The 72,089-nt window shown below is 39.8% G+C and overlaps 1 protein-coding gene across 2 annotated transcripts; it reads left to right on the top strand.

The window, feature by feature from the left end:
• The first annotated feature begins 35,585 nt into the window (after positions 1-35,585).
• LOC134484303 (Y-linked testis-specific protein 1-like) lies at positions 35,586-37,846 on the top strand. 2 transcript variants are annotated; one of them, XM_063280621.1, is made up of 3 exons: positions 35,586-35,754; positions 36,814-37,686; positions 37,766-37,846. In XM_063280621.1, the coding sequence occupies exon 2, from the start codon at positions 36,891-36,893 to the stop codon at positions 37,683-37,685; it is 795 nt and encodes a 264-aa protein (XP_063136691.1). In that variant the 5' UTR covers positions 35,586-35,754; positions 36,814-36,890; the 3' UTR covers position 37,686; positions 37,766-37,846. The 2 variants fall into 2 exon arrangements, with proteins under 2 accessions (XP_063136691.1, XP_063136690.1); XM_063280620.1 differs by having other exon boundaries at positions 35,604-35,754; positions 36,814-37,846.
• Positions 37,847-72,089: the final 34,243 nt, after the last annotated feature.

The following is a 72,089-nucleotide window of genomic DNA, read 5'->3' as shown; positions in this document are numbered from 1 at the left end:
CTGAGAGACACAGCCAGAATACAGCAAATACAGAGGCGAATGCCAGCAGCAAACCAAGGAACTGAGTATTGTACGTCTGTTGAAGGAATCAGAGAAAGAACTGGAAGAGCTTGAAGTGGCTCGAGACCCCAAATGTACATCAATGCCAAGCAACCAAAGCTTCCAGAGACTAAACCACTATGTAAAGACTATACATGGACTGACCTTGGACTCCGACCTCAAGGGTAGCAATGAATATCCTGGTAAGAGCACCAGTGGAAGGGGAAGCCCTGGGTCCTGCTAAGACTGAACCCCCAGTGACCTAGACTGTTGGGGGGAGGGCGGCAATGGGGGTAGGGTAGGGAGGGGAACACCCATAATGAAGGGGAGGGGGGAGGGGATGTTTGCCCGGAACCCAGGAAAGGGAATAACACTTGAAATGTATATAAGAAGTACTCAAGTTAAAAAAAAAAAAACTAAAAACAGAAAACAAAAAAAGATAAATGATATAGTAAAATAAGTTATAAAACAGAGAAATAAATCAAAAATTGAAACTCAGATTACCCCCACCAAAACCAAGCTCACTGAAAATAAAGACCATGGCCCCCTTATATAAGTAAGTACCTGTGAGCACATGCTTGACAACACTCTAAGTTCTTTCTCTCCATTTACATTAAGGGAGCAGAGGTAATGAGTTCCCCTATGTTCTCTGAATTATTCATGGATCTGCTCAGGATGCAACAAAAAATCTAAAATGCCTGTTTATCGAAGATTCAGGTTTTTTTTTTTTCTTATTTGCATCCGTAATGTTTCATAATCGTTGAAATTCTAGATGCCTAGTGAAGATGTGTTATATAAATAAGTGATGAAGAAGATTCAATTTTAAATTATATTATGTTTATTAGAAGAATTTTTCCACTCAATTTCATAATCCATTTTATATAATACAGACTCTGTCATTGTTCTCTACAGATTCCAGTCAGGATGTATCTTAATACACCTTGCTTATTCAAGTGTATTTTGTATCTATGTGTATCCACCTCCCCATGACAATGCCCTCAATACATATTTCATATACTGGCAATGCCTACCCTGATACTTCCATTTATTAGGATGATACTATCAAGAAGATACAAGCTTCCTGTTTCTGGCTGAGTCCAGAGATGACATACTACAATAGCTCACTGTACCCAAAATCTGAGGGGGAGATAGATGGACTCGCAGAATCATGGAAAATTCTGAGAACTTAGGAGAAACCATTACCACTTTTCACATTCCTGTGCTGAGAGGAAGCCGCTTAGAGCCCTATGGATACAGGAACCTTGGGAGAGTAAGGGAGGTGATCCTTCCAGTATCTACCTGTGTTCAGAGATGAAAGCCAGTGGCCAGGAAAAGTAACACAACTGAGAACACAGGCAAGACCAACACTTCTGCTACAAGTAACCAGGCTGGAGGCCTCAGGACACAGAATACAAGAGTAGTTTCCGACAGGACACTTCCTGTTTCTGCTTGCACCCATTGCTGATCTGGTCCTACATATCTCTCTACCCACATCTTGGTGGGAGAAAAGAAAACTATAGGAACAGTGACAAAGACTTTTACAGGATGGTCATGCCACTGTCAGAGACAGCAAGACCACGAAACACCAGAGGAAACCTGATGACAAGAGTCAAGCACAGAAACCTAAGCAATAGAAACCAAAACTACTTGGCATCATCAGAGCTCCCTTATCCCAAGAAAGCAAAAATTGGATACCCCAACAAACTGAAAAAGCAAGATGTGGATTCAAAATCATTTTTCATGATGATGATAGAGGACTTTGAGTAGGGAACAAATAAAACTCTTCAAGATATACAGTACAACACAGGTATAAAGTAGAAGCCCTTAAAGGGGAAACACAAAATTCCTACAAGAATCACAGGAAAACACAGTCAAACAGATGAAGGAATTTAAAAAAATCTAGGATCAATAAGTGGAAATAGAAGCAATAAAGAAAGCACAAAGAGAGACAACCCTGGAATTGGAAAACCTAGGGAAGGAAATCAGAAATCATAGACAGAAGCATCAGAAAGAGAATACAAGAGATAAAATGTAAAAATCTCATGGGCAGAAAGTACTGTAGAAATCATTTACACAACCATCAAAGAAAATGTAAAGCTCAAAGAGCTCCGAATGGACAACAACCAGGAAATCCAGGACAGAGTGAGAAGATCAAACAAAGGATAATGGGTATAAAAGAGAGCGAAGATTCCCATAAAAAAGGGCCAGTAAATATCATCAAAAATTTTAGGAGAAAACTTCCCTAACCTAAAGATTGAAATGCCTATAATAATAATAGTATCATACGTTTTTCCATATATATTGGACCAAGAAGAAATTTCTCCCTTCACATAATAGTCTCAACACCAAATGCATAAAACAAACAAACAAAAAAAAAGAATATTAAAGTCAGTAACGAAAAAGTCAGGTATCATATATAGGCATACCTATAAGTATTACACAAGACTTCTCACCAGAGACTATGAAAGTCAGATCCAGAGTGGATTTTATAAAACTCTAAGATAAAAAATGCCAGCCCAGGTTACTCTCTCCTGCAAAACTTTCAATCAGTGCAGCTGGAGAAACCAATATATTTTATGATAAGCTAAATTTGCGCAGTATATTTCACAAATCATGCCCTATGAAAGATAATAGATGGGAAAATCCAACAAAAGGAGGGAAATTACACCCTATAAAAAGAAAAAAGTAATCCTCTTTCAACAAACCCAAAAGAAGAGAGTCACACAAACATAATTCCACCTCTTCCAAAATAACAGAATACCACAATAACTATTCCTTAATATCTCTTAGCATCAATGCAAATTCTCCAATAAAAAGACATAGACTAACAGACCGCATACACAAAGAAGAACTAGAATTTTGTTGCATTAAGGAAACACAGCTCAATGACAAAAACAGATAGTATCTCAGAATAAAAGACTGGAAAATAATTTTCCAAGAAAATGGTCTGTAGAAACATTGTGGGGCATACATTCCAGTATCTAATTCAACCAAAAGTTATAAAAAAAAAAAAAAAAAAGATAAGGAGGGACACTCCATTTTCATCAGGGAAAAAATTTCCACCAGGGTCATTTCTCTATCCTGAATATCTATAAACTACATCCAACGGCACCTAAATTTATAAAGGAAACCGTACTGAAGCTCAGGCTAACGAAATAGTCGTGGGAGACTTGAACAACCACACTCAGCAATGAACAGATCATGGAATGGGAAACCGGAGACACAGAGAAATTAACAGATTTTGAACCCAATGTATTTAAGAAATATCTATAGAATATTTCATCCTTGAACAAAAGAACATACCTTATTCTCAGGAACTCCTGGTACATTCTCCAAAACTGATCATACAGTTGGTCATAAAAGAGGCATCAACAGATACAAAAGAATGAAATAACCCCATGCATTTTCTCACACTAACATGACCTAAGGCTGGACTTTAATAACAAAAAAAATGTGAGAAAGCCCAAATACACATGGACGTTGAACAATATTTAATCAGTGATAACTTAGTAGAGGAAGAACTAAAGAAAAAAAATTAAAAATGTTTTAGAATTTAAGGAAAAGTAAGGCACAACAAACTCAAACTTATGGGACACAATGATAATATAGCTAAGAGGAAAACTCAAAACTCTGAGTGTATCCAAAGTGAAACTAGAGAGAGCATACATTAGCAGCTTGACAACAAATAAAAAGCTCAAAAACAAAAAGAAGCAGATACACCAAAGAGGACCAGAAGGCAGGAAATAATCAAACTCAAGGCTGAAATCAACAAAGGAGAAACAAAAAGAACTCTACAAAGAATCAATACAACCAGGAGCTGGACCCAAGGGTAAATCAACATGATAGATAAATCTGAGCTAGAATAAAAAAACGGCACAGAGAAAAAATGCAAATAATAAAATCAGAAAAGAGAGGGAAACAAAACAACAGAATCTGCAGAAATTCAAAACATTATCATACCCTATTACTGAAATTTATATTCAAGAAAAGTAGAAAATCTGGATCAAATGATCAATTTTCTATGCAGGCCGCAGATACCAAAGTTATGTCAGGGTCAGATAAAATATCTAAACTGTACCTTGAACCCTAAAAAAAATAGAAATAATTATTAAAAGGCTCCCAATTGGGAAAAGATCCCATGACCAGATGATTTTAGTTGAAACTTCTATCAATCCTTCCTAGAACCAAATACCACTATTGGTCAAAATATTCCACAAAATACAAACAGAGGAAAACAACCCAATTCCAACGATGAAGCCAAAGTTATGCTTATACCTAAAGCATACAAGGACCCAATAAAGAAAGTGAACTTCAGACCAATTACCCTTATGAATATTGACGAAAAATAGTCAATCAAATCATTGGAAACCAAATCCATGAACACATCAAAATGATCATCCATCACTCTAAAGGAGACTTCTTAACAGGAATGCAAGGATAGTTCAATATGGAATTCCATCAATATATTCCACTACATAATCGAACACAAAGAAAAAAAAAAAAAACATTTTCATCTCACTAGATGCTGCGAAAGCATTTGACAAAATAAAACACCCCTTCATAGCCAAAATCTTACAATGATAGGAATTCAAGGCCCATACTCAACAACAGTAACGTAATGTACAGCAAACCAGCAGCCAAAAATCAAACTAAATGAAGAGAAAATTTAAGCTCTCCCTCTAAAATCAGGGACTACATAAGGCTATTCATTCTCTCCTTACTTATTCAATATAGTACTCAATGTGCTAGCCTGACCAATTAGATAACAAAAGGAGAACAAAGGGATACAAATATTAAAAGAAGAGATCAATATATCACTATTTGCAGGTGATATGATAGTATACTTAAGTGACTCCATAATTTCCACCAGAGAACTACTGCACGTGATAAACAGCTTCAGAAAAGTCCTGGATGTAGAATTAACTCAAACATATCAGTAACCTTCCATGAATAAACAGACCAAGAAAGAAACTAGGCAAATTACACTCTTCACAATAATCACAAATAACAAAATATACCTCTGCATAACTCAAACTAGGCAAGGGAAAGCGCCGTATGAAAAGAACTTAATTTCTCTAAAACAAGAAAATTTCAGAAGATGTAAAGACTTTTCATATTCAAGGACTGGCACTAATGAAATAGCAAAAATGGCCCTTTGCCAAAAGCATTGTACATATTCAATGGAATCCCCAAGAAAATTTCAACAAAATTCTTTATACAGTTAGAAAGAGAAATATGCAAGTTCATTTAGAAAAAGAAAAAAAAAAACAAGGAAGTGGAAACTATTCTCAAAATAATATAAATTCTGTGGAAATCAACATCCCTAAACTCAAGTTGAATACCCAGCAATAGAGATAAAAATTATATGGTACAGGTACAGAGACAGGCAAGTAGAACACCTGTGTTGGTTCATCTAGATATCAGAAAATAAATCAATGTAAATCCATCCATTCTTATCACGCTGTACAAAGCTGAAGTCCAATTTGATTAAGGGCATCCAGAAAAAAGAGATATACACAAACCAATAGAAGAAAAAGTGGGGAAATGCTTGAACACATGATAACAATGGAAAAGTTCTTGAACAGAACATCAAACCAGTGGCTTATTCTTTTCGTTGAAGAGTTGACTGATTGGACCTTGTAAAATGCAAAGTGTCTGTAAGGCAAGGAACACTGTCATTATAACAAAATGGCAACTAATATCTTGTAAAAAGATCTTTGCCATCCTATATCTGAAAGAGAATTAATAATCAGTATGTACAAAGAACTCAAGAAGTTATACTCCAGAAAGTCAAATAATCCTATTTTAAAAGGGGTAGAGATCTAAACAAATAATTTTCAGGAGAAGAATTTTGAATGGCTGAGAAATACATAAAGAAAAGTTCAAAGTCATTGTTCATCAAGGTAATGCAAATCAAAAGATACACAAGGCAGAATGGCTAAGATAAAAAATTCAGTTAACAGCAGATGCTGGTCACAATGTGGAGAAAGAGGAAGACTCCTCCATTATTGTTGGGATTAAAATGAGGAACAATATTCCGGAAATTACTCCGGACTTTCCTCTGAACATAGTATATGCTGAGGACTTAAATATCCCACTCCTGGGCGTATTCCCAAATGATGCCCCAACATATAACTAGGACACGTTTTGTACTATGTTATAGCAGCTGTATTCATGGTAGCCAGAATCTAGGAAGAACCCATGTGATTCGACTACATGAATGGATATAGAAAATGTGGTTCATCTACATAATTGAGTGCAATTCAGTAATCAATACAATGACATCATGAAATTCATAAGCAAATGAAGGAAACTATAAAATACCATCCTGAATGAGTCAACCAAATCTCACACACACACACACACACACACACACACACACACACACACACTACCCCAAAACCTTGAATTATGCAACATACAATTCACATACCGCTTTAAGTTCAAGAAGAAAGATGAACCAAGTGAGGATGGTCTTTATTAAAAGGGGAAACAAAAATATTCATAGGACATGATATAGAGATTAAGTTTAGAACCGAGATTGAAGGAATAGCCATTCTGAGCCTTTACCACCTGGGGATCCAGCCCACATACATATAGCCTCCAAACCTAAACAATATTGCTGACGCCAACAAGTGCATGCTTACAGGAGCCTGATATAGCTGTCTCCTGAGAGGCTCTTCCAGATTATGGCAAATACCGAGGATGATGCTTCCAGTCAACCATTGAACTGAGAACAGGTTCACCTTTGGAGAAGATAGAGAAAGTATTAAAGGAGTTGAAGTGCCTTTCAACCCAGTAAGGACAACAGTGGTCACAAACCAGAGCTCCATGGGAATAAAGCACTTCCTTAAGACTGCACATGGACCGAATGGTGGCTCTAGCTGCATATGTAGCAAAGCATGACCATGTTCTATACCAATGGGAGAAGCCCTTGGTCATCCAAGGCTGGACCTTCTAGTAAATAGAATGTCATCCTGAGGAGGGAACTAGGGGATGTTTTTTGTGGAGGGGAAAATGGATGGAGACCACACACATAGAGCCTTTATTTTTTTCTATGGCTTTAACAGCTCAATGGCAAGGCCACTTCTAACCTCCATGTGGCTAAACTATCCCACCCTGATATTCACACGTTATTATTTGCTAAAATCTATATCCCATCTTTCTTGCCCTTGACACCATTGGGCAGCTCTCCTGGGTTTGCTTATTCTCATGCTCTTCTATGTCAGCTGCTTCTCTGTCCTGAAAGTCTGTCCTGGAGAATCTCCATGCATCTTCCTCTCTTGACCTTCGTTTAAGCATTCTGAAACTCCTGCTCTGTCTGCCCTGCCGAGACACTGGCTATCAATATCTCTATTTTCCAATCAGAACCAACTGAGGCAGGGTCCCTTATTCATAAGTTCAGGACACTATGAGAAGTATGAGAATAAAATCAGCTACAATAACTATTTGTATGTGATTTTCTGGGAACAATATTCCCCAAACCAGAGAGAGATACCTGTTAAAGTACTAGAATCATAGAAAGTATAAAGTAGACAAATAATAATAATAATAATAATAATAATAATAATAATAATAATAATAAATATTAATAATATAATATATTATAATAAAAGTGAAAAAATAATAATTATAATAGTAAAAAATAATAAAATAAAATAAACATCATCATCATTATCAAAATCATCATAATCATCAAACTCAAACTGAACAGAGATATAAAAATACAAAAACTGTGAAGGAAAAAGACTAAGTCACACGTAAACTGATCACATGAGACTAACACCTGATTTTTCAATGGATATTCTAAACTATAAATGTGCTTGGATCACATTTCAACACGTTTTCAAAGAATACAGATACTAGCCTAAAATTTATTACTGAGCAAATTTATCATTCACTTCAACAAAAGAGGAGAAACTTTACATAGCATAATCACCAGGAAGCCATGTCTCTTCAGCAATCTTATCTAAAAATAGGAAACCGCATTCTGAAAATAATGGATATTCTCAAGAGGACAGAAATGGTAAATAAACCTGTAGTAATTCATCGGAAGAGGGAAAAAGTATGTGGAAACAACAAAATAAAAAAGACCCATAAATACTCCTCATTAATAAAGCTAAGCATAGTGTTTGGGGACTTGCCTTAGTGGTAGAGCGCTTGTCTAGCAAGTGCAAAGACCTGGGTTCGGTCCCCAGATCCAAAAAAAAAAAAAAAAAAAGAATGAAAGAAATAACGCTAACCATTAACTGTCCCACATCAATAATATACAGTCTATCAGTTTGTATAAGAAAACAGGTTTATTTATCCTGCATCCAAAAAGTACATTTGTTTTAGACACAATTGCATACTCGTGTTTAGAATGCAATTGCCCATATTTCTTTTTTTTCTTTTTCTTTTTTCTTTTTTTTTTCGTAAGTATATTTATTGTTCATTAGTTTTTTAAAAAAATCTAGAAGAGTTTCTGTTTAATTGTAAGTATAGAATTTTCATTTAAACGTATTTCTTTTTTTTTTGTAAGTATATTTATTGTTCATTAGTTTTTTATAAAAATCTAGAAGATTTTCTGTTTAATTGTCAGTATAGAATTTTCATTTAAATGTATTTCTTATTTTTTCTTCTTTTTTAGGGGGGGTGTTCCCCTCTCCATCCTCCCCCCATTACCGCCCTTTCCATAGCAATCAAGTTCACTGGGGGTTCAGTCTTAGCAGGACCATGGGCTTCCTCTTCCACTGGTCCTGTTACTAGGTTATTCATTGCTACCTATGAGGTTGGATCTCAGGGTCAGTCCATGCATAGTCTTTGGGTAGTGGCTTAGTCCCTGGAAGCTCTAGGTGGTTGGCATTGTTGTTCATAAGGGGTCTCGAGACCCTTCAAGCTCTTCCAGTCCTTTCTCTGATTCATTCAACGGGCGTCCTGTTCTCAGTTCAGTGGTTTACTGCTGGCATTCGCCTATGTATTTGCTGTATTCTGGCTGTGTCTCTCAGGAGCGATCTACATCCGGTTCCTGTCAGCCTGCAATTCTTTGCGTCATCCATATTGTCTAATTGGGTCGCTGTATATGTATGACCCACATGTGGGGCAGGCTATGAATGGATGTTCCTTCTTTCTCTGCTTTAATCTTTGGCTCCCAATTCCCTGCCAAGGGTATTCTTGTGCCCCTTTTAAAGAATGTATGAAGCATTCACATTTTGATCATCGGTCTTGAGTTCCATGTGTTCTATGCATCTAGGGTAATTCAATCATTTGGTCTAATAGACACTTATCAATGAGAGCATACCATGTGTGTTTTACTGTGGTTGTGTTTATCTCACTCAGGATGATTCCAGTTCCCTACATTTGACTATGAACTACATAAAGTCATTGTTTTTGATAGCTGAGTATTATTCCTTTGGGTAGATTTACCCCATATCATAAGGCAATATTTTATATGCTAGAAAGTATACTCTTAGGAGAATATTTTTTTTTGTAAATTTAATTTATCCGTTTTCATTAGATTTATCTGAATGAATATGATATGATAATATGTTTAAATTTTTAGGTAACTTTGTGTTTGAGTGTGTATATGTGTGTTTGTGTTTGATAATTCAACTCTAATATGACCAGGATATTGCTTGAGTGATAATGATAATTTATGGACACTGAGAATTTCTGTATATACTTTATATATAAACTTTATATATCTATATGTGTGTGTGTAATGTATATATACTTATATACATGAAAATATGTTCTGTATATTTTTTCAAAGCACTGTTTAGATATGTATACTAGATTAAGCTTTCTAATTGCAGTTTCAGCTTTTTCCAATGCTAATTTTATCTTATTAGGTGTCTAGAAAGAAATATATGGAAGCATGTATCATCTCAACTTCAAATGTAGGTACATTCAATGTTATATCTTCCTTTTAACATGATTGTTCATCTTTGGTCCATATATATATATATATATATATATATATATATATATATATATATATATATATATATGTATATATATATATATATATATATATATATATATTTAATTTGCTCTATTTATATTAGAAAAGTGTGCTACATTGTATATATGTATTTGTTAATAACTTTCTCCTGTGAACAAATTTTATGCATAAATGACTTATGTACATTATTATAAAATCTAAGATCATTGATTTTTTTCCCGAAATCAAATACCATAATGCCTAAATATAAGAAGCATGTCCTGACTGTGGCTATTAACAAAAAATATTTCATATACAATTTCTATAAACTTATTATGATATTGTCCATTAAAGTTTCTACAAGGAGTTGTTCAACTTTTAATAAAGGGAAGTCACCAATTATTCAATAATTTTTTCATTCTATATTCCTTTAAATTGTAAAATACATTTTTAAATAAGTCATAACAAAAAGGGAAATATTATATAGACAGCAAAAGAGACCAAAGGAAATTAGTACCAAACTCTAATATTTGTGTCAATATCAGAAATGGCAAATGACAATTACTGTATTATTAATTTAATGAGACAAAATACCATTTTTATTTAATAATTTTTCCTGAATATTTTATGTATTTACATTTCAAATGTTATTTCCTTTCTTTTTCTCCCATAACACCCTGACCATCTTCTGTGAAAATGTTCCAATTACCACCAATCAACTTCAACCTCAGTTTGAAGCTCTGGCATTACCCTACATCGGGGATACAAGCCTTCACAGGATTAAGAGCTTTTCTTTCTAATGAATTTAAACATTGCAATCATCTGCCACATATGTGGCTGGACTCATGGGTCTCTCAATCTGTACTCACTAGTGGGTAGTTTAATCCCTCTAATTTCTGGTAGGTATGGTTGGTTGATATTGTTGTTCTTCCTGGGTATTTGCAAACCCCTTCAGCTCATTAAGTATACTCTCTAACAACTTCATTGAACCCCCCTTGTTCAATCCAGCGTTTAGCTACAATCATCCTCACCATTCTCAGTAGGGTCCTGTCAGAGTCTCTCAGGAAATATCCATATCTGACAACTGTCAACAAGGACTTGATGGCATCAGCAATAGTAACTGGTTTGTGTGACTGCATATGGGACAGATCCCCACATGGGGCAGTCTCTGGTTGACACTTTCTTCAGTCCCTGCTTAACTCTTTATCCTTGAATTTCTTCCCATGAATAATTTTTTCCCTTCTAAGAAGTAATGTAACATCTGCAATTTGGTCTTCTTCCTGCTTTGGATTCACATGACCTGTGAATTCTTTCTTATGTATTCCACACTTTTTGGATGATACACACTTACATTTAATGTATACCATTTGTGTTCTTTTCTGAAAGGGTTACCTCACACAGAATGATAATTTTTGGTCTATCCTAAGAATTTTATGCAAACATTGTTTTAGATAAGTTAGAAGAACACAGATGTGTAGATGTACTATATTTCATGTATTCATTACTATGTTGAGGGACATCTGATTCCTTTTTAGCTTCTGGCTATTATAAAAAAGAAAGGTTGCTCTCAACCTGTAGCATCATGTGCCCTTCTTATATGTTGGAGCATCTTTTGGGTGTATATAAAAGAAATGGGATTGTGGTATCCTCAGGTAGTACTATATCCAAGTTTGTGAGAAAATTCCAGACTGATTTCCAGAATGGTTATACCAGCTTGCAATCTGACCAACAATGGATGAGAGTTCCTCTTTCTCCACCTCCTTACCAGAATCTGTTGTGAATTTCTTATCTTAGCCACTTTGAGTGGTGTGCTGTGTAACCTCAGAATTTTTTGATTTGCCTTTTCCTGATGGCTAAGGATGTTGATATTCCAGAGTATAGAATTCTTTGTTTAGTGCTAGTCACCATTTTTGAAAGGGACTATTTGATTTTCTGGAGTCTAACTCCTTGAGTCTTTGTATAGACTGATTTTAGTTCTCTATCAGTTGGAAGATTGGTATAGATCTTTTCTTAACTTATTGATTTTACCTTTTTCCAAATTCCAGTGTCCTATCCCTTACAAAAGTTTTATGAAGTTCCATTTGTCAATTCTCGATCTTGGAGCAGACATTTTGCTGTTCAGTTCAGTAATTTTCCCCACCTTTTATCTATTAGTTTAAGATTATGTTTCTTGTGGAGATCCTTGATCCACTTCGACCTGAGGTTTGTACAGTGTGATAAGAATTGATTGATTTCCATTCTTCTACATGCTAACCTCCCGTCGAATGGGAACCGTTTGTGGATAATGTTATCGTTCCATTGGATGGTTTAGGTTCATTGTCAAATATCAAGTGGCCATAGGTGTATGCCTTCATTTCTGGGCCTACAATTATATTACATTGATCTACCTGACTGTCTCTTTACCATTCCCATTCAATTTTTATTATTATTGTTCTCTAATACAGCTTGAAGTCATCGATAGTGATTGCCCCACAATTTCTCATATTGTTCATGAATGTTTTCTCTATCATGGGGTTTTTGTTATTCCAACTGAATTTTCAAATTACTCTTTCTAACTCTGTGAAGAATTGAGTTGGAATTTTGATGGTGATTGCCTTGAATCGGTTGATTGCTTTTGGCAAGATGGCCATTTTTACAATATTAACCCTGCACATGCATGAGCATGGGAAATTATTCCATCTTCTGAGATCTTCTTCAATATTTTTCTTCAGAGACTTGAAGTTTGTGTCATACCCAACTATCACTTGCTTGTTTAGAGCCAACCTGAGGTATTTATTATTTTTTGTGTCTATCTTGAAGGCTGTCATTTCCTTAATTTCTCCTCAAAATGTTTATCCTTGAAGTAGAAAGCTACTGATTTGTTTGATTTAAGTTTACATCCACCCACTTTGTTGAAGTTGTTTATCAGCTGAAGGAGTACTCTGGTGGAATTTTTGGGGTCACTAAAATATACTATCACATCATCTAAAAATCGTGATATTTTAACTTCTTGCTTTCTAAATTTTTCCGTTTGCCTCGTGTTTTTGTCTAATTTTTGTGAATAAGATTTCCAGAACTATATTGATGGAGTAAGTAGAGATTAGGCAACCTTTTCTAGTTCGTGATTTTTGTGGTAATGCCTCAAGTTTCTCTCTGGTAAGGTTGATGTTGGCAACTTTTTTTTTTAATATTGCTTTTACTATGTTTAAGTATTGGCGTTGAATTCCTAATATTTTCCAGGACTTCTAACTTGAAGAAATATTGATTTTTTTAAAATTTTTTATCAGCATCTAAAAAGATGATCATTTGTTCCCACCCCCAGGAGTTTAGGTAATTGATTCTTCTATATGCTGACATCCAGTTGAACCATAATTCTTGATAATATTGTCTTTTTTCAATTTCATGGTTTTAGCAAATTTTTCAAAGACAAAGTGAACATAGGTGTGTACATTCATTTCTGGATCTTCAGAAATTTTCAATTGGTGAAATTTTCAATTACATGGATGGAGAAACCGAGACATTCCATGACAATGCCAAATATATACAATATCTTTTCCACAATTTCAACCCTACAAATGATAGTAGATGGAAACTTCCAACACAAGGAGGGAAACTACACCTTAGCAAAAAGTAGGGAATTAATCTTTCAACAAACCCAAAGATGATATCCACACAATTGTAATTACTTTTCTAACAACAAAAATATCAAGAAGCAACAGTCCATTTCATTTAATATCTCTTATCATCAATGGACAAAATTCCCCCAAATTAAAAGACATAAACTAATGGACTGAATACGTAAAGAGGATCCAAGATTTTGCTCCATACATTAAATACATTTTAGAGATAAAGACAGAGTATCTCAGGGTAAAAGGATGGAGAAAAATTCTAAACAAATGTTCCCAAGAAACAAACTGGAGTAACCTTTCTAATATTGAACAACATTGACTTACAACAAAAAGTTATGAAAAATGACTGGGAAGGGAAACATACCTGTCAAAGAAAACATAATACTAAGATGAACTTTCAATTCTGAACAACTATGTTTCAAATGCAAGGACTCCTAAATTCATAAAGGAAACATAACTATAGCTCAAAGCAAATATTCCACCACACGCAATAAATTGTTGGAGACTTCACTTCTCCACTCTCATCAACGGAATATTTATGGAAACTGTAACTAAACAGATATGTTTAAATAACATACGTTATTTTAATAACTTAAAAAATCCAAATGGATTTAACAGGTATTTAGGTAACATTTAATCCTAAATCAGGAGAATATACCTTTTCCTATGCACCTCATTGTAACTTCTCCAAATTTGACCATATACTCATTCACATAACAGGCCTCAATTGATACCAGAATATTGAAGTAATCCTATGCATCCTATCAGATCACCATGGACTAGGGCTGCTCATCTATATTTTATTATTATTTGTATTTGTTTAAATTATCGATGATTTATTTATGTGGTATTTTTGAAACATCATCTTTCTTGATAGATTGTCACTATGCAATAAAGACTGGGTTAAACCTAGATGTAGTTTTTCCATTTTTGCCTCTACAGTTGCAAGAGTGAGCTCTCCATTCCAATCTTGGTTTAAGTACTACATTTTGAGTTAACTCTCTGTGCATACATTGCATTTAATGTTTTCCTGTTTGTTTTAATATATATTAGTATTACCTGACCTAACAAATTTGTAATTCTATAATGAAATTTTTAATTTCATAACTTCTGACTATAACTTTGATCTCATTTTGCTTATATTTTCTCCATTTTAAATGCATTTTTCTTTGTGAATACTTTTCCCTCTTTATGAATATTCATGCCTTTATGGGATTTTATTATTGTTCAGCAATGGAAAAATTCATTTTATTCACAGAAGCAGCCATATATGAAGATGAATACAAGAGTTAACTAGCTATTTCAATAGGATGTATACTTATTAAAATAAGAAACTCTGAAAAAAAGAACAGTGATGAATTTCACACCACCCTTCCCCAATGATCCCAGCATGCAATAATGCCAGGTAGTGTGCTGTGCTCATGTGGTGGTGGGAAATAATTTATGGAAGAATAAAAGAACATACCATGGAAAATTTAAGGAATCCCTTTTCCCTTACACACAGATACATAATGGGATTATAGGGAGGTCAACTCAAATAATTGAAGCGGAAGTAAACAACTATGTTGCTACAAAAAATTTAAGTCAAGGAAGAGTTTTAAACCATGGTCAACTATATAATTGTGAAAATTTGTTCCCAAAATTGTAGGTTGTTCCCCAGGACAATAATAGCTGGACTGAACCCACATTTTATGTATACAAAGTGGGGAACCATGGCCCTAATGGGAATGATGAAGACAAAAAACAAAAACAATAGCAAAAGAGTATATTAATAGAAGAAAACCATTAATGCAAACTACCACAAACAACTTTATGTTCTAACCAGAAAAGGTACCAAATCTAAAGTCACATCTGAGCACCCCATGTGAAGACAAAAGTGAGAGGGCCATGGAATTTCTCCCTTTCATGTTTTTCAAATACTTTACAGAAACAGGAAACTCAGACTGCTTTTCCATGATTTATTAAAGGTTTTTATATCCCTCATGTATTAAAATACCATTTGAAAGAATTGATAGCTGCTGTCTAGGTTTATTCCAACTTCACAAATTTCTTGGACTAAAGTTCCAAAAAGAAACTAGGCCCTACCCTGAGCTGTATAATTATGACAAGGCAATAATAACAGATATTTTCAAGGCCCAAGCACTAAAGTACTATACTATTCAGTACAGTGATCCAAATTAATTCAAATAGCTCAAGAGTGTAGGAAGATACATCTAAAAAAGGGTTAGAAAAGTGTAGAAATATCAACTCCTTCCTCGTGTATGAAAGCATTTAAGGTTCTGCAGTAAGTCCTATGAGGCAGTATTCAAGTAGCAATGGGAAGAAAAAATTCATTACAAGACAGGAGTTAAACTAGCATGGTGGGTTTATATAAGAGAAATACTTAGAAATGAAAATGTCTTGTAAACTTAAAAAAAGATTTTTTTCCATTTTTTTCATTCCAATCAAAACAGACATCCATGAATAATTCCCATCTAAGGCTTCCATAAAACTGGTTAAACAAAAATTAACATAAACATTTAAAAATTTGAAAATGAAACAAACAAAAAAAAAAAAATTCCGTATGTTTCAGACAGGATCACAGGGAAATGAGATGAATCTGTTCAAGATGAAACCTAGAGTGGCAAACAGGATCTAGAATTAAGAACTGCATGAGAGGCGCAGTGGAGTAGTGACAGGAACATGGCCACGCTTGACAGATAAGGCTGGGCCCTCTACAGGAGCAAAGAATGAGGTAAGAAAATATTTCAAACAAAGCAGAACCTTTCCTTTCTTCTCACCTCAAGTATCCCAGCCCTGAAAAAAAAAACCCGTTTTGATAGTAATACAGAAAAGTTATGGTATGTCACTCACTTCCCGTTTGCTTTTAACCCTCTCTCCGAAGTCAGGAAATATGAACATTTCGAATTTCCAAGAAGAAAAATTCATCGGCAAGTATATGGATGTACTGTGGAACAAGTGACAAATTGAAATATGTGAGGACAGAGGAGGTGGAGACTGTCTCATTCCACAGAGCAGAAATGTGTCTGCCCAAATTAAGAAGGGATAAGGCAACCATAACAGGTAAACTAGTTCTCAAAACATTAAGCTTATTTACATTACTCATAACTATACTTAGTTCAAAGCACTTTCCAGCTCAATCTTCATTTTGAATGATGCTGATCTATCCTGCAATGTGTCTGTACCATCTTCTCTTCCTAGTATTTGGTTTCATCATGGGGATAATAGATGATTGTGGCTGCATTGGTGATGTTTTTATTTCTATATATCACTCCCTTTACGTACTATATGTGTAGTAACATTTAAGGAGGTTCATTTGGAGAGGTATGAATGATTGATCTAAAATATCTGGTTTAAAACTCTATTGAGATTATTTAGAAAATATCAGGAATTCATTCTCTGTTAATAATTGCTTCTCTCATATGATAAAGAAACAATAAAAATTTACTCTAGCCAAAATAATTCTCTTTAATTTTAATATCTAAAGATACAGAAGAACATTGATATAATGTGGATTATTAGATCAGCTGAACTGCATGTTCATTTATTTAAGAATAACCAGAATCATTGAGACGTTTCTGGAACATAATATAGGAACAAAAAACAAAGCATTGAACAAATAGTGGCAGAAGAACAGGGTCTTTTTGTTAAATATAGCTTACATTCAGACCTACTGCTTTCTTTATTTAATAAAAATTCTATTTAAATACTCTTCTTCAGTGTTTTTCAGCCTGTCATTGACTCTATTTCAAAGCTCTATCCCTTAACTAGCATGATTATTAAATTTAAAACCAAGAATTTTGCGTGCGTCAATCACTTTCTGAATTTCCTTATTTGTGGTTTATTCTGTTCCCAATGGCCATGTTGTGTTGAAGTCATGAAGAAAATTTGATGAAAATTTTCTGAAAGCGTATATTATTCATAGTTGAAAAATGCTGTGCATATGTTTCATAGTAGTGGATATGATAGTTAAACATCATCTGGATAAGGAATTTTTGCGTGAATATCATAACACGCTAAAATACTAAAGAGAAAACATAAAATAGCTAGATATTTATTAAATATTTTTACTCTTCTAGTGTTTGTAACTTTACAAAATATGAGCAAATCACTTCTTTCTGTTAAATTCTCATTCATGAGCTATTACATTCTAATCAAAAAGCTGTGTCAGCTCCCAAAAAGTTGGGATAATGCTAATTGGAATCAAAAATGTTTGCAGTAAGTAAATGGGCAATTTATTTGTCCGCATGTACTAAACAAGCATCTAATGTAAGCATAGGTTTGCTCTTAATAAAATAAGAACTACCAGATATACATCTATTAAAGTAATTTTTTTGTTTTAAAACAGCTATTAATTCATGGTCTGAGTAATGGCTTAAATCACCAAACCTTGAACAGTAAATAGGAATTTCTAGTGAGTAAGAGGTTCTCTCAAGCAGCTCCAAGTAAATCGATCTAAAATTTATTCCTTTAAAATTCTCCTAAATACACTTATCAGGAAATATTCCACATCACAATAAAAAACTCCAACATATTTTCATTTGCTAAAACAAGACATTGTCTTTTTTTCTTCTGGCCCTCCCCATAATCAGTCTAGTCCCAAACAACATAAATTTCCAACATAGCTGTCTGATATGAATCTTTTTCTTTATCACTGACACTACTTCCAGATTGATTTCAAAAACATCCATCAAATCATTCTGTGTATCATTTCATAATACATAAGTAACCAGAGTCCCATAGTATGTACATATAGAGTTAAACAAACTTATTTCAAACTATTCAATGATTTCTTAGACATTTTACATAAATAAAAATTTATATCTCTCATATTGTTTCTGTAAGCCCATATGTGATAACTAAGCTTCAGCTTTATTTGGTCCTCTCTTCCATTACTTAATCTATACAAACTCCTTTCACATTTACTTTTTGTATACGTCAAGCTCTTTTCCTTTTTTTTGACCTCATATTTATAGTAATATTGCCTGAAATATAGTTCATTTATTTTTCATCTAATTTAACTTAGCTGTCACTTCGTTAGGACAATCTCCATAACCTTATTTCTAAGATAGCTTCTTCAGTTATTTGCATAAAATAAACTCCATCACATTGATTTGTACATTCATTTCTTTCTTTTTTTTTACACCATAATGCAATTTTTCTAAGAGAAAGCTCATAATACTTTTTATTCATTCCTTATCTATACCACTATTATGGATCCTGGTACATTAATGGAGACTATTATTTATTACATGATTCAGTAAGTTGAAAAAATAAACTTTATACTATTGTTCATTTTATTGAATATGCATTACATCCATTGGTTAAACCATCATGAAGTATTTACGTGAGTTCTTCAATATATTACAATTCAATGACCTAGATGACATTGCCTAAACATTTATAATTGTCAATGATAGTCTATTTCATATTCAACAGCAATGCTTTGTTGACTGAGCAATTTTCTCACCTAGGAATACTTTTGACATGAAAGAAAAAGATACCTAATTTAAATTGATAGCACCCATGTAAAAATGCCAGATGCCATCATTTGTGGTCCCATCTCAGAAAATACAAAAAGATGATCATTCCTAGGTGCTTACTGGTCACGGACTCAAAATTCATTTGTGAGCTGTTTCAGTGAAAGATTAAAAACCAAGAGGACCCAAAGCTGTGTTTACAGAGCTGAATCTGTACCTCATCTCTCTCTCCCCAGATCCCACCAGGAAATGGCTGGACTTCCAGGAGTGCTGACACACTCAAGATCACAGGAGAGACTACCATTTTTTAGGGGGAACTGCCTGGAGCCCTCAGAACCCAAGAACAGAGGGCCAGTCTGTTACAGGATACTTCTGGTTTCTATCTATTCTATGTCGCTGAACCTGATCCACAGCACTTGGTACACAAGATCCTTCAGGAGAGAGATAGTGTCCCAGGAGTCCTGACACATAGGCTTACAGGAGGATCAGTCCATTGTTAGAGCCAGTAAAACCACCTAATAGCCTAAGCAATACAAACCAAGGTTACATGACATCATCAGAACCCAGTTCTCACACCAACACAAGGCTAGGATACCTTCAACACAACAGAGAAGAAAAATAAATGTTTGTACTTCAAATCACTTAACATGATGATGTTGAAGGATTTTAAGAAGGAAATAAATAATTCCATCAAAGAAATACAGAACAACAGATATATAGAGATAGAAGCCCTTATAGAGGAAACACAAAAATCCCTTAAACAATTACAGGAGACCTTAAGGAGACAAAAGGCAAATGGATGAAACTAGAAAATATCATCCTGATGGAAGTAACACAAACACAAATAAACACACAAAGAATGAACTCACTTGTAAGTGGAAAGTAGCCTAAGAGCTCAGAATATCCACAAAAAACTCATATACACTCTGCAGCTCAACAAGAAAGGACAAAGAGGGACTGCTTCAATCCCAATTAGAAGGGGGAAAAAAATTATCATGGGAGGCATATGGAGGAAGGACACTGTGTGGGAGAGGGGAGTTAAATGGAAAAACAGAAGAGCAGAATAAGATGTGGGAAGGGACAGGAGAGAAGCACAGAGGACCAGGAGAATAAGTATAGAAAGAAGGAACATTGGAGGATGCTGTAACCTCTAGAATGTCCCAGATACTATGGCTGCAACAGGTTCTCTGGACTCAACAGTGATGACATTAGCCAACATCAACAACAACAATGAAATTGAACCTGCAGACAACACCTGCAGTAGATAGACATGACCACAGTGTAAGGATTTCTTATTAAATCATAGTTATCCATGTCTATTGAAATGCAGGAGTAAATATGGAGCAGAGGTTGTAAGAAAGGCCATCCAGAGATGTGCAGACACCAAAATGGACACTGGTGCTGATGCTGAGACATGCTTGCAAACAAGAGTCTGGTATGTCTGTCCTCTGAGAGGCTCTGCCAGCATCTGACTGATACAGATGCAGATATTCACAGCCAATCATTGTAATGAGACTACAGATACCAATATATGATGTAGAGGATGGGATGATGGAGCTAAAGGAGACTGTAATTAACAACAATATCAATAACCAGACCTCTTAGGGCTCCCATGGACTTACCAACCAACCATAGATTATACATAGTCTGCTATCCTGCATATGTAGGAGAGGACTGCCTCATCTCACGTCAGTGGAAGGGGAAGCAATTGGTCCTTTGGATGCTTGATGTCCCAGAGAAGCGTGATTCTAGAGGGATGAGGAAAGAATGAATGGGGCTTACGGAGTCACCCTCTTAGAGAAAAAGAGGATGAAATACGTGGAGGTGGGGCTTATGGAAAGGGGTAATATTTGAAATATAAACAAATACAATGGTTAATAATACTACTAAAAAAGGAGTGGTATTTTTCATACATAACTTTACTGCACAGGTTATCTTGGAACATTTATTATTGCCTAGATGCATATTTCTTCCTACAGTACCTGATACCTTGTTTCTCTAAGGAGTGTAGCCTTAGTTCTTCCTCTTAATTCCAAGAAGGCATAACACTTAACTCCTTTCTCCAAGCAAGGGTGGTTGTAGATATGTCTGTAAAAGGCAGGAGGCATTTGTACAATCTAATTGGGGGTCACCAAAAGAATTATTTACAAGCAAAGCTTGTAACACAAACAGTTTGTGTTCAATCAACTTACCAGTATTGAAAGCATCCGATGACTTCTGGCCAGGCAACTGCATACAATGTCAAGAGACATTTAGAATTTCAATATATGTGACTAGAGAAAATACTTTCCATTGTGTAGCCTTCTCAATATTTCAAAAATATCTTCACGGAAAGAATATTAAGAGCTTTAGGACAAAAAAAATAGTGAGACATCAAGGTAGAAGCGTCACAGTAACACCTGAAAATCACACGAAATTCGAATATCAATCATATGCATTCTATCCTCTATTCAAATCCTATCACATGTTCATTTCCTAACACAGTCAACCAGTGATTTTCTAGTCCCTGCAGTCTCTGAGGAGCAAAGGTCTGGATCAGCATTTCCCGTTCGGTTATGTTGTTCCAAGACACATCACTGCACTAAAGCTGGTGTAAGAGGCGCTTGACAGCACAGACTCCTATGCACCCTTTGCCCTTTCCATTCATGTTGCTCCTTCAGGAATCAGTTGTCACGACGTCTGACAGTGTGCACAAAACAGGTAGCACTCCGGACTCAAAGGAAGAGAGTCGACATGGTTCCTCCTCATTCAGAAAGCTTGGATGATCACACCACTACTACAAGCAGGACTGACAAGTGAGGCATCTCCTGGCTGTGCCATGCAGACCTCACGACTGCCCCGTGCAGACCTCGCGACTGCCCCGTGCAGACTTGGATACTGTCCCATTCAGACCTCGCAACTGCCCCGTGCAAACCTCGAGACTGCCCCATGCAGATCTCGCTACTGACTCGAGCAAATTTGAGGACAGCCCCTCTCGAGCTTTGGTTGTTTCCTGAGATCAATGGTCACTAGAGATTTCCCTGCTTGGCCTTACGGACTTGTCCACAGTTCTCAGGAGAGAGAGACAGAGAAATACTCAAGGATACAGCTCAAATGAGGCTCACCAAGACTCACAACTGCCAAGTACTTTCACTGCCCCTTCATATGGTAGTGTTTAGAGAGGACAGAGATCCTCATCCCTAACTTTACCCTCTGACAATGCACCAACAATTTCCCAGCCTCCATGGCCTGGGAACCACTTCAGAGTCCCCCAAGATGATTATAACCACGGAGTGCCAAAGGGGAATCAGTTGAAGGATTCCCAGCCTCCACATACTGGAAGCCCATTCAGTGTCCCCCAAGCGGAGTATAACAGCAGACTCCAAAGGGGGAAGACCTTGAGGGTTCCCAGCCTCTGCCACTTGAGAATGCCTTCAGTGTATCCCAACCAGATTATAACATCCAACCCCAAGAGGGGAAGCACTTGAACAGCAGAGACCCGAGCGACTTTCCACCTCCGGGATTACTTAGATGTACTCGGCACAAGTTCAGGTGCTCAAAACCCTAGGAAGACAAGAGATTCAAAAAATCTGATGCTCGTGTTACATAAATCCTTCAGAAACTAAAAAATCATATGAAGGGTTCAGTCAATAAGAGGGCCCTAGATCCCAGAAGGGAACCGACAGAGAAGAAGAAATGGACTGTTCCACTTCCTCTGACGGTTCCTTAGGGCATGAGTAATCGAGTGACCAAGGATAGTTGATTACTGAGTAACCCACTGGCATAATATATATGTCGTATGTATGTAGTATGTGTATAGTATGTATGTGTGTAATACGTGTATATATATATGTAGTATGTATGTTTGTATGTATGTATGTATGTATGTATGTATGTATGTATGTATGTATGTAGGTACAGTCATGTGCAGTGACCTAGAGTTGGGGACCATATGATATAGTTGCTAGGAACTGAACCCAGGTCCTCTGAGGGGAATGCAAATCATCTTAACTGACATTATTTCAGTTTCCCATCATTTGTGAAACATCTTACCATCCATTGTGTCTTGTACTATGCAGTATTCATTTCTTAGTGCAATGGTTTACCTTCACTCAGACTGGGTTTTGACGATCTGTTGAATATATAAGTCTGGCATGGCAGAAGGATATGGGGGGTGCTCTGATGCAAAGAGGGACATTGCTCTAACTGCCTCAGTCACTGTCTCTGCTGGCCTGCACTCTGCAGCATGTGCCTTCTGCAAAGGCAACATCTTTCGGTATTGCCTGAGCTGACAGCCCTTGCAGCCTCCTCTAGATCCTCCTCTGTACATCCACAGGGTATCATCTTGAGTGATCCATGAAAGGAAATCCCAGATAAAATTTCTCCAGTGCTTACTAGAACCTCAGGCAAAAGCCCAAACTCGTTCTTGGGAAATAAAACCAGCTCCCAGTCAACCACAGCCTGACATCGGGTCCTATTCATCCTGCCTGCCATTCAGCCCACTAACACTTCTATTCTGATAGGGTAAATGATCATATTTGTTTTGGGACCTAGCACATTCCAGTGTGGCCTTCATTATAACCACTTACATCTGAAATGACTCTTCTTCCAATGGATATCACAGCCTGAGAAGCCAGGAGTTAGGATGAAAAGAGAGGCTGGTGCATAAGCCAGACATTCACCCTGTCTGCGATATTGACTAACTTCATTAAATGATTAAAAAAATGTATAAATAATTAGAGAAGTTCGCACCGGAAGAATGGATTAGCACTTTCATGTTTATAATACCTTCACTGCTCTCTATATGCCTCTACTACCTCCAGGGACTCAGATAAGCCAGAATTCATTCCCTGTTTCCACTCTAGATAAGGCACAAGTAATCCGTCGAAACTGCTAAACTGAGACTTGAGGAAACCTGTTGGAGACATCAGTTCAGGAAGCCAGATGCCCTGGCCAAGACCTTCGAGATGGGTCTTCACAGAGATGGCAGATTTGGAAAGACAACAAGGTTGAAGACATGATGCCTTTCTTGGTAAGGAATTGGAGACCTGCCCTTCAGAGAAGATGGCTTCAAAGAATGAAGTCTTCAAGCAACCCTCCTTATAAAAAGTGCTTGTTCCTATGGGGGTTGGGGGGGCAGCTGCATTTCAACTCAGGTACTGGAGAGTGACGTGTCCAGAACTTCATGAACTGGCTCAGTGTGGGTTGACTTAGGTGGAGAACCACTAGCTTCCTCACATCAACTAGACCAAGGAAGGATGGTCTGCTCTGTCTCTCTGCCTTGGAAGGACACCTTCATCCCTGTTCATGCCCAAGGCTTCCTATGGTCATCATCTGTTTGCTTATAAGTCAGCTGAGGTATGTTGACATACCTCACTTTGTGCTAGCATTCCTTAAGATCTCTAAACCCCCAACCCGTCCTGTACACTCCATCTCTATCTTTCTATTTAGCTTGATTTATATTTCTTCAACAAAACATGAGCAGGAAGTGGATTTCTCAAATGGATAATGCTTGCAGTCTTCTAAAGTTGAGGTCCAGGTGAACAAAATGAATTGTGGTTTGTACCTCACACAGACAGGTCTTTGTGCCTATTTTCTTGGCTTTCGATGATGTTTAAAATGTGAGTTTTTGGGGCAGGAAATTACACAATGGTAGCAACAACGAACCATCGTGTGTCTCTGTTAAGGTTTGTTTTATTCAAAGTGACAAACGCTCCGCCCATCACTCCATATTTGAGGAGGTACAGAGGTGAGCTAGGTCCATAAAGCGATGGGCTTAGGACCCAGGGCTGGTGGTTGTCTTCCACAGTTTTTCCTTCAAATATATCTTGCCCTCAACCTGTTATATCTGCAGTTCACAACCTTTGTGCGTCACGATCCCTGTGAGAAACTTCAGTCTCCAAAGTGATTACCTACTACGATTCATTACAGAAGTGAAATTACAATAATGAAGAAGCAACAAGAATAATTTTTTCATCAAGAGACCTAACAACATAGGAACTGTGTTAAAGGGTGGCAGTGTTAGGAAGGTAGATCACTTAATTATAGTCCAAGAAAAAATGTCTAGCTATGGGCCAAATAAACAAAATACAGTATTTCCAGCATGCCAGTAACATGGGATTAAATGCAAGCTGGGGAGATAGTTTTGTGGGAAGCAGTGCCTGCTGTGAAATACCAGCATGACAGCCCATAACTCATGATTGGAGGGATAATGACAGGACACATGGTGGGTCCCATGGCTCCAGCCACATATATAGCAGAGGATGTCATTGTCTGGCATCAATAGGAGGAGAATACCTTCATCCTGTGAAGGTTCATTTCCCCAGCGTGGGGGAATGCCAGGGTGTTGAGGTGGGAGTGGATGGGAGGAAGAGCATCCTCATAATATCAATGGGGGCTGCTGAGAATAAGTATACAAAAATAGACTCTATGATAGCTACATGTGACACTCTCCTTGATTGTATTTATCAATGTTATGTAGTATTGTTTCTCACAAAGAGAATAGATCATCAATGCTGACCATGGCCACACCAGGTCTGTTTGAGGGTCCATGCCCTCTCCAGGCTCTGTGGATGGAGCCAAGAGAACCCTACAGGGCTTAGTGAAGCACTGACTCTAATTCACATGGCCCTGACATGAAGAGGGAGCATATCGATTCTTCTTGTTTTCGCTATGACAAAATACAAAGCAAAAACTTAACGAAGACAGGAGTGCTTGTTGAGAGGAGTCTGATATGGATGTCTCCTGAGAGGCTTTGCCAGAGCCTTACTGATACAGATGAGGATGCTTACAGCTAATCATTAGACTGAGGAACAGGACCCCAATGGAGGAGGAGTTAAAGAATGGACTGGAGGAGCTGAAGGGGGTTGCAACCCCATAGGAAGAGCAACAATATCAACCAACCAGACCCCCACCTCCCAGAGCTCCCAGTGACTAATCCACCAACCTAAGGGTACACATGGAGGGTCCTATGGCTCCAGCCACATATATAGCAGAGGATGGCATTGTCTGTCATCAATAGGAGGAGAAGCCCTTGTTCCTCCGAAGGCTCATTTCTCAAATGTGGTGGAATGCCAGCGTGTTGAGATGGGAGTGGGTGGGAAGAAAAGCATCATCACTGAAGCAGGGGGAGAGAGAAGGGGAGAGAGGGGATCCAGGAAAGGGGATAACATTTGAAATTTAAATACATAAAATTCCAATAAAAAAGAGACAGGAAGTGTTTATTTTGACCCATTGTTTTAGTTGGTACTATCCATCATGATGGGGAAAGCAGAGAAACTCGAGTGTGATGGTCACATTGCAGACCTGGAGTGTGTTCAGCTTTCTCTCTCTCTTTCTTTCTTTCTTTCTTTCTTTCTTTCTTTCTTTCTTTCTTTCTTTCTTTCTTTCTTTCCTTGTTTTAAATTCCATATACAGCTGTTTCCCTTGCTTTTATGTATCTGTATAAAAGATCCATATACAGAAGCCACAAGAAACTTAGGGAAGAAAAGCAGGTATGGCTGTCCAACAAATGTTGATTGCCAAAGGAGGGGAGGGTCTTTATGTCCTCTCCCATCTGTAATGAAGTGTTGAGTGGCCTATTCTTGTGCCCATGACCATAGCCACAATAAGTTTAAGAGTTCAATGACTAGGTACAATCTAAAAAAATCCTTTTGCTGTCCACTTCACCATCTTCTGGTTCATATATTCATTTCACCCACTCTCTCATGATGTTCTCTGAGCTGTTCAGGAGAAGACTTAGCTGACCTATTTCCACATGATTAGTTCAATACCACTGATTCCCAACACTTTGTCCAGTTGTACGACTCTGCCCATGGTAGTCAGAGGCTTCTTCTCTGATGAGAGCTGAGTGCAACGCTGATCTGTAGATACAAAAATGGATATTTGGAAGGAAGTTCGACAATGTATTTAGCATTAGGTTCTTTCATAGGGCCTATATCACCCTAAATATAGGTTCTTGACGACTTTACAGAACCTCGTGTTGAATATGCCTTGTATCAAATTGGAAAGCCACTGGTTACTCCCATGACTGTGATGCCACTAACACATTATGGGCACATCTTGCCTGACATTTTACCTTGAATGTTTCACCCCCGATTAAGGTCGTAGATGATTTTCTCCCCTAGAAGCATACATAGCACTTTCTTGAACCATGAAGGCTATCCATTATAGAGGATGATTCCACCTCAACTTCACATTTACCCTTCTGTGACCTGTGAACAAAAGGATTCAGTACCTTCAGAAATAGTGTCTTACCATCAAGTTCTGGAGGCCAACAAAGAACAATGGCAACAGCCTGTAAAGTTGTTAGGGTTTTGTGATCTCGCTGGTCAGCAACTTTCAGGAAGACATCCCACATGTGGCACTGTGATTTTTGCTTAATTTTGGTTTTCTGTTGCTCTGATGATACACTCACCAGAGCCAACTTGGGAAGAGAAATCTTTATTTCATTTTATCTGTTCCAGCCCATCATCAAGGAAAACCAAGACAGGATTGTGAAACAGGAGCTACAGCTACAGAGACTGCTCAGTGGCTTTCTTCTAAGCTCACATTCAACTACTTTATAGAGTCCAGACCCACCTGCATAGGGCAGTGCTGCCAACAGTAGACCAGGCACTCCAACATCAGTTAACAGTCAAGGAAATTCCACCTAGACGTAGTCATGGCCAATCTGACGGATGAATCTCCTCAACCGAGGTTCATTCTTCCTAGAATAGCCATCAATGACTAGACTAGAAATCAATGAAAATAAAAAAAGAAAAGAAATAAATATCTTCAGGGGGAGCTTGGCTTTTCCATGGAGGGTGCCTCCATTTGAACTCAACAGTTGATTTTGTAAATATATTCTGTAACACAATGTTTTATAACCCCTCTCACCAAACCCGGTTCTAACCTAATCACCTAAGGGGAGATGGAGTGGAAAGTAAGTTTTAAAAAAATAATTGGAGCAGAAAGAAATGCTTCTTGGAAATAATGCAAAAAAGGAAGCATTTCTGTATTCTAGATGCTTTCCTCGCATCATCTGTGCAAAGATAATGAAACCCGTTACGTTCCAGTTACCATAATTTCCAATGTTACAAATCATATAAATAATACTGCTTATCATTCATAAAACACATTGGCACTAATCATTTTTTTTTGGTTCTTTTTTTCTGAGCTGGGGACCGAACCCAGGGCCTTGCGCTTCCTAGGCAAACACTCTACCACTGAGCTAAATCCCCAACCCCGGCACTAATCGTTTTGATGTGTTTTTTTAACTCATTCCTAATGTAGATCTGATGAAGTGGAATTGTTCGCCTGCTCATTTATATATGAGGGAAGTGAGGTTTAAACTTCGAGCTAATTTCCCATTACTCTAAAGTAATAAATGGCAGAGTAAGACATCCACACCTTCTCTGGCTTCATGGCATGGACCTGTGAGCAATGCAAGTCAGGGTACCTTGGCAGGGAATTCCAAGGATCAGTACATGGCAGCTGAAAGTTGTCTTGGATGCAATACTGGGAGTAAGGCTCCAGTCAGCCAAGCCCCACCTCAGGATTCCTGAAACAGTACACCAGAACATGTTAGAGAGCAAGGAGACTAAACTAATCATCTGGTTGTCCTCAGCAGGTTGTATACATCCGTTACTGAGGGTTCATAATTATGTTGGTCTTTGTGGGGATGGAAAGGAACACTTATTTAGATCGCCACCTCCTACTATGTGCGACTACAGTGGAGACAATGCCTTAAGACCAAAGTTTTTTGTTTTGTTCGTGTGTGTTTGTGTGTGTGTGTGTGTGTGTGTGTGTGTGTGTGAGTCTGTGTGTGTGTGTGTGTGTGTGTGTACATGCATGCAAGTGCAGTGTATAAAGTATGGACTAATCCATTTCTCTTCTACCTTATTCATTGAAGCAGCATTTCTCAGTCAAAACCAGAGTTCACCAATATGACTACACTTGACAGCTATCTTGCCCTGGGTATCTGCCCTATCTCTTCCTCCCTGGACTGGGATTCTATGTGAGCAACAAAGCCTACTCATCATTTACCTGAGACCTGTGAGCCATCTCCTCAACTGCTAAGGTTCAAGTCCCGGTGTTGGGCCCATCTCCTTTACTTTTGTTTTCGTATTTTTTTTTTTTTGTCTTGGTCATAATACCAGAACCAGGTAAAGGTATGACTGGCTCACTCAAACAATCACTCAAATCCCACAAACAAATGTGTCCTAATAAGGAGGAGGACCCTGCTGACTCTTTGTTCTGTAAAGTCTTACCTTAACAGATGAGTTAAAGGATGGGATTATTCTAGTAGGTGATTGTGGATGCTGTTGTTGATGTTGAAGGAGGCTGGCAAATGAGGGGCCACAGCTGTGTCAATTATAATAACAGATACAAAGCTGAGTGTGGTAGTGCATACCTATATTCTCAATACTTGCAAAGATCACAAGTTCAAATCCAGCCTGGGCTACATAGTAAGTCCAATGGAAGCCTGGGCTACATCGTAAATCCCAGGCCAGCTTGGGCTACAGAATAAGTCCATGTGTAGCCTGGGCTACATAGTAAGTCCAAGGACAACCTGGGTTACATAGAAAGTCCAAGGTCTGCTTGGCCTACTTACATGACTCTTCTCCAAACAACAACAGTTTTTTTTTTTTCTTTTTTGGTTTCTGTCTCTTCTATTTCCGGTACACCAATTCCAGTGCTGTAGTTTGGGGTTGTGGAGGAGAACTTTCGTCATGTCTTATGGTCCAGGATTTCCCAAGCAGCATGGCAAACCAAACAGTGCAGCAAACAAGTCCGTTTCGATTGTTGAAGAAAAATATGACACATGGGAAGTGCTGTCTGAAGAAATGGCTCTAAGATGAGACAACGCCTCGGGAGACTGGGCTTGAATCTTGTGCTAGTTTCCTCATGATAAAACAATGATGTTCTAAACCACATTCTGTTTTGGGAATACAATGCTGTGCTTCCATTTCAACACTGCATTATCTCCATATGGCAACCCTGGAAATCTTGTCTGATATTAAACAGATTATAGGAGAGACAAGTAGAGAATAAACACTGTCATTAAAAAGGGATTATACGATGAATATTTTTTTAATTTTTGTCTGTCGTACCAGGTTCAGTGTTCTGCATAAACTCTAAAACACGGCAATTACTTTTTGTTTTTAAAATTGCCAAAGAGAATGGACCTTATACTTTCTATCTAGGTCTAATTGAGACGATGAAATACCATTCAATGCTTTAAAAAAGAAAACAAATTGTGTTTCATTGTCTTTTTTTGTTAATTTCTTATTTTTAGTGTTTTGGGGTTCATTTTAACAATTATTTTTTTCATTGAATTAATTATTTTCTTATTTTCTAGTGTAGATAAAAATTTAGGTTGCTGGTCTTTGTTTCTAATCTAAGAATTATTGTTTTAAATAAAGTTTCCTCTTAGCACCGTCATAGTTATGTCTTACATATTTTGATAGTATGTTTCCTATCTTCTTTTTTTCTTACTGTTACATAATTTAATTATTTCTTGACATATGTATTACTTGTGAATGTGTAATTTAATGTTTCTAGACTGGGAGACTCCTGTTGTCTCTCATTGAAGACTTCTATTTTAGTTTTGTTGTATTAGCAGAACACATCCCTAGGGGCTGGAGATGCAGCTCAGTGGACAGAGTGCTCACTTGACTCTCACACAGCTCTGTTCTCCACCTACAGTGGTGTGGTGGTACATGCCCATAGTCCCATTACCAGGAGGAGAATCAAGACTTCAAAATCATCCTTGGGTGCATAGTGTGTTTGAGGCCAGCCTGGGCTACATGAAACCTGTATAAACATATATGTCCCAAAACACATCTTTTCTTAGGCATTTTCCACACTTTGTTCTATGGTTTCTGAGTGTCTGAAAAGTCCAGGGGTACTTGAAGGAAAAGAACAACCGGGTGCTACTAGGGACTGTTAGTTCAGAGACATTGCCTGGTGAAGCCATCTCATCCTAGCTGGTTTCTGCCTGCCTCTGTTGCTGATGGGCTGATGTGTGTCCACAGCTTTACTCATAATTGCCTTGCTTCATTTTTAGCTGGACCCATTCTTGCTTCCTGGTAAGGCTTTGATGGAGTAGTGACACAAAGAATTGGGGTATCCTTCATGCCCACTGATTCTCTCAACAATAAGGTCTTTCTCTGTAGAAATAGTTTCTCTGTTGCATACATTATCAGAAATAAATAAAACAATCTTTTGTGTTTTATTTTGACACTGAGTTTCATTATGTAGGTAGGGCTGGCCTGAAACTCACTTTATTAACCTGGTAGGCATTGAACTCTCAGAAATCACCTTACTTCTGTGTACTGGGATTAAAGGGACATACCTGGCTCCTTCTCTTTTTAATTTGTTTTTTTTAATTTTTCTCTATGGTGTGTGTGTGTGTGTGTGTGTGTGTGTGTGTGTGTGTGTGTTTTGACCAAAGACTATCAGATCATCTGAACCCTGATCCTCTGTAAGAGCAACCAGTGTTCCTATGCAGTAGGCCATCTCACCAACCCCTTCTGCCTGTTTTGTAGGTTTCTCATTGACGACGCTTGAATCCTGGCTTTAAAATCCTTGTTGACAATTCTGACAATGGTTTTCTCTTGGTGTCACCACCAGGAAACTAGTTTTTCTCCTCTGCTTTTCATTTAGGCTGATTGTCATGGTGTGACGTGATTTCCATTTGACACCACTTGTCTAGATGTCAGTAGTCCTGACACTGTGGGTACAGTGGCTGTGTATCCTTCATAAACTTTTGGTGGTTTATTGGTTTTTCTGGGTTTGCCTGATTGAATAAAAGGGATTATAACTCCAGTTCATACCAACAGACATATTTTAGAGGGGTCAGGAAGAGTGGTTTCCAACCTTCCTAACACAACATTTTAAACAGCTCCACCAACTGTAACATTATTTCATTGCTACTTCATAACTTTAATTTTGCTATAGTTATGAGTTATAATGTAAATGTCTGGAATACAGCATATATGATATGTGACTCCTGTGCAAGGGCAATTTGTGCTCCCAAAGCGGTCTCAATCCAAGGATTAAGGACCACTGATCTGGACTTAGTGGGATGCCCTTACCGACGTAGATGGGTTTCCCAGTGTTGGTGGGGAGGAGTCTCCATCTCTTGAAGGCAAAGGATCTTCCAAGATCAGGCTTTTTCCTGGGTCCCTCTATAATAGTGGACACACTCTTGATGGTTACTGATGTATCAAGTGACTCCAGGCAGTTTTCTTTCACATCCTCGAAGATGAGGATTCTAAAAAGGGTTCTGCTAGACAAAAGCAGTGGCTGAAGCTATCCCTCGTGATCTTGCCCTTTCCCTAATGGCTCCTTGTCCACAAAAGGCCAACAGTAGATGTCTGAGTCCATTCTAAGCTGCAACTTTCCAATCTACACTCTTCCTCTGTGCTGTTTCTTTAACAAAGAGCATACATGCTAAACCTGAACCCATCTTGTCTTCAGTCAGCACTAACAACCTAGTCCTCTCTGCCAGCTATGCTTTCCCATATGACCCAGCTGCTCACAATTCTGAGGCACGTTCATGCTTCTATGGACAACAGAATGGCACCGATTGGCTAGTGTATAATGATACAGATTCTGTATTATTATGATTCAGAAACCTGTAAATACAAGATGAAGAGACCATCGGCAGAGGAAGGAGTTCTTGTGGGATGTTGTCACCACAGAAGGGATCCAGGGGGCTAGGAATAAAAGAGAGGGAGCCAAACTCCTTTTTCATAATTTAACCTTTTTCCACAATAGCATCATTAATGGATCTTTATTTGTAGGTTGCATCCCTCTTGACCTAATCAATTCTTCACAACTACATTCCCACTGGGGATTAATCTTCAGAAAATAACTGTTGGGTGATCACATTCAAACCAGAGATGATGGTGAATATTTGGATATCTATAGTGGGGGTGGGTATTATTCTTCCCACGTGGTGTACCCTTAAGATCTCTAACTACCTCCTTCCCCACGGTAGCCTCACTGAATGACATGAATTCCGGGTTATTAATGAGGTACAGAAACCAAAGCTCATTGCCATATCCTGTCACAAGTATCAAGCTCGCAACAGCAAGAGCCCAGTGGGAAGAAAAATATGAATAAACTTTATGGTATCTCTAAAGTATAAACCCCCAATTTAATCAAAACATTGTTTTAGACTCAGCTCTCTTATATCGATATTCTTTAAATGTACAAGTCAGTGGGCTTGCTTGTGACTCCTAGTACAGGTTTATACTGTACATTAGCCATCTTCTTTCTCACAACTCACTACCATTTCCACCTGCACACACACATACACACACACACACACACACACACACACATACACACACACACACACCCTGCTGCTCCCCTTCCTTTTCCTAAATGCCCAATTTCACATAATATCCCTTATTAAAATCTAAATTTAGCAATCATCTGTTTGAGTCTGGCTTGTTTCACTTAACATACTGTATTTTACAGTTCCATCCATTTTTCTGAGAACAAAACCCTTTGCTCTTACACATAGATGAAAATCACATCAATGTATATCAACTTTTTTAAGCCATTCATCCAGTGATCAACAGCTAAGGTTATTCCAATGGCTTGTCTATTGCACACAGTTTGGCAATCAGAATGGATGTGCAGGGGTCCTGGTTAGTTTTTATTGTCAGTTTGACTCAACCTGGGAAAAAGGAGCCTCAGCTGAAGAATTGCCTCCATCAGAACGTCCTTTGGCCACATTTGTAAGGAATTTTTTTTGATGGTTGTTGTAGTAGGGTCTAGCCCACTAGGCATAGTGTCATCCCCTATGAAGGTGGCCCTGGGTTGTATGAGAAGGAGAGAAAGTTGAGTAGGTCATGGATAGCAATCCAGTACTCAGCATTTCTAAGTTGTCTCTGCTTCCTTTCCTGCCTCTAGAGTCCTGCCTGAGTTCCTGCCCCTACTTTGCTCAGTAACAGACTGGTACTTAGAAGCCTAGAGTGTGAAAATTTTCCTCCTCAAGTTGATGGCTATGATGAGATTATTCTTCTTGTTGCCTACTTGTTCTTCACTTTTTTGAAAGTTCTGTCTGTTTAATGTTCTTAAAATGATGATATCACATGTTTTCTCATGGGCTCTCTGTCTCTCACCGTGTCTCTCTCTGTCTCTGTCTCTGTCTCTCTCTGTATTTCTGTGTTTGAGTGTGTATATGTGTATGTTTGTGTGTGTGTTTGTGTGTGCCTGTGTGTGTTTGTGTGTGTATGTATGTGTGTGTGTTTGTGTTTCTATGAGTGTTTCTGTGTGTATGTGCGTATGTTTGTGTATGTGTGTGTGTATGTGTGTGTGTGTGTGTGTGTGTGTGTGTGTGTGCTTTCCAGGGTTAAAAAAAATCCCCAATGCTTTAAATCTCTGCAGGTGCCAAGAGAAGGAAGATTAAGGGGAGAGAGGGGGGAAATTCATGTCATTTGAGTTAACCCCACATTGAGGTCAGCCACATAGTCGACCAACAGTCACATAATGGCAGAGTAGTCATAAGAGCAGAGAGAGAGTAAAACTCAAAGTGTGAAAGAAAATGTGCTTAAAACTACGATAGAAGGAGAAAAAGAAGACGGTGCACTTAGAAAATTGGACAGATTTTAAAAAGCTGCCATAAGTTGTTAAGCTCTAAGTACATTTAAAAAAATTATAATGTTAAAGTGGAAGGGAATTATTGGGAAGAGGGAAGGGATGGTCAGAGTGTAGTGGGGACAGGGGAGGGTTCTGAAAAGAATCCTTTTGAAGATCTGAAGAACTATGTGACACAAACAATTAAAGTGGCCTGTAATTTACAGGTAAATTCCATACTTACCTGGATCCAGTATTCTGTCTACCCATATTTCAAAAACAAAATTACCTCATCTATTTCATCCTGTTTTACTGCATTTGATCTAATAAATTCCTTGTAATCAGAAGTGCTGATAAATTTTAAAGACATTTAAAATATGACTGGTTGATATTGGGTTTGTGATAAGTTTATTCCGACTTTGGAAGCAGGTCCAGGAGCTAATTTTTCCTCGCTCTTTGCAAATAATCCATAATTCATGATTGCCATTGTCTTCAATACAAGGTATTTAATCTTGTCAAATTCCAGCTTTGTTTCAATAAAAATGGCCCTCCTCTAATTGTGGGTTTTGATAGAGCTAATTTTGTTGTTCTATCCTGTGTGCTGCCTCGGAAAGAGAGCCTAGCAATATTTCTGATACGGAGAATAACTTAAAGTTAACCAAAGAAAACATAGGAGCTGGGAAAATAACCACCAAGGATGTTGGTGACTCAGAAACCAAAGAGTTTTTTCAGAAAAATAAAAAGCATGAAAAGAGCTACTTGGGCAGACTGTGACTCGAGTCATCAGAATATTTGGGTGGGGACTTTATTTTGGTTCACCAGGAGGCTACATGAGAAGCTAAAACCTGGAAGTTTCTGGAGCTAAAATCTGGAAGATGCTGGAAGTTTCTAAGCATAACTAGGGAAGGAACTGGCCTGAGAGGGGTTCTATGACGTAAGCAGAGCCTGGATGATGTCACAGAGCACAAGGGCGGAGGTTGCGCATCTCTTCCACTTGGAGGCGCAGGACTACTTTGAAGGTGGGTTCACTATCTTCGGAGCGGGGTGTGAAAGCTAGTTCAGCTCCTGAACCCCACAACTGTTCAACAACCTATTGGTGCCTGACCCGTTTCAGAAGACAGAATCTGGACGACTAGGACATTTTCTTTTGGTAAATACGTTTATGAAGATAACTGGGACCCTTGTAGCACAGAAAGCTAAAAGTTTTCCCTCGTACAGCAAGTAACCTTACGTTCCAATGTCTTCCACGTTTGAGAGCTAGGCAGATGGTCTAGGCTAGTCAGTCTCCGGAGTTTATTATTCTTTGCTAACAATATCTAATTCAAAATTCTACTAAAATGCCAAAGCTCCTCTCTGTGCCTGTGTATTTTTGGAGAAAATATTTCTTTTTTTTTTTTTTTTTTTTTTTTTTTTTTTTTTTTTTTTTTTTTTTTTTTATGGAGCTGAGGAACCCAGGGCCCTGTGCTTGCTACGCAACTGCTCTACCACTGAGTTAAATCCCAACACCAGTAGATATTATTTCTAAAAGGCTATTGTTGCCTTCACAAAAGACTCTTGTTGCGGTCGAAAATGCAACAGCTTCGGAGAATAAACCTGGGTCTGGGTCAGGATGCACAGTAGAGAAAGCCAGTGGACTGCTGTGCTTTGTCTCTGGGCAGATACTTGTGGATGTTGCCAAATAGCTCATAGTTAGAGGGTAGAGAAGGGGTGTGGCCACCCTTCTGGCTCCTTTGCTATCCTTTCTCTGTTCTGCTTGCTTAAAGTGGGGACAAGGATACTTAATCCCACACTGACCTAGCCATTCAAGGAGATGTTCCTCAGCATAGGCAAAGTGCCTCGGGCTGAAGAAATATGTCTAAATATGTTATTCTGAGCTGTAGAGAACCATTTTTTCATTTTCCTTTGAACTTTAGATTTTGATTTATGAGATTGGGTTTTTCTGTGGGTAGTTTTGTCTATCCTGGAACTAATTCTGTAGACCAGCCTGCCCTTGATCTCACAGAGGTCTGCTTCTCTCTGCTTCCGGAGTGCTGGAATTAAAGGTGTGCTCCACCACTGCCCAGCACTTCTATGAACTTCTGATTATGACAGCATTAGATTCAGAGGCTCAAACCTGATTACCATCGCCTTCCTCACCTGCTCCAAAGTTCTCATAGACAAGAGCCTTGGTCCAGCACCCTCCCCAACCCCACCCCCATTGTTATTGCAGGTACTCATATGACAGAGGTACCAGCTTTGTCTCTGGTTTAAGCAGGTGAGCTCTTCAAACCCAGGCCATGGGAAAGTATGAAGCCTGAACGCAGAACAATAGCCACAAGACAGTGGACCAGGAGTACCGTGGCCTACCACACTAGGTCTACAGCCAAGAAGAAGAGGGTGTCTGTGAGGAGGATGAGCACACCATCCTTCCAGAAGCGGAAGAGGAAGAGGCCTTCTCCCCAGTCCCTGGGGAACATTGTGGGGTGCAGAATTTCACACGGATGGAAGGAAGGTGATGAGCCCGTCACCCAATGGAAGGCCATAGTTCTAGATCAACTGCCAACAAATCCCTCTCTCTATCTGGTCAAGTATGATGGAGTTGATTGTGTCTATGGACTGGCACTTCACAGTGATGAGAGGATTTTAAAGCTTAAGGTCTTGACTCACAAAGTTGTGTTTCCTCAAGTGAAAGACGCCCATCTCGCAAGTGCCATGGTTGGCCGTGCTGTGGAGCATAAATTTGAGGGCAAACATGGCTCTAAGGACAACTGGAGGGGGGTGGTCCTAGCCCAGGTGCCAATCATGAAGGACTGGTTTTACATCACCTATGAGAAAGATCCAGTCCTATATATCTATCAACTCCTGGATGATTACACAGAAGGTAATCTCCGTATCATTCCAGAGATTTCGCCAGCAGAGGTGAAGTCAGAAGTTGGCAGCGACATCTTAACAGGTCAATGTGTGCAATGCACCAGAAGTGACGGGTCCAAAAAAATCGGCAAAGTCATTTACCAAGTTCTAGCCAAGCCTTCCGTGTACTTCATCAAGTTTGATGGCGACGTCCACATCTATGTCTATAATCTGATGGAAAAGATCCGTTAAGGTGAAATTCACAAAGTGAGGGGACATATATGGGGAATTTATAGGATTGGGGTGAAAATGTTTGTTTTTCTGTGTTTCAGATACCCAATGGCCTTTGACAACCCCAGTATCTTTTCCAGTGGAATTTGTTTTTGCTCTAAAAATTAAAATGTGTGATGTGACGTGTTGTGTATGCACACTTTTGTGGAGGAGACTGGCTGTGGTGGATGGAACATTGAGAGGAAGCCGGAAAGTTCAAGGCTGTGAACAGTAAGTCTAATGTCACATACACTAAAACAAACAGGACTGAGCTGGTCTGCTCTTTAGGGAGAGGAAAAAACTGGAGATAAGGCTTAGAGGAGCAGGGATGGCACAAGGAAAAAAAAAGATGTATGTTTAGGAAGCAGTGGAGAGGGGCCAGAAATAGATAGACTCTCTGAGGGGAAGTTTGAGGGAGAAACAGATAGTTGGGGAAAGAGTGGGAGGTAACAGAGAGGTGGTCTTGGAACTCAAGGGGAAACCCAATAAACTGATCCAAGCAGACTCAGAATCAGAGAAGATCAGGGATTGTTTGACTAACAAAACCTAATGAAACCTGTTTCTCATATGTAGATGTATTATTTTTATTTATCTGGGTAGGGCAAGGAATGAATACAGGAGACCACAGTGACAAGAATAGTCAGGTCCCCTGGATCTGATATTAAAGGTGGTTGGGAGCCATCGGACATGAGCTCAAAGAACAAATCCCAGTCCTGTTTCAAAGCAGATGAGCTCTTAATCCATTGGTTATCTCTGAAGGCCCCTAAAGTCATCTTTTTAAATAAATCCAACCTTCACATGCAGAGAAGAGACCAGGATGAGGGTAAGAAAGAATAAATTGATGGTGATGTGGAAGAAAGACTAAAGAACACATGTGGGAGTTGAGGATACTGAGAGACGAAGGAATTCCAAGATGGAGTTCTCAAAAAGTGAAGCAGGAGACCCAGGAAGAACAGAAAGGGTCTCGAATGAGTTGAACTTGGGCCACATAAATATTGGTCTCTTTGCTTCCTTAAAGAACAGCCAAGCTATCACTACAGAGGGTGGATGTGAGGTGGTGGCTTCCCCAGAGGACATTTTGACGAGGATAACTCAAGAATAGTGAATGCCAAATTAAGTTTATATCTATCGATTCCTGAAAGTGCCATAAAGCCCATTATTTTGTATGATCAGTAAAAAGAAATTTAAAAAAGAACATGAGGATGCCATGAGCTTATGTCAGGTATTACGTGGATCCTTTGTTTAGCTTCCCTGAGCACTGTTAGACTCTGTTGGATCCTGTAATATTATTGAGGTCTCTTCTGTATGCCCCTAGATGACCACAAAGGGCTCCTGCACTGGCTTATCTTGCCTGACTCTCCTTCAACTGGATGGCTTCCTACAGACCTCTGGGCCCTTTTACCTTATCTAGCCCCAGGAAGTTCCCATCTTTTACTCACATGAAAGCTTATCCTCAGAAAACTCTTGATGGTGCATCCAATGCAGAGGTGCTGATCTCTCCTATGCCATTTGCCGTGACATTAAAATGCTTTGCGGTTCCTGACCATGTAGCTCTCTCCTCCTGAGAAGCCCCTGTGCACTCCATGGGGACTCTCTGAGCCACATCTGCACTCCAAGTGTTTCTTTGTAGGCAACCTTACCTTCTACTCATTCATTGCTCTTTCTTCTCTCAAGAATAAGTTTCTCATTGTAGGACTTGATAATATTTTCTATCGTTGATTAATTCTGCTGTTTGGAATTTTTATACTGGCTGGTTGTCTACCAGTTTCATTTCTGTGAAAAGACACCATGACCAATGCAACTTATAAGGGATAAAATTTTCTGGGGGGGGTTCTATTTTTTTCAGAGTTGGGGATCATACCCAGGGCCTTGGGCTTCCTTGGCAAGCGCTCTACAACTGAGGGAAATCCCAAACCCCAAGGGACAACATTTAATTAGGGCAGGCTTTCAGGTTCAGAAGTTCAGCCTATTTTCATCAAGGCAGGAATCATGGAAGCGTCTAGGCAGACATGTTGTTGGAGAAGCATATCACCCCCACAGTGATATGCTTCCTCCAACAACACCACACCTACTCCCACAAGGCCACACCTCCTACTTGTGCCACACTTACCATGGGAAAATCACATTCTAAACACCACCCTGATTTTATGCCAACTTGAAACAAGCTAGAGTCATCAGAGAAGAGGGTGCCTCATTTGAGAACATGCCTGTATAAGATCCAAATGTAGGGCATTTTCTTAGTGATTTGTGGGGGAGGGCCCAGCCCACTGTGAGCGGCACCATTCCTAGGCTGGTGGTCCGGGTTCAATAAGAAAGCAAGCTAAGCAAGACAGTAAGCAGTGCCACTCCATAGCCTCTGCCTCAGTTCCTGCCTCCAGAATCCTGCCTGTTTGAGTTCCTGTCCCAACTTCCTTTGGTGATGAGCAGCAATGTAGAAGTGTAAGCTGAATAAACCTTCTCTCCCTAAATTGCTCTTTTGGTCACAATGTTTCCTTACAACAATAGGAACCCTAAGTAAGACAATGTCTTATAGAAACATTGTATCTCGTAGAGCCACAGACTCTTACCTCATAACCACAAATAGAAAGGTATAGACACTTTGTTTTAATTTAAAGGTAAGGGTTGCTCATGTACTGATCTGTGAAGTTCTAGTTTGCTTCCTTCTCTCGGTGATGAATGTCATGATCAAAACTACCTTGCGTAGGAAAGGGTTATTTGCCTTACAGGTTAGAGACCATCACTGAGGGAAACCAGAACAGGAGCTTGAAGCGGTAACAAGGACACTGTTTGTTGGCTTGCCCCCTGTCTCAGTCATTGTTCTGTTGCTGTGAAGATACACCATGGTCAGGGCAACTGCTATAAATGAAATTATGTAATTGGAGGATAAATTACAATTTCAGAAGTCTGGTCCATCATAATGGCAGGGAGCAGAACACTGGAGAAATAGAGAACTACTGCTTTGTAAGCAGAGAAAGAGAGCGAGAGAGAGAGAGAGAGAGAGAGAGAGAGAGAGAGAGAGAGAGAGAGAGAGGGAGAGAAATTCTGGGAAAGCACTGGGCTCTGGAAAAATCAAACACCACCCTTGTCAACACACCCACTTCCTCCAATGAGGCCACACGTCTTAATGCTTCTAATCCTTGAAAATTTTGTCACTCCCTGTTAACTAAATATTCAAATATATGACTGTGGGAGCCTTTCTTATTCAAACCGCCACACTCCCCATGTCTTGCTCCATTACTATTTCTTACACCCTAAAAGGCTATTCTTTTTATACATGACTACTGATGAACTTGCCCACAATGGTGGGCCCTTCCACAATAATCATTAATCAAGAAAATGTTCCATAGACTTACCCAAAGACTAACTATTGGAGGCAGTTCTTGAATTGTTCTCTCTTCTAAGTTGACTCCAGATTGTCAAATTGGGGGAAAAAAAGAGAGAGAGAGAGAGACCCATCACCGTAATGTTTCTCTTACTCCATGTTACATACTCACCACCAGACACTCTCTTCTCTCAGTGTATAGACCCACTTCCCTGTATGGCAGAACTGAAGAGTAACTACTGTCACCAACATGAATACTTGAGTATATATGACAAGAAATGAATACATTCTACAGCTCAAAATGCCAAGCAAAAGCATTTTAGTGTGTGCTACACTTACTGGGAGACTGTCAGTCACTAGCCATTTAATGGCTCACAGTAGACCACAGAACCAAAAAGTAACAACCTACATATCATCTCCTCTCAGCAGGAGACAAAACCCTTTCTCAAAACCCATGAATATATCGGTACGCTTAGATTTTTTCAAAACCTACTTTATTTAGGGTTCTAAAACACTTCAAACACCCTTCTAGCCCACCAACCAGAGGTAAGAGAGAGAGAAAGTTGATAGGAAAAGGTTGAGAGTTGTGGACCTATTTAGAAGTAATTCTTTGGGGTAACTCCAATCTTCATTGTGCAGTACTGTCCAATAGGAGATGCAAAAAATGAATCAGTAGCAGTGCTTTGATCTGGCAGAGACCACAAGTCTCTAAGAAACCAAAAGAAGCAGCAGAAGCATTCAGAATCAGCCCGAATAGCTCAGGTTCTTTTGTGCATTTATCATTGCGGAACGAATACTATCGAAGACCATTGAAGCCTTGCTGGTGTAGCAATGTAAAAATGTCATCTCCCTGTCTGTGGGATTTCATTTATGTTCTTCATAAACATCCTGTCCCCATTCAAGCGTGTGCTCCAGCGAAATATCATATGCCTTCTCATGTGTCTGCTTCAGCAAAATATCCGCTACTAACATAGCTTCCAGAAAAACATCCTGTGAGAAATGTGAGTTTCCAAAGAAACTAAATTTTTTCCACTTCATCTAGTCTTATCTCCCACTTGGCCATGACATCTCAAAACATATTATGGCAGTCTTGCAAGGCTCCTAGGCCTCAGCTCCATCACCAACTGGAGCTTCTGCAACTGAACTCCGTGAAACTCATCCCCTTTTATGAGCACAACCTTCAGTTATCCCCGCAAACATTGTGCTCTCTCCATCTTTGCTCTCAGCCAATAGCTGTCCAACTAACAGCCAACTAGGCTGTGACCAGAAAAACCCTCATCAAGAAAGCCAATGAATTTGACATGATTTTTTTTTCCCTGATGGAACGGAGTGTTCTGCTTGTATGGTTAACCTGGTGTCTGAGTCATCTGTAATAAAACCCACTGCTATTAAGATCAAAATCACAGGAACTATGACAAATAGCAAATCACACGACAAGCATCATAGTTGTCCAAGCCTTTTCTGCAGTCTTATTGAAGTATAATGTACATACTTAAAAATCCATTTATTTAAGTGTGTATTTTAATGATTTTATAGCAAAATTTATAGCTTCCTTCCCTTTTTTAATACTCATTTCCCACTATTTCATACGATATCGAAGTCTATTAAAAACACAGAAGTGAAGTCAGGAGAACAACAAGAGGGGGAAGCAGGAGGTTCTTGATTTGCTAAGACAACAGATACATTGGCAGAATCGTCTGGATAAAACCACTTGGGATACATTGGTTCTTCTCTTAGAGTGCAGCCTCCAGAAAAAGAGTTTAAAGGATTAAGTCATGGGTCCTCCTACATCATATCCAGACATGACCTGGTATGGTCAGCATCACTTTGGCCACTTTCCTGTTAATCCCATTGATCACTCTTACAAGTTGCCTAGCAACTCACATAGTTAACAAACTTATTTGGTTCATGGTTTCATAGGTTTCAGTCCATAGTCACATGATCATGAAAGGGTCACAATAGAGCTCAACTGCTAATCCCACTGGCATCCAGGAAGCATCAACACAGGAAGAGACCAAGAACAAAAAACACCCTCCAAGACATGTCGCAAATGACTAAGTTCCTTAATTTCATATCTCCCAGTTTCCTGCCACCTTCATACACATCCATCAACAGATGAACTCATTGATTACAGCACACAGGGTCCAATTGCTTTTCATAGTCCCACCTTTGAACATTGTACTGGGACAATGTGTATCTTAAACCCATAGGGTAGGGCCAGAAGGTTGTGTCAGAGGTCTAAACTTCACTTCACATTAGAAACAGCTGGGTAGGTTTCTCAAAATCTCCTATTTCTTTCTGGTACTGAGCTACACCATGTCTGCATGGCAGCATTTTGTCTGCAATCAATTGTAAAGACGCCCCCCACCATGTGTTGGTTTGAATGTAAAATGGGACATCACTAATATAAACACACAAGTATATACACAGACTCAAAGTGAGAGGCAAAAAGGGAAGGAGTTGAGTCTTAGGAACCCTCAAGGAAGAGGGAGTGGAAATATAAGATACAGATGTTATCGAGAACCAGAACAAAGCATTGTCTTCTATACAAGACAGGACTACTAGCCTCAGCCCTAGCTGACAGGAAAGGGAGAGTCAGTTTTCTACAAACATAAAGATGGTGATAAGCTGGGCAGGCTCCAGTGGCTTGCCCAATGCCCATGAATTTATGGGCAGCATAAATGACTTTAGTGGGTTATTACAGAGGGGAGAAAGAGAGCTTGAATTTGGGAAAAGGAATTAGGTGTATATGGAACTGGGAGGAGTTGGGAAGAGAAGTGAGAAGTAAATTCTATCATTATATAATGTACAAAGTTCTCAAGGAACTAATAAAAGTGGTTTTTAAAATACCATATCTGTACTGAACACATACAAACAATTTCTTTACATCTCCTAAATAACAGCCCCTCATTATTTCATTTCATTAAGTACAAAAGTAATTCAGAGATTATTTAAAATGTAGGAGGATCTGGGGAGACAGCAGAGGGGTAAAGCCAAGTGTGTGGTCACACTTGCAAATACCAGTGATTGGTATGGGAACAGGAGGATGGTGGTGGCTTCCTGACAGTGAGCCTCACCTCAGGTTCAGCAAGGGACCCTGTCACAAGGTAATAAAGTGGGTAGTGAAGTAGCAGAACACGCTCTACACTCCCACAGCCTCTGAACTTACATGTCTCTATGAACACATGCCCACACACACACACACACACACACACACACACACATATATATATATATATATATATATATATATATATATATATATATATATATATGACTAGAGTATACAAGCGGCTTGCGTAGGTTATGTGCAAATGCAGTGTTGTTTTATCCTAGGAACCTGAGGAGTTTTAGATCATTGGGAGTCCTGGGGCCAACTCTCAGAGGACACGATATATCTCCTTATTGTGAAAACGAATCCTTTGTTGAGTGTGTGTCAGTGACTCCACACAATTCTCCTCCTCTAGGTTCCTGTGTATCACAGAGAATGATCTGGAAATACTGAAACAAATATAAACTAATGGCTTTGTTGGGGTTTCTATGCTTGTGTTAAAATCATATTTATCACATTTTATTAAATGGAAGGGAAATCTTTAGCTCCCAGGAACAATACACTCAATCATGTTGGCTTCTGTTTTATCCCATTATGAATAGCATTTAATTGCACATCAATAGCTTCCCATGCTTTGAACTAAATCAGGATGAAGGGATATGTTTCCGTAACTTCTATGTGGATAATCAAGTAGAAAGGGGGGAAGTATGATGCCTTTGGCTTATGGAAGAGTTATGACTTGATTGGATACTTGTTATGCAAATAACCCTAACCTCTGAGAAACGAAATGTAACGATAAAATATACTACCAAATGGGATGGACACTCATTACTTGGTTTCTTTTAAAAGAAAAAAAAAACATACTTTAGGATTTTGAATAAGTGTGACGCTCAGAGGTTCAAATACTTGAATGTGTTTGGATTCCAGTTTGTGGATTGTTCAGAACGGATTGGGAGTTTAGTTTTGTTAAAAGAGATGTGTCAATGGGAGGTGGGGGCCTTGAGATTCAATAGCCCACCAGGCTTCTCTCTCTCTCCCTCCCTCTCTCCCTCTCCCTCTCCTTCTCCTTCTCCCTCTCCCTCTCCCTCTCCCTCTCCCTCTCTCTCTCTCTCATCTGGGGAGAAGGATGTGAGTTCTCAGGAACTACTACAGCCATGCCTGCCTGCCTGCCAGCCTGCTACCATGGTGTCTACCATGATGGTCCATGGACTCACACTCTGAAAATGTAAGACGATAAATAAATGTTTCCTGTCATAAATTGATTTGGTCACCGTGTCTCTTCACAGTAATAGAACAGTAACTAAGGCACACATAGTCCTGTTTATTTTTCTAATCCTTCTGTTTTTATTTCATTAAAGTTACCTATTGTCCATTGAACAGTTTTATGAATAAGTTTCAAGTTTAAAGACAAATAGTGCCAAATAGGAAAAGCACTACTAGGAGGTTTGGCCTTGTTGTAGTGGGTGTGGCCTTGTTGGAGTAGGTGTGTCACTGTGGTCATGGGCTTTAAGACCCTAACCGTAGCGGCCTGAAAGCCAGTCTTCTAGCAGCCTTCAGAGGAAGATGTAGAACTCTCAGCTTCTCCTGCACCATGCCTGCCTAGATGCTGCCATGCTCCTGCCTTGATGATAATAGACTGAACTTATGAAACTATAAGCCAGCCCCAACTAAATTTCCTTGTAAGACTTGAGTTGGTCATGGTTTCTTTTCATAGCAGTAAAACCCTAAGACATACATACATATATACATATACATATACACCTAGGTATACACACACACACACACACACACACACACACACACACACACACACACACCATTTACATGGATTTTAGATCTAGTCAGAGCCCCTGCAGTTTCATTGGTCCATCTGACACACGTGTTCATGGAACATGTCTCTCTCTGTCTCTTGTACTAGGAAGCACGTGGACAGCATCTGCAGACTCTCTTCATTTTACTTTATTCTCCACTTCACCCTTAGAAATCTCAACTTACATAAAGGGGAAGATAAAATATAGCTCTTTTTTTCTGTGGGTAGCTTAAATCTCAAGTCACAAAGGAAAATAAATATAACAAGAAATAATAATAAATATCGAAACTGTGATGGGAAGTTCATATCCGTTCCCCTTAATGAATGTCAACTTTGGAAATTGGAATCCCCGATGAGATTAGACTTTTGAAAAATTCTAATTCTCATGCAGTCTTTGTATTTCTCTTTCCCTGAAAGGAACACCACTAGAAAAAGCCAGACGGTAGGTTGCTTTTGTCCTCAATTCAAATCAGAAGCATTTGATAATGAGCATAGAGGGGGCTCACTCCATGTTTACCAAAGAAGAAAGTAATATGAGGGTGGGAGAGACATCTACAGAGCAGTTGGTGCCTTATTGGTATTAAAAATAAATCCAGAAGTCAAGAAATAATATTTGACAAAAGAAAAAACTAGGTTTTCATTAGGCAGAAATGTTTTAAAAATAGCATTCCTTTAAGTCATGGAAATAGGGGGTGGAGCAGGTCATTCTGTAGATAAATAAAGTCATTGCCATCATTAAATTAAGAATAATGTGGATTTTTAATGGACTGAATAAAATTAGAAATTTTGCCTTTCAAAGGGGAAAAAATTTGTTCCAGAGAGAGAGGGACAAAGGAGTGTACAAACTCATACTTGATTCTTTCAATAAATCTACCTGTAACTCATGTGTTTGTTGATATTAGGATTAAAACACAAATTGGATATCTCGACTTAAGAGTTTAACGTGTGTGAATAGCTGCCAGAGGAAAGACTTGTCCTTGGATTTCTCAAAAGGCATGAAAAAGCCACCGTGGAGTTACTGAATTTTGTTTCAAAGACTTTAGCTCCTTGTCTGCAGGGATGCAGAGCCTCAAAGGAAGGGCATGGGACCTCCTAAGAGGTAGCATCCAACAACTGAGGCCACAGAGAGAGGTAGCCTTTCTCAGAATATGGAGCTAGGAGAGCTAAAAAATGAATGCAACATATCGATCAAATCGCTGTAATAAAACGACGGCAGCCAGTTCACAGAGCGAGGCAGCTGTCAGCGACTCGGACAAGAACTAAGAGAATTTGAAAAGATAATAACAACACATAGTTCACAGAAGGCACTATAGACTCATGGGGTCTGCGATTTAATCCCATGTACTTTGGGCAGAGAAAACAATCCAAACCAGAGATCCCTCTTGCTCAGCCCAACCGAACGTTGTGCCGTGCCGCGGATGTCCCACGTCAAGGTCTCAACCTAGATGTTGGACGCCTTTGAGAAACCGGAACTAGTTCATTTAAGTGCAGACACCGGAAATGGCTCAAGTCTGTACCTTCATTGGAAGGAGAAAAAATAAGTCACACAGCATAGGAAGTAATCCTTGTCAGGGTTTGTATGAGGTCGGAAGTGTACGGCGCCCTGATCAATCAGTAAGCACTGCCTACACGTGTCCGTGAGCCCACACAAATGAGGAAATCATTTTTAAATTTAAACACAATTTCTAATAACTAGTAACTTTTAAGTGTCCAGTTTTAGCACAAGCTTCCAGATTATGTGGTTTCTCAGGCAGAACAACGCCGCAAAAGAAGTGAGTTTGAAACTTCGGAGGTTCCCACTATATGACAGCAAACTAAGAAAAGCATGGAGGGAAGGAGAAGGGGAGGGGGAGCGGCAAGGGGAGGGGGAGGGGGAGAGAGGGAGACAGAGACAGACACAGAAAGGGAGACAGACAGAGACATACACACAGACACACACATGCAGAGATATACACGAAGACACACTCAGCCCAATTGAGGATTTATAGAAAGATAACCATCAAAGGACCCGAATATTTGGTGCAAAATTAGGTGAGCTGTGTGGAGGAATGAGTGCCAACCAAATTTTGCAAGTTCTGCAGCCACCTGCATGTTTCCGCACCCCCTTAGCTGTCGGGTTATCGCATACATGGCTGTCACTCCTGCTTTCTTCATTTGTATTTTACTTTAAATCTCCCTTCTCCCCTATTCAATGTGGCCAGCGGTTTTCCATGTGGAAGGACTTCACAATGCACTTTGTTGAGGGAGGCAGGGAAAACAATTTCAAAATAGGCTCAGTGCTAGGGCAAACAGTACAAACAATCCATACTTCACCTCCCAAGGAGGGGCTCAAAGAACACTGAGGCTCTGGCTGGAGCACAGAGCCAAGCTTACAAAGTTAGGGCCCACAGCATCACTGGGAACCAACCAGCAGCTCTCACTCAGCCCTCCATGCTAATGACTCATTCTCATCTCTTGAGACCAGAGGAAGACGCATTTGGAAGATCTTCTCCCTAAAAATGAGGCTTTTATGGAAACTCTTACGAAACATAAGAACAATTTTTAATAGGAAAGCACACACACAGTAAAAAAAAAAATAAATGGCAGATTCGACAGCCTTTTCTGTGATACCATCATGTACACACACACACACACACCAGAAGAATAGACCTACATAAAGGATATATTTCCAGGCACAGATATCTGTTGGGAGGAGTTTGACGTTCTAACAAACTTCAGCCAAGGACTCCATTCGGAAGATTCAGAAGGTCAAGACATTGGTTTACTCCTAGGAGCAGATCACTATCTATCTCACAGAACCTTTATGGAAAACAAAGGCAGATCACCCTAGAATGAGTTAAATAGAATCCCTTTCAAGGCTATTTAAGAAATTTGGAGCCAAACTCTACAGACAGTTAACAGCAAAGAAAGTTACCCATGACTGCAGTTTGTATAATACTACTGAACCTGGTGAAACATTTCCTAGTCTCCTAGGAATCATAGAAGTGAGAGGGAACCAAGGCAGCCTGGGCAGCAGACTTCAGTCTCCATACCAAGTGCACTTTGCAGGCTAACACCCACACGGCTAGTCTGCAGTTCACCAATCCTGGTCATGAAGGCATTGAAGAACAGTAGACGCCCTACCTGGTAGAGCCACTGTCTCTGGTTCCTGCCTTCAGGAGGCTCCATGGTCATTCCACTCTTAACTCTCCACAATCCTGTTGACAAGTGTCTGGGCTTTATCTTTGACTTAGGAGTATATTTTAGTCCTTTAGATCTCTCTCTCTCTCTCTCTCTCTCTCTCTCTCTCTCTCTCTCTCTGTGTGTGTGTGTTTGTGTGTGTGTGTATGTGTGTGTGTGTGTGTGTGTGTGTGTGTAAATGTTATAAAGATTAATAAAAAGAAAAAGTTTCTGGTTACAGTAAAAAATTAAATAAAGATTCATTTTTTAAAGCTTTATTTATTTATTCCATGTATGTGAGAACACTGTCACTGTCTTCAGACACACTACCAAAAGAGGGCATCAGATCACATTACAGATGGCTGTGAGCCACCATGTGGTGGCTGGGAATTGAACTCAGCCCCTTTGGAAGAGCAGTCAGTGCTCTTAACCACTGAGCCATCTCTCCAGCCCTAAAATATAGTTTCTTAAGAGAGCAGTATAGCGTGGGAAGCAATAAAGATGCCCCATTTATGGATGAGTACTCAGTCTCTTTGAACCCCTGGGACTCGGGAAGCACCTTGGACAAGGAGGTGGGAAGAGTGTAAGACCCAGAGGGTGAGAAGAAGGGCTGGGATTTGCTGCCTTCAGGACATGACATGGCTGCTGCAATTGTGAGCTCACAGCAGCTGTGGTCACCTGCATACGCCTATAAAGGACCACCAGCTAGACAGAATCCCTTACTGAGGAGGTTTTCAGGTCCTGATGGCTGCTGGGGTAAAAGAATCATTCTTCTCTGAGGGTTCGGTCACTGGTAGAATTCCCACATTCCTGTAGATGGTCACACATCCATAAGTACATAACCAATGCTAATTGGGCTTAGTGGTTAAAGGTTGGGAAAGAATTTATGAATTTTGAGGGATGGTTATTGGCAGGGAATTTGGGCAGTGCTGAGGGTGAAAAGGAAGAGGTTATGGCCATGTTTCATTGTATACATGTATGAAATTCTCAAGGATAAAGACAATTTATTATTTAATAGAAAATTTAGACTATTAGCTTTAGCTGCGTAATATAAGGGTGTATGACTTTAAAGAATTCAAATATTGAAAATAAATCAAACTAATTGACTGCCTTATGATTCAAGGAGCAAATTATACGTACTTAATATAATACACGTTCTCCCTCTTTCAGTCTCTTTCTATCTCTTTTCTCTATGTCTCTCTGTCTCTCTCTCTCAAACACACACACACACACACACACACACACGCAGATGCACACTTACATTATTTTTATGTTAAGGTGTTAAAATTCATGACACAATCAATGTGAAGGAATAGAGGTTTTATGGGCAAACAGTCACAGTCATTGGGTTCAGACTGTCGTGGAAATGACCACATGGCAACAGTGTATTGATCTGTGTCACTGAGAACTTGCATGAGCCCTGTTTATATTTGGGTGGATCAGGCATCCAAGAGTTCAGTCTGAACCAGCCAGCTCCCTTCTTCTTGCCCCAGTGACCTACTTCTGCTAGGGCACATCCTGAAAGATTCCTCCACCTTCCTAGACAGTGCCATCAGCTTGACACAAAGTGTTCCCACAGGTGAGACCCTGGGGAAATTTCACACTCAAGCCCTAACAACAAGGAGCGAGGCAACTGGGAAATGCTTTATGAAAACAGTTTAATTTCAGTTCTGTAAACAGGACAGGGAAGAACCCTTTGATATGGATTGATTTAGTCTTTAGCTTACAGAGTGCACCCCAAAAGATACATAGTGTAGAAAATGCACAGTTTTCTATGTAGCAAGCATGGTGCTGAAAACAACACATTAATGAAAAAAAATGCAAAGAACTGGGATATATAGTAACAATTCCAAAAGTCAGTTTGAAAGGCTCTTTTATTTTTATATGTGAGCTGTCGTTATTAGTTCCCACCTGTGTTAATTTTACAAGGAAAGAAAATCTCAAGCTCTGACTTTCCCATCGACCATGGTATCATTCATCTCGGTGTTATGGGTCTCCCATCTAGGGATTAATAATCAGGGTTTGACCACAAAATCCATCAGCTCAATACATGAGGCTTTAGCGGAGAAAGTGAGGTTACAAGTATGTAATGCCCTTTAGTGTCTTCTCTGCCTGTCTGTTGCATGCATGCCTTGTTGTTGACTATTGACGATGGTAGTGGTTGTTGTTGTTTTTAAATATGAAATGTTGAATGCAAGGGATAGTGGCAGTGATCCAATAGATCTTTGCATCCTCACTTTCTCTTTCCTATCTCGTGCTAAGTCTCCCAATCCTCAGCAATCATTCAAATACACTGAAACAACTCAAATATAATGAAACAAGGTGAAATCAAGACACTGAAACAACTCAAATATACCGAAAAAAGGTGAAATTAAGACACTGAAACAACTCAAATATACCAAAATAAGGTGAGGTCAAGATGCACTAGCCATCTATAATTTGTGTTTGCATGTTGACCATAATCGTTTGGTAACCCTTAAAAACCACATGATGGGACTTAGGAGGATCGGTGGGTGAAACCGCTTGCTGCCTAGGCAGAACTGAACTCAGATCCCATTCATCATGAAACAGGCAGGGGAAACCTGTAACCCCAGGGACAGGAATGGGGAACAGAATCATTAAGGTCTGCAGGCTTCCAGCCCGGAGGAAATTTTGAGAATTTGGGATCAGGCAATGACACCACCTGTCTTAGTTAGGGTTACATTTCTGTGAGGAGACACCATGAACAAGGCAACTCTTAATAAAGGAAATATTTAATTAGGGCTGACTTACTGTTTCAGAGGTTCAGTCCATTATCATCATGGTGGGAAGCATGGAATACATGGTGCTGGAGAGTGTTCTATATCTAAATCCAAAGGCAGCCCAGAAAGAGACTTGTAGTCACAGGCAGCCAGGAAGAGCATCAAATCTACCTCATTGGGCAGAGTTTGAATACTAGGAGCCCTCCGAGGTGGCCTACACAGTGACAAACTTTCTCCAACAAGGCCACACCTCCTATTAGTGGTACTTACCATGGGCCAAGCATATTCACACCACCGAAGTGCATCAAAAGAAAATCGCAGAGAGACATAGAGAAAGATACTGCATGGTATCCTCTTGTAGCACGGTGCTGCAACCCCCTCCACACACACACATAAACCCATGCACCTGTGCACACATGAGCAGATTTATTTATTTATTTACTTTGTTTTATTTTTTTCCTTAAAAACTTGGTACATTCACATAATGTGTTTGAGCGAATCCATCCCCATCCCCTCCCCTCAAATCCTTCCCCTTTCCTCCATCCTAATACAACTTGCATTTTAATAGAAACGTCTGAGTCCATTTATTGCTGACTAGATATGTGGGGGTGAGTACAAACATCCAGTGGAGCATGGACAGCCGTCAGGGGCCAAATCCATGAAGAAAATGGGCCCTCTGACCTGTAGTCATCAGTTGCCATTAGTTCCTCAGTAGGGGGAGGGGAGCTTCAAGACTTTCCACCCGACTATTCTGGGATTTATCTGTGCAGATTTTGTAGATGGCATCCTAGACACTGTGAAACATATGAACACACAAACACACACACACACACACACACACACACACACACACACACACACACACACCAAAATTTAAACCCGAGAATGGTTTTTAAAAGGTTACACAATGTCCTAAATTCAGTTCCTTGGTGTGAAATATTTGAACTCCACACAAGATCATAATACTATCAATATAAAATAAAATTATTCAAATGAATATTTTAAAGTTCAGCGGATATTTATCTGTTAAATAGCACAGGCTGAATGAAATCAGTTGGTGCCAAACTTCCCTAAGGCTGCACAAGAAAAATTGTAAATCAGAGTTCAAAAGCATCAATACACAAGGGTGAGGGTATCATCAGAGATAGAGGACCTACAGGATAGGGTACAGAGGCTCAGTAGACCAGACAGGTGGATCATAAGCAAAGAGCCTGGAAAACGGGCCATTCATACCTTGACAACCTTCAAAGGCTAGGGGAAACGTAAGGGAAAGGTACCACCCAATGTGAGAAAAAAAAAAACTTTAATACATTTACAGGACACTTAGCTTCTAAATACAGTGTGGATTCGAATCTACAGTGTGATTATTTTCTTATGATTATGTAAGATGCTAATATATGGAAATCATGTGTAGGTTATATGGGAAACTTCAACTTTCCTAGAGATTTCTAAATAAATGTGTTTTTTAATGCAAAGTCGGTAGTGATATTTATTCCACTTCCATTTTTCAAGTCTCTGTCTATTCTAAAATATATGTGTTTATTTTATCTACAGTAGAAAATGTCCTTGTAATGTAATGAAACATTAGTCAGCCCAACTAAGATGCTTTCTGGAAATCAGTTAACCTCAGGCACTGAGAGCTGTGATGACTTAAGATGACGCTAAAGCACTTTCAGGATCGCGAACTGATGAGCATGGGCTTGTGGACACATTCACTCACAAAAGTGACCACACACACAGAGACACAGACACACACACACACACCACACCACACACACAACACACACACACACACACACACACACACACACATACAGTGGACATTACTGACTAACTATACCTCAGCTAGAGCTATGGCTTTGGGATTTTGGAGGAGGTGACACTGGGTTTATATGGCCTTATACTTAGGCACAAGCATACAGCCACACTCACAACTCTCCCTCTGGTCCCCCTCTTCCTTCACAGCGAGTTCCAACACAATTTGTTATTTCTGATTTTATCTATCCAGTCTGGTCATCCCTCTTCCAGAACATAACTTTTTGTTCAGTGTTTGTGTTTGTGTTTGTGTGTGTGTGTGTTGTTGTGGGTGTGGGTGTGTGTGTAAGAGAGACTCTGTGTGTGTGTGACAGAGAGAGTTAGAGAGAGAGAGAGAAAGAGAGAGAGAGAAAGAGAGAGATAGAGAAATAATTAGACACCCAGTTAACACATGAGCATGCACACACATGTGGAAGACCAAGGTACATTCAGGAAATATCCTTAATGTCTTGTCTGTCTTGTTCACTGTGGCAGCAACTCTCACTCACAGGCAAAGCTCCTCTTGGTATGGGTCATCTTTCCAGACAGCTTGCTCTGGGCATCATGCCTCTGCCTTCCTAGGTGGAATTAAAGGATGGTCTCCACATCCATGGGGCATCTATGTAAGTTTCTGAGGAGCGAGTACTTAACTGCTAGACGGTCTCCCTAGCCCCTTCCAGAACTTTCTGTCCCAAAGCCCCTTTACCTTTCTTTTTGAGATTTATCGAGTATGCTTGACAAATGGAGACTGTATACATTTGAAGTATGAGGTGTAATATTCTGATCATATTATACATTGAACAAATATTTTAAGATCAAGCTCATTCTTCTCTCTCTCTCTCTCTCTCTCTCTTTCTCTCTCTCTATCTATCTCTCAGATCCACTGTTTAACATACACCACATACACAAAACCTCAGTGATATCAGTTTGAAGGGTTAAAATTTCTAAATGTTAGTCATGAACAAAGTCTGGCTATGCCTAAAAAAATTTGAGGTAGGGCTCACTGGCCCGACTATCAGCTCCCAAGGACACTGGCCATCTGGAGCCATCCCCTCCACATCCTACACTCCCTGAGGATGGGTCATCCCCCTGCTGCAGTGAGATGAGTTGCCCTGCCCACATTGCTGAGATCCTAGATTACACATATGCTTTGTTGATGTAACTCCGTGCCAAAAGTAACTGTGCACCCTTTGTATTAGCCAATTATGTGTATCCACACGAAACCCCTGGTTTTCCCTATATAAGCTCCTGCCTAGAGAGGCTCAGGGCTTGACTCAATCTCCTGTGTGAGATACGTGTCAGCCGGAGATCTCGTAAATAAAACTGCCTCTTGTTGATTACATCAAGACCGGCTTCTTGTGTTTCCTGAGGGTACCACAACCCGTGACTGGAGCGAGAGTCTTCTGAAGTCTGGGGGTCTTTCAAGTTTACTGTTCCCAGGCTCTGATGTTCATCCTGTAACCGAGTGATGTTATGCATTCTGTCCAATCTATTTCTCACAAGGAAAAATGAGGATGCCAGTCACCCAGTTAAAACCCTCAAATGGCTCCATGTCACTGAGGTTAAGTTGCAAAGCCCCTCTGTTGAAGTCCCTCTGTTGATAGACAAATGCTCTTCCAGAAAGACCAAAAGCTATGACACACCATACCGAGGCTGGGAAATCATAAGTTTAGTTTCTTGTGTTTGTAAACTGAACAGAAAAATGGGGATTACAAGACAAGGAGAATGTAAAATTTCGTGTTCCTATAATACTAACTCACATAGGTTATAGAGCGTCTGAACTCAGGTTTTGACAGGGGTGTGGTTGGGGGATTCATGTGTGTGTATGAGTTGAGTGCCTTTTCACAAGTGTGAGGGCACATACAAGTGTACATACGTGCAGAGATGAGTAGAATGTGCATTCTCTTCCTCACTATTCTCCGTCTTTCAATGAACCACAGCCCACTATTTTGACTTGTGTGGCTGGCCAGGATGCTCTTGGCAATCGAAAGAGTAAGGACAAAACAGCTCCCTTTGGCAACCATCTCTGCTAAGCGAGTTCCCCATCAGAGCCAGAGGTTTTTCACTGCTGCTTCAGGTCCTGATCATGGCTGTAATGCCTGTCTGTGGTGCTGACCTTTTCCTCATAAAGTTCTTTCTAAGGAGTAATTTACCTCCACCCTACAATGTTGAAGACAGGATTAGCCATGCCTAGAGTTTTACAAAGGTGCAGAGAGAATATGAACTGTTCAGGCTTGCAAAGCAAAGGCTCTTGCCCACTGAGCTATCTTCCCAATCCCCATCAGGATATGGTCTATTGCATCCTTCATGCCATGCTTTCTGCTGTGTGTGTTTCTCAGTGTCCCAAGGGATTTTCTCTCACAAAAATGGTTCCACCTCCACATGGCTCTGTGCTTGCACCCAGAACAGACTGTCTCTTTTATCAGGAGAACTAATTCAGAGGTGGACATGTTCTGATTGCAGCCTGTGAGTTACAGAGAAGAATAACTGCATCTTCAAGACTTGGGCTTTCTTACCCTGTGAACTGAAAGCTGGTGTCCCTCCCTGGAGGATGGAGAAATGGAGAGAAGTATGAGGGAAAGAGAAGGAGGCAAAGGTGTAGGGGAGAGGTTGAAGTCACACTAAAATTTCCAAGTTAGCGTCAAACCTGAAGAGTAGACAGGGAGAAATTGACAGTGTTACTGCTGTCACCACACACACACACACACACACACACACACACACACACACACACACACACACACATCTGCTGTGCCTCTGGTGTCATTACCCCACTAAATAAAATGCTCTATTAGGCTTATCTGTCCATCTCAAGAGTAGCCTGTAATTAAATAACCACCCTTTACAATCCTGCTAGACTGAAAGAAAGCCATTTGAGCATTTTACTTAGCTGATGAATTACACAGACCAGTGGTCCTTGATAAATAGGAATGTTCTAAAGAGATGCATGAGAAAAAGTAAACAAGTCTAAAACAATTGATGGGGGATTAAGTTTCAAATCTCCCACCTCACTCAGTAGACTCTGTCCCCAGCAGGGAGCAGAGCCCAACTAGGACCAGCTGCAACACTGGTCTTCCAGAGTGTGTAAGGTACAGAAGGGCCCCTTTCAGGACTCTGTCAGACCTCGCTTTTCCCAGAACAAATGCAGTTGCTGCCATCCTGAGACACTGAAGCCAAAAGAGTGAGGACAAAACAGCTCCCTTTGGCAACCATCTCTGCTAAGGGAGTTCCCCATCAGAGACAGAGGTTTTTCACTGCTGCTTCAGGTCCCGATCATGGCTGTAATGGCTGTCTGTGGTGCTGACCTTTTCCTCATGAAGTTCTTTCTAAAGAGTAATCTGTCTCCTGATCCTTCCCATGGAACCCACCATGCCATTTACATAACCGATGTCAGAATATCTTTTTAAAAAGAACGCAACTCAATCCAATTCTACCCTCTGGCATCCAAATCGCTTATCATTTTCATAGCAAAGTACTTTAGAGTGCTGACTCACTCCTGAATCAAAAATCTCATCTAAATCAGTTCCTGGTGAGACTCTGGTATGATTCACCTTGGGGCATATCTCTGCACCGTTTATGAGTCTACAGAATCAAGAAAACAAGATGCATGCTGCAGCTAGCATAAACTGGTTAACTATAATCTCTGATCAACTCAGCATCATTTGAAGAGAGAGAAAGACAGACAGACAGAGATACAGACAGACACACAGGTGAGGGGGGGTTTTAGCAAATGTCTCATTGTGTTATTTTTTTGGTCTGTGGACAGGCCTATGAGGAATTGCATTGATTGTTGACTGACTTGGGAGGGCCAAGCCCACTGTGGGCTGCACCATTCCCTAGGCAGGCCATTCTGAGAAGCTAGTTGAGCTTGAGCAAACCAACAAGCAGAGTCCCTTGGTGGCATCAGCCTCAAGACCTTGGTGTAGTTCCTACTCTGACTCCCCTCCATGACCTGAAAGTTGAAGTCAAAATATTTTTCTCCCCTACACTACTTTCCATCCAAGCATTTTATCACAGCCACAGAAGGAAAGTAGAACAGACTCCATGAGGCAGCAGGGTGGAATGATGCTTCACAGATTCTCAGGAGCCTGTGCTTGCAGCTTCTGACTCTTCTATCACTGTAAGCCACAGTGAACTTGGCAGGCTCAAGGGAAGGAAGGACAGTCTGCATTACGTAGGATATGACACAGTGACTTCTGTCCTCATTCCATGTACAAGAAAGATTGCTAGTGACCCAGTGGTTATAATGTTTAGCAGTGGAAACAGAAAGAGAGGACGAACTTAACGCTTCCTACAGGGCCAACAAGAGGACCAGAGGCAGAAATTAAGCTGGACTCTGTAGTACATTTCCTATGTGGTCTACCTTCCGCCACCTAGTAACCAAACAGAAGGTTATCAGTCAAGAAAGAAAGAAGAGAGCCACAAGACAAAAGAAACACAAGTATCTCAATAATGCCCCTGCCTCAGCACCACAGCCCAGTGTTTTGTGAGTCTGTGGACATGTCTTTGAGGAACTGCTTTGATTTTTCACAGACTTAGGAGGTTCAAGCCCATTGTGGGCAGTACCATTCCCTAGGCAGGTGGGTTCTGAGCTGTATAAAAAGACCCAGTCTTGGAGCTTGTCTGCTGCTCATGTGGTGTTTTGTTTCCTTTTTTTGTTTTCTAACTGACAGAGAGGGCTACGGTATTGCCTACAGCGAAGCATTGAGCCTGCTGCACAAAACTCAGCATCTTATTGTAAAAGAACTCAAGGAAAATTCCAGATCTCATTAAACATATAGTGGCCACCTTCCACCTTCTCCAATTTCTAGTCATTAACAAATTGTTAAGCTCCTATTATCCCAACTTAACCACAACACACTCTGATTTTCAAAAGACTGCTGGCACTCAAGCAGTGAAAGCCACCAGACAGAGGAAAGAGGTAACAAATCTTAACATCCACCTCAGTTCCCAACTCAAATGCTTACAAAAGCCTTGTCAACCTTCAGTCAAAACAGGCATCAAGTTTCTCTCATTACCTACCATTTAATTGTCAAAACATTTGCACGTCTAAGTTATTTCTGTTAAAGGGGTGGGGGAACTACTTTCTACTTTATGAGCCATTTACTTTAGTGTTACAAAGCAGAGAAGAGGACAATCCAGTCGATATTTACTCTAATAGGTGACTGATGTATGCATGAGGCTGTCCCTATTTCTCCAGTAACTATAAACCTAGATGCCTTTTCCTTTAAGGATATAGGAAACGAGCCTTCTACCCAATCCTTCCTTTCTAATTCAGCAGTTCTCATGATCACGCTGGCATCCACCTCCTACCAGATCAGAAAGACTGGCCACAATCCCATCTGCCATTAAGGATGAGACCCCACTGTGGGATGGAGAGACGGCTCAGTAGCTAAAAGCACTGGCTGCTCTTGCAGGGGACTCAGGTTTGATGTCTTGTACTGACATGGCAGCCCCCACACATCTGTAACTCCGCTTTCAGGGAAGACCATCTGCTGGCTTCCCTGAGCTCCAGGCATGCCCAATGTAAATATACATGCATGCAAATAAAACACCCCTACAAATAATATATATACATATATATATATATGTGTGTGTGTATATATATATATATATATATATATATATATGTATATATATATGACTTAGAAGACAAGGAGGAAAAGATAAAGAAGGAAGAGAATGAGGCAGCCCTATGAAAGCCATAAAGACACTGCGTTAAATTTTTTTTTATTTACTTTATTTATGAGTACACTGTAGCCATCTTCAGACACACCAGAGGAGGGCATCAGATCCCATTACAGATGGTTGTGAGCCACGATGTGGTTTCTGGGATTTGAACTCAGGACGTCTAGGAAGAGTAATCAGTGCTCTTAAAATCTGAGTTATCTATCCAGTTCCTTGATTATTTTAACCTTGTACTCCATATGTCCTGGCTCTTACTTTGAAGGAAATGCTGGGAGTGTGTGTGCACACTGTATATTATTAATCCGGTGCTGATGTATAGAGATAGGTGGATCCTGAGGCTTGAGAGGCCAGCCTTTCTAGCCTAACTGGTGAGATCCAGGACAATGGGAGACCTTGATTCAGATGATGTGGGTGGTGTTCCCGAGACTGACACCAGTCTTTCAGCCTCCACAAACATGTGCACACAACCGTGAGTACACATGATGCATACATTACAAAAATGAAAAATGAAATGTGGAAATTCAATAAAGAAAGCTCCTTTCCAGCTGGTGAGGTATAGAAAGTATTGCTTCTACGAGTATAGTTATCTCTGAAGAGGAAGTCAATAAATGACTCAGACAAGAGCTTTTGAAATATCAGCTGCCTAGCCAGGGCCAGACCTCCTGTCTGGCTGCAATTACCTTCTTAACATGGCTCCACATTGTCTCATGGGACCCAGGTTTCCCCTTCCCCATAGCTCTGCCCTACTTTGAGCCTAAAAACCCACAGAGCTAGCCAAGAAAGGAGGGGAGAAATAACACAAAGGCCTGAAGGGGAGGCTGCCAGTAATCCAGTCTTATACACAGACCATTCCATTGGCACTAAGTCCATGGATGCCAGGCAATATCACTGAGCTGGATGCCCAGGAGGCAAAGGCACGGTTTAATAATCACATAGGTGGCAGTTTTTACCACAGTAAGTATAGCCAGCTGTGAACACAGTCAGAATAACACCTGTCTGTGAAGTGTGAACTCCTGAGTGTGTGTGTATCCTTGTGTAGAAGGACTGTGTGTCTATGTGTGCGCACGCCTGCATTTTTATTTAACTTGGTTTCTTTCTATTAATTTCATATATTTTTAGTCCTGGGACTATTCATGACTTAATAAATCTTCCCATATTTCTTCCACTGTGCCTGTTATCTCTGAAAACCCCTGCTGGTCACCCGAGGGTGTGCTTTACCTTGTCAATGATTTCAGGGGACTTGTGGGTGAGACACTTTCCGTGAAGCCCAGGAGACAAGAAGAGAACAGAAGCCCCACCTAGGCAACATTGGGTACAACATTGTCTGAAATGATTCTGTGTGGGCGAGAACTCGGATAAGAGAATGTGATGTGAGAACTGAGCTCAAGCTGGACACACAAATGGGGACATTGAACCCCAAACAACCTCCCCACCAAACGGTGCCTGCGGGTTTAGGCTTAAAATTACCCTTCCATGGAGAGCCCAAAGGAATCTGTACTGAGTCTGTTGGGACACTGGGGAGAATAGAAAGCCTTTGCCTCCGCTCTCAGTAGAAGAGATGGCAATAAAATGGGTTACAGATGTGGGGTTATTGGCAGAAGCAGATTTAAAGAAAAGAACTTGACTCATCAGCTTTGACTTGAAATCTTTATTTTGGCAAATGGTGGTTATTAGATGAAGATGCCTCACACATCCTCCGTACACTCACCATGGCACTTTCAGCCCATGTCAGCTGGTTATGTGTTCATGGATTAAAAGCCTTTTAATAATATCTATTAATTTTTTTTTTTGCTCTCTCCCAGGGCAATGTAGTAGCAAAACGCGCTGTATGTCCATTATCTGAAGCCTGGACCAGAAAGATAAAGGCCCAAGGTTTACAAGGCAGGTGGAAACGATCAATTATACCCCCACAGCTGACAGCATAGCTCTCTTACGTGATCAGGAGGAGTGCTGGAGTTAATCTGGAATTCAGTAGCAGCAGATACCCTCTGTGACCGATTTGGCTTCCCCGGGTGCAGTTCTGTCTCTTGTGGCAAAAGGCAGGGAGCATTCTACCAGCAACTCTGAGAAGCAGCAAGAGTACACTTCATGGAAACCAGGGCAGGAGAGAAGAGAGGAAATGTGTCCTTCTCTGGCTCATAAACAAGAGGTCAGAGACCTGAGTACCTGCTTCTAACTGAGTACAGAGCCACTCCCACTTTGTGTGTATGAACTCTGCTGGGGTCTACAGTCTATGATCGTATTCACTTTCAGTCCATCATTTCCTACCAGAAGGAGATGACAATCAGCTCCATCTAAAGTGACACTGAGAAGCAGGCCAGTTACGGTGTGGAGTACAAGACTAAGTAGCATCAACACAGACATACACTTACATGCATACAGAAATGCATGACACATATATCCGCATGCATATGCACACCAAGAACATGTGCACACATGCATGCATGCACACATAAGCATACATACATGGAATGCACTGATAATTTTATAAATGCATATATACATATTAGCGTGTGTGCACTTAGTTTCACACATGTGATATCTTTTAACTATATATATACAATATACTATACATATATATATATATACACACAATACATACAAACACATATATATAAACAATACACATACATATACATACATATATATGTGTATGATATATATGTATGATATATATATATATATTTATATATATATTTATATATATATATATATTTATTTATAAAATCCTAGTTTTGTGGAATCTGATTATTGTATTCACCCTAGAAAGAGTCAGCCATTTGGTGCCCATTCTGACAGATTTTCTTTTAAAATGCATGACTGCAAAGAAGCAGGTCACTAAGTCAGTAAATAGTCTGCCTCACGTAATAGTCTGCCTCTCTAGAGTTGTCATAAAGCACTCTAGCCAAAAACAACTTGTAGAAGGAAAACATTTCTTTGGCTTGCACCTTGGCTTATCAGCTTTTGTGGGCAGTCAGACAGGAACTCGAGTAGAGAATTACAAAGGAATACTGCTCACAGCTTTACTCACTTGCCCTTGCTAAGTTGGCGTTCTCATGAAGCCAGACACCCTGGCCTAGAAATGATGACACCCACAGTGGGCTTGGGCCAGCTTCATCAACTGTCAGTCGAGACAGTCTCTCACACTTTAGGACACAAGCCAATCTGATGGTTGCAGCTCTTAAGTTGAGGTTCTCTCTTCCCAGGTGACACTATGCCAAGTCTCTTCTAATTTATGTCAAGATGTCAGTGAAAATCAACCAGGATACAACATAAGCATGAAGACCTGGGTTTGATTCACGGAACCCACATCAAAATGTGAGTGGAGAAAGCTTCTAATGCCAGTTGGGTAAACAAGGACAGGATCTGCAGGATCTGCTGACCACCACAGCTGGCATGATTGGTAAGCTCAGGCTCTCAGGTGTAAGACCAAGGAAGCACAAAAACGAGTGAGAGGAGCACCTTCAGGCCAACAAGGAGGATATCATCAAGACTCTGTCCAAGGAGGAAAAGACCAAGAAATAAAGCTTTCTTCATGTCTGTGCATAGTGACCTCACTGTGGCCTCACATGATCAGTCATTAAAATAAAACAATCCTTAAATTAAAAAAGAGTTACCTTGCCTATGGTGTCTTTTCACAGCTATGGAAATCTAACTAAGACAATGTGTATTCATGCTGCCATTTCTGTTTCTCTGGAAACCCTAATATAATAGTGCTCTAGAGAGAGGAACAAGTACCCACCAGACAACATAATTTCCAGTTTAATTTTCTGGTGAATATGAAGTTGTTGTGGTATTAAAAAAAATAAAAACTTGGTTTTTTGTTTGTTTGTTTTGGGGTTGTGTTGTTGCTGCTGCTTTTGTTGTTGTTGTTGTTGTATTTGTTTTTAAGGAAGAAACACATTAAGCCTCTTCATCCCTTACTGGCTGGCAAACACCTGAGCCCACATCTGCTAAAGTGATTAAGGCATTAGGAATGTGTTTACACAAAAACATAAAGTTATCCTGTCAAGTGCAGATGAAAGACAACATCGGCCATGTGGGCAAGCATAGAGCCTCTACCATTTAACACAAACAAATCAGGACACACTTTCAGAAGCCTGTCAGGCCAACAGAGAGGAGGGCCTGCGTGTTGTGTTGTTATTTTATTTTATGAATTTTTGGAGCCACCCTGCTCATTAATCCTGTTTAAAATATTAGCTCTGGCAATTTTTTCTTGCCTCATCAAATATTTCCTTAATGAATGGTCAGCTCACACCCCCCCATCTCCATTGTAATGACTTTCAAATTAAGTTCATCTGGACCACAGAGGTTTTTAGAACTCTATGATGACAGAAAACATGGGGAAAAGAACCTCTTTCATTGTATTTGAAGAAAGACATAGTCATTTACCTGAAGCTTTCCCCCAGTGCTGACTGTTCCAAAGCTCAGTTCTGAGACCTCTGCCTCATGGGCACCATCAGAGCTCTGAGATGAGCACTTCCAAACCAGGAGGTATTATACTAATGTGACCATACTGTGCTCCATCAACTACAGCCACCGGCTTCCAAACTCCTGGTGTCCCTCCTCCCCTTAAAAGATAGCTGTTGGGATCCATGCTCAGCATCACCCATGCCCATAATCCAAAGCTCATACCTTTTAAAAATCAGATGTGTTCATATTATTGAATGTGTGAATGTTCTGGCTACACAGAACTGTGTGCACCACGTGCCTGCCTGATGTCTGAAGAAGCCAAAGTAGGGCATAAATCTCCTGAAACTGGCTAACAGTTCAACTGTGAGCCATCATATGGATGCTAGGAATAGAACCTGAGTCCTCTGCAAGAGTAAAAAGTGTTCTTCATGGCTGAGCCGTCTCTCTAAACCCCAGTATATGTGCCCTGTCCCTGGAGATGCTTTGCTACTCTACAAAACCACATTGGAGACTTGGTCCCTGTCCTCGATATTAGACTTCACCCTATCAGTGAATAGAAAGCCATGGCTGGAGGTAGTGTAGACACCAGGAGACTCTGAGCAAAAATGCCTTGTATAGGGGAGTCCTGTGAGAACCAAGACTGGAGGAACACACTGGACTGGATAGAGATTGGGTTGTGCCATTGCCAAAGATAAAAGAGTGATGGTGCCAAGGGCATATGAGCAATCCAATGAACTATCCAATCTGGAATCTTAATTAGGTTTCCAGTGTTGAGAAGAGACACCATGACTAAGGACAACATGTAAAGGGTTTAAGAACTCTTACTAAAGTAGGTCTTGAAAGATCTAAGCCTGCAGGATAGAATACCTCCTCCAATAAATGTTGATTGCTAAGTGAGGGAAGGGTTTTTATTGCCTCTCCCTTCTTTAATGAAGTGTTGAGGGTCCCAGTTTTGTGCCCATGACCATAGCCAACATCAGTTTAAGAGTTCAATGACTAGGTCCAATATAAAAGATATCCTTTTGTTGTCCACTTCCCCATCTTCTGGTTCTTATATTCCTTCTACCCACTATTTCATGATGTTCTCTGAGCTGTGGAGGAGAAGACTTAACTGTCTTATTTCCACCTGGACAGTTTAACACCACTGATTCCCAGCACTTTGTCCACTTGTAAATCTCTGCCCATGGAAGTCAGAGGCTTCTCTGATGAGAGATGAGTGCAATGCTGATCTATAGATACAAATATGGACATTTGGAATGAAGTTTGACAATGTAGGTTCTTTTGTAGGGTCTATATCACCCTAACAATAGGTTCTTGAGAAGGTTACAGAACCTGGTGGGTATTCCCTCATGTGGAATATGCCTTGATTCCAATTGGAAAGCCACTGGTTACTCCCATGACTGTGATGCCACTAACACATTAGGGGCCCATCTTGCCTGATATTTTAGATTGAATTGTTCACCTCTGAGTAAGGTTGTATTTGATTTTCTCCCGTGGAAGCCTACATAGCACTTTCTTGAACCAGGAATGCTAGCCATTATAGAGGATGCTTCCACCTCAACTTCAGATTGACCCTTCTGTGACCTGTTACCAAAAGGATTCAGTATCCTCAGAAATAGGGTCTTATCATCAAGTTCTGGAGGGCTACGAAGAACAATGGCAACAACCTGTAAAGTTGTAAGGGCTTTTGGGATCGCGCTGGTCAGCAACTTTCAGGAAGACATCCCATATCTGGCACTGTGATTTTTGCTTAATTTTGGTTTTTTGTTACTCTGTTAAATACACTCACCATTGCCAGCTTGGGAAGTGAAAACTTTATTACATCTTTTCTGTTCCAGCCCATCATCAAGTTAAACCAAGACAGGATTGTGAAACAGAAACTACAGGGACTGCTCACTTGCTTGCTTCTAAGCTAACATTCAACTAACTTTACAGAGTCCGGACCCACCCACATAGGGTGATGCTGCTCACAGTAGAGCAGGCTCTGCAACATCAATTAACAGTCAAGAAAATGCTACCTAGACATAGTCAAGGCCAATCTGATGGAGGAATCTACTCAACCGAGGTTCTTTCCTCCAAAACAAGCCATCACAAGAAATCAATGAAAATAAAAAATGAAAAGAAATCAATAGCTTCAGGGGTAGCCTGGCTTATTCATGGAGGGTTCATCCATGTGAACTCAATAGTTGGTCTTGTAGATATATTCTGTAACACAATGTTTTATAATCCCTCTCACCAAACCCTGTTGTAAACTAACCAGCTAAGCGGAGATGGAGTGGAAAGTAAGTTTAAAAAAAATAATTGGAGCAGAGAGAAATGTTTCTTGCTAATAAAGCAAAAAAGGAAGCATTTCTTCATCCTAGATGCTTTCCTCGCATCATCTGTGCAAAGATAATGAAAACTGTTCCGTTCCAGGTACAATAATTACCAATGTTACAAATCATATACATACTACAGCTTATCATTCATAAAACACATTGGCACTAATCATTTTGATGTGTTTTTCTAACTCACTCCTAGTGTAGAAGTGATAAACTGGAATTGTTCGTCTGCTCATTTATACATGATGGAAGTGAGGTTTAATGGTTGGGCCAATTTCCCAATACTCTAAGCTAATAAATAGCAGAGTAAGAAAGCCAAACTTTCTCTGGCTTCATGGCATGGCCTCATGAGAAATGTAAGTCAGGGTACCTTGGCAGGGAATCCCAAGGACCTGCATATGAGAGCTAAAAGTTGTCTTGGATGCAAGACTGGGAGTAAGACACAAGTCAGTCAGCTACATCTCAGGATTCCTGAAACAGAACACCAGAATATGTTAGAGAGCGAGGAGACTAAACTAAACATCTGGGAGTCCTCAGCAGGTTGTACAGATCCAAGGCTTAGGGTTCATAAGTATGTTGGTCTTTGTGGGGGTGGAAAGGATCACTTATTTAGATCCCCACCTCTTACTAATTGCTACTACAGTGGAGGAAATGCCTTAAGTCCAAGGTTTTTTTGTTTTGTTCCTGTTTGTGTGTGTGTGTGTGTGTGTGTGTGTGTGTGTGTGTGTGTGTGTGTGTGTGTGCATACATGCACGTGCAGTTTATAATGTAGGGCGTAATCCATTTTCACTTCTACCTTATTCATTGAAGCAGCATTTTTCAGTCAAACCCAGAGTTCACGAATATGACTAGTCTTGACAGCTATCTTGCTCTGGTGATCTGCCCTATCTCTACCTCCCTGGACTGGAATTCTGTGTGGGCCACAAAGCCTACCCATCATTTACTTGAGACCTGTGAGCCATCTCCTCAACTGCTAAGGTTCAAGTCCCGCTGTTGGACCCATCTCCTTTACTTTTGTTTTCTTATTCTTTTTTTTTCCTCTTGCTCATAATATCAGAACCAGTTTAATGTATGACTGGCTCACTCAAACAATCACTCAAATCGCTCTACACAAATGTGTTCTACTAAGGAGGAGGACCCTTCTGGCTCTCTGTTTTGTATAGTCTTACCTTAACAGATGAGTTAAAGGATGGGATTATCTGAGTGGGTGATTGTGGATGCTGTTCGTGATGTTGAGGGAGGCTGGCAAATGAGGGGCAACAGTTGAGTCACTTATAGTAACAGATACAAAGCTGAGTGTGGTAGTGAATACCTATATTCTCAATACTCATGAAGATGACAAGTTCAAATCCAGCCTGGGCTACATAGTAAGTCCAAAGACAGCCTGGGCTACATCGTAAATCCAAGACCAACCTGGGGTACAGAGTAAGTCCATGGCCAGCCTGGTGTACATAGTAAGTCCAAGGACAACCTGGGCTACATAGAAAGTCCAAGGTCAGCTTGGCCTACTTACATGACTCTTCTCCAAACAACAATAGGTTGTATTTTTTTTCCTTTTTCATTTCTGTCTCTCCTATTTACTCTAAACTGATACTAGTGCTGTAGTTTGGGGTGTCTAAGGGAGAAATTTCGTCATGTCTGATGGTCCAGGATTTTCAAAGCAGCACGGCAAAACAGTTCAGCAAACAAGGCTGTTTCATTTTTTGCAGAAAAATATGACACAGCTGAAGTGCTGTCTGTAGAAATGGCTCTAAGATGGGATAACGCCTTGGAGACTAGGCTTGGATCTTGTGCTACTTTCCTCGTGATAAAAACAATGATGTTCTCAACCAGACTCTATGTTGGGAATACAATGCTGTGCTTCCATTTCAACACTGCACAATCTCCATATGGCAACCCTGGAAATATTTTCTGATAATAAACAGATTATAGGAGAGAGAAGTTGAGTATATACACTGTCATTAAAATGGGTTTAAACGAATTATTTATTTTTTAAATATTTGTCTGTGGTACCAGGTTCAGTGTTCTGCATAAACTCTATAACACGGCAATTTCTTTTTTTTTTTTTTTTTTTTTAAATCGCCAAACAGAATGGACCTTATATTTTTCTATCTAGGTCTAACTGAGACGTTGAAATACCATTCTTAGCTTTAAAAAAGAAAACTTATTGTGTTTCATTGGCTTTTTTTGTTAATTTCTTATTTCTAGTGTTTTGGGGTTCATTTTAACAATTATTTTTTCACTGAATTAATCATTTTCTTATTTTCTACTGTGGATACAAATTAAGGTTGCTAGTTTTTGTTTCTAATCTAAGAATTAGTGTTTTAAAGAAAGTTTCCTCTTAGCAACATCATAGTTATTTCTCACACATTTTGATAGTATGTTTCCTATCTTCTTCTTTTTTTCCTACAATTACATAGTTTCATTATATCTTGACATATGTATTACTTGTGAATGTGTAATTTAATGTTTCTGGACTGGGAGACTCCTGTTGTCTCTCATTGAATACTTCTAATTATTTTTGTTGTATTACCAGAACACCTCCTGAGGGGCTGGAGATGCAGCTCAGTGGACAGAGTGCTCACTTGGCTCTCACACAGCTCTGGGCTCCACCTACAGTACCTCATTAGCCTGGTGTGGTGGTACATGCCCATAGTCCCATTACCAGGAGGAGAACCAGGAGTTCAAAATCATCCTTGGGTGCATAGTGTGTTTGAGGCCAGCCTTGGCTATGTGAAAACTCTATAAAAAAATATGACCCACAAGACATCTTTTCTTAGGCATTTGCCACACTTTGTTCTGTGGTTTCTGAGTGTCTGTAAAGTCCATGGGTACCTGAAGGAAAAGAAAATCCTGGTGCTAAAAGGGACTGTCAGTCAGAGATATTGGCTGGTGAAGCCATCTCATCTTAGCTGGTTTTCTGCCTGCTTCTGTTGCTGATGGGCTGATCCGGGTCCACAGCTTTACTGATAATCACCCTGCTTCCTTTTTACCTGTACCCATTCTTGCTTCCTGCTGAGGCTGTGATGGAGTAGTGACACAAAGAATAGGGGTCTCCTTCCAGCCAACTGATTCGCTCAACAATAATTTCTTTCTCTGGAAATAGTTTCTCTGTTGCCTACATTATCAGAAAGAAATGTAGCACTCTTTTCTATTTTATTTTGACACTGGGTTTCATTATGTAGGTAGGGCTGGCCTGAAACTCACTGTATTAAACCAGTAGGCATTGAACTCAGAGAGATCTGCTTGCTTCTGAGTGCTGGGATTAAAGGGGCATGCCTGGCTCCTTCTTTTTAATTTTTTTAAAAAATTATCTCTATGGTGTGTGTGTGTGTGTGTGTGTGTGTGTGTGTGTGTGTGTGTGTGTGTGTGTGTGTCTTTTTTCATCAAATAGTCCATCAGATCATCTGAACCCTGGTCCTCAGCAAGAGCAATGCGTGTTCCTAAGAAGTGAGCCATCTCCCCGGGCCCTTCTGCCTGCTCTAAATTCCATTTCATTTTTCATCTTGCCCAGACATGTCTTTAATTCCTACTCTTAGTGTTTGTTTTAATTCAGTGAGTTCCTATTCGATTTTCTCTTGTTACTTCTATTACTTCACCTAGATTATGTGTATGTTTTTGTTTTGGAAGTTTCTCATTGACGACGCTTGAATCCTGGCTTTAAAATCCTTTCTGACAATTCTGACAATGGTTGTCTATTGGTGCCACCACTAGGGAACTGATTTTTCTCATTTGCTTTTCATTTAGAGGAATGGTCATGGTGTGACTTGATTTCCATTTTGACATCATTTGTCTAAGATGTCAGCAGACCTGACACTGTGGGTGCAGTGGCTGTTTATCCTTCATAACCTTTTGGTGGTGTTTTGGTTTTTATGGATTTGCCTGTTTGAATAAAAGGGATTATACTTACAGTCCATACCTACAGGCATAACTTAGAGGGGTCAGGGAGAGTGGTTCTCAACCTTCCTAATGTAACTGTTCCAGTTTCTTGCAGTTTCCTCTCCAACCAGAATCGGCCAGTACAAAGAAAACACAACTCAATTAATATGAAAACAATCTAGCATCTAGATTGGGCAGATCCACCCTACACTGTCCTATTCCTAGCTCCCAAATCCCTCATCCCTTGCACCTTTTATTTGCCTGGTCTCCAGCTTCTCCTACTCCCATGAAAACTATCTCCTCGCTTCTTTCCTATATTTTTCCCTGACTCCTCCCCCTCCAGACTCCCCCCTCTACTGACTCCTCCCCTCTCTCTCCTGACTCCTACCTCTGCCCAAATCTCGAGCTCTTGCCTTTATTTTACTAATTCAGAGAGAACTACAAGGCAAACCACAAGATTTCCCCCTTTTTGTCCAGTTAAAAAAACTTTTCCCTATACATTTGTGAACTAAATATTATTACCATTCTGCAATTTATAAAACCAACAATACACTCATCAAGCAGTCCATCAATTTTGTTCATTAACCATGTCATCTATACTAAAAGCTATACCTGACTATATCCTGGTTCTAGATCCTATGCCACCTGAAAACTACCCTAACAGATTTATCATCTTTCTCAATACTAAACCGCTTGCGTTGTCTATGAGACTACCAGTCTCCAACCACATCAGAAATCCAAGTATGGCTCAGAAACGGGAAAATGTCTCTCCAACCTCTCTCTGTCTCTCTCTCTCTCTCTCTGTGTGTGTGTGTGTGTGTGTGTGTGTGTGTGTGTGTGTGCGCACGCACGCGGGTGTGAAGTTGCGGAATTAACGTTCTTTTTTGAGACCTGGTCCGGGTTTGAGTAGATTATCATGAGACTTTTCTGAGCATCCAGGCCACTGTGGCAGAGCTCCTTACTTCAGATTTTCATTAAGATAGGAAGGGCTGTGTCACAAACAGGCCACTGCTACTGCCTCACAGTTCCAAGTGATCTGCAGAATTACAACATCACTGTCCCTGCACCATGAATATCACTGTCTTTCCTAGCTTTCAGTTAAATTGTGGCAGAAAGGTTTTAGGAATGCTCCTTAATGATAATGTGCACTTTATCATGGAAAGTATAACAGAAAAAAATATAAAGACCACCTCTGATTCTTTATTTGCTTTTTTCCTTTTTGTAACCTCTAGTATTCATGTCTATGACTTCATTACTGAATAACACTGCAGTCATTTTGTACAAAACAGATTGGATTAAAATGCATGAATATGCTAAAGACCATTTTGAATTACAGTATTCAATTTCAGAAACATAATTACAAATGTAATTATCCAGTCTTCCATTTCTTGTTCCTATATGAGCCACAAGAAAGCCAGAAGTGTATGATCATGTAACGAACTCAGGAGGCTGATGGATTGTGGCAACACAACTGTTTACACGTTGCACTAAGCACTTGAGTGGGTTTCTTTTCGAGAGCATTGACTCAATGCATTTGGATGAGGTTTTTTGTTGTTGCTGTTGTTGGTGAATGGTCAAGGAGTAGGCATTTCAAGTTTGATTTGAGGTAAGAATGTTGCCCTTTGAATTACTTCTCTAATCTGCCTTTCAACTACTTCATGCTGCTTGCAGTCCTCTGAATGCCCTCCCACTTATATCAATCATTTTTTACTTATAAATACCTGCAGGCTTTAGGGAAATATTACATATTTGTTGATCTGTGTTTGTAACTTTTCATTTTTCATGTTTCTTCAGCTGTAAAATGAGATTGACGAAATGCTTGTATATGAATGTGGCTCATAACTGCTTCATAAAAGGAGGTGAATAGTCAATGTGGAGTCAATTTGAAAATAGCAAGCCTTTGAAAATATTAAAATGCAGTTATAATATTTTCTTTTCTCATATGGTAGCAAACTTCAATTTCCTGGAGGATTGGGTCCATAACTTCTGTGTCTTGATACCCACAATGGCATTGTATACAAAAGTTTGCATAGAAGATGAAAAATAAATGTATTGAAGAAACTGAAAAAAAAAGAAATCCAAGAATGATTAATATTACCTGAAAATATTGGAAGCACAAAACATGGCTTCCAAGCTTTGCCAATTTATAGAGACTGCTGATCACCTGGACAGTCCCCCTATTCCTTGATATGTCGGAGCATCAGTCT

This window comes from Rattus norvegicus, chromosome Y, assembly GCF_036323735.1.
Source record: "Rattus norvegicus strain BN/NHsdMcwi chromosome Y, GRCr8, whole genome shotgun sequence".
NCBI lineage: Eukaryota > Metazoa > Chordata > Mammalia > Rodentia > Muridae > Rattus > Rattus norvegicus.
The sequence above is the reverse complement of the archived record's forward strand: the minus strand, read 5'-3'. Positions and strand labels throughout refer to the sequence as shown.

Excerpts from the sequence above, each read along its gene's own strand:
- LOC134484303 (XM_063280621.1), top strand. The coding sequence starts at position 36,891 with ATGAAGCCTGAACGCAGAACAATAGCCACAAGACAGTGGACCAGGAGT.